The 72,089-nt window shown below is 35.5% G+C and overlaps 3 protein-coding genes across 5 annotated transcripts; 2 read left to right on the top strand and 1 right to left on the bottom strand.

The window, feature by feature from the left end:
- Positions 1-5,420: 5,420 nt before the first annotated feature.
- Positions 5,421-5,833, bottom strand: LOC140885243 (cysteine proteinase inhibitor 1-like). The gene has a single exon (XM_073292189.1). The coding sequence runs from the start codon at positions 5,803-5,805 to the stop codon at positions 5,434-5,436; it is 372 nt and encodes a 123-aa protein (XP_073148290.1). The 5' UTR covers positions 5,806-5,833; the 3' UTR covers positions 5,421-5,433.
- An 11,922-nt stretch (positions 5,834-17,755) lies between these two features.
- LOC140877970 (probable disease resistance protein At4g27220) lies at positions 17,756-18,883 on the top strand. The gene has a single exon (XM_073281572.1). The coding sequence runs from the start codon at positions 17,756-17,758 to the stop codon at positions 18,881-18,883; it is 1,128 nt and encodes a 375-aa protein (XP_073137673.1).
- Positions 18,884-21,158: 2,275 nt separating this feature from the next.
- LOC140882485 (probable disease resistance protein At4g27220) lies at positions 21,159-44,561 on the top strand. 3 transcript variants are annotated; one of them, XM_073288525.1, is made up of 4 exons: positions 21,159-21,242; positions 26,181-26,237; positions 40,670-43,790; positions 44,045-44,561. In XM_073288525.1, the coding sequence occupies exon 3, from the start codon at positions 40,679-40,681 to the stop codon at positions 43,028-43,030; it is 2,352 nt and encodes a 783-aa protein (XP_073144626.1). In that variant the 5' UTR covers positions 21,159-21,242; positions 26,181-26,237; positions 40,670-40,678; the 3' UTR covers positions 43,031-43,790; positions 44,045-44,561. The 3 variants fall into 3 exon arrangements, with proteins under 3 accessions (XP_073144626.1, XP_073144624.1, XP_073144623.1); XM_073288523.1 differs by lacking the exon at positions 26,181-26,237; XM_073288522.1 differs by lacking the exons at positions 21,159-21,242; positions 26,181-26,237 and having other exon boundaries at positions 40,482-43,790.
- The last annotated feature ends 27,528 nt before the right edge of the window (positions 44,562-72,089 follow it).

The raw sequence follows: 72,089 nt of genomic DNA, 5'->3' as shown, positions 1-72,089 counted from the left end.
ACATAATGGCCATAATGCTAGGATTGAATGACCCTTCAAGCTCCTATATACTCCACCTATAAATATACATCGTCTTAAGGGAGAAATCACACCCAAAAACGTAACAAAACACCTCCCCAAATTCGAACACGAGCTCCTATATTTTGAGCATTTCTGCACCAGTTAGAAGGTCATCTTCAGAAAGCTATTTTTTCGACTACGCAAAGAGAATATAAACCGATCTCCACCGTTCACAAAATTCTGACCAAATTTCAGATCGATCCAACCGTCCAAAATATCGCAAAGACCTTTGCAATTTGACTGGTAAAAGACACATGCAAATCCGAAAATTTCTCTCACTCTTCTATTTTCGAGCAAGAAGGCAGTATATTTAGTTACCATCTCCTTATCAATTTTTAAACACTAGGGATGGCAACGGGGCGGGTCTGGGGCGGGTTTGGATAAACCCGAGACCCGCCCTACCTCCATTTGGATCCGTGGGCCCGTCCCACGAACCCGGTGGATCCAATCCAGGTTAGACCCGTTGGACCCGCCAAAAATTAAATATTTTTAAATTTATTAAATTAAAAAGTTTAAAAATTTAAAAAATCATTAAATTAAATTTCAAATATATATTGATAATATTTAAGACAAAAAAAATTATTCTGATAAGTTAAAATTTATCAACTTGTTATTAATTAATCATTATTAGCCAAAATAATATTATAGTTATATATTTTTATACTAACATATCATAATAAAATAAATTCATTACAATCCAATAATATTATACACTTAAATTATAGTTAAAATATTATTATTTAGTATAAAAATATAGTTATATAATATTAATATTACATATATATTTTATATTTATATATATGTATGTATATTTTAAATATACATACATATATATATATATTATGGTGGGGCGGGTCCGAGGTGGGTTTGGCCAAACCCGAGACCCGCCCCGGACCCGCTTGTGGACTCGCTTTGGGATTTCAGAGAGTGTAATCACATTATTTGATTGCAACTCCATGATTGAAATAACAAAAGAAAAACGTAATGAATAAATGGAGGTTAGAAACAGAAGACAGAAAAAAGATAAGCTTTTTTTTTTAAGGAAACGTGACACCAAATCACTCACAAACAGGCAAGAAAGTTGATTCCAACAACTTATTGGAAACAAAACCTGACACAACATAAAAAAATTTACAAGCTAGTTGGAGTAATTTTTTTTTTACGTACATCAAAAAATTAAAATGTTCATAATGATATTGCACAAATGTTTGGTCCCTGTTAGTTTCCACGGACATATTTGTATCTACTAAATATTTATGTCCTACTTTTCTGCTCCTTGAGTTTTTTGTAATATAAAACAATAATAGGTAACTAACCAACGGTGACGGGCACAGCTTGATCACCAGGCGCACCTCGAGACCTAAAAGTAGAACTACTGCTGTAAGCATACAAGTTTCCCGTATCAGCATACAAATGAAGTCGACATTGAGATAAACAAATAAAATGGAATATAAAAAAGAAAATGAATACCTTGCAAAATACATGGAAATTGCAGAGGGACGCCGACCACACATCACAAAGGTCGAGCGATGATTGAATCAACCATACGTTGGCAAGTCATACAGTAGGAAAAGTGAGTGGCAAACCATTAGTTCCCTAGACCAAGAAGTAATTCAAAGTTCGAACGCTTTATTTTCTCAATCAATGGAAACCTAAAAGGTAAATCAATGTATGACCAAGTTCTGGTATTGGAACAAAAATACAGGTGCATGCAAAGAAGCCTAACTGTTGCAAATGAGACACTGATGACCAATCATATCAAATAATTAATATATTAACATAATTACTCATAATCAAAGGTGATGAAAAGAATGGGAAAAGGCCATAACGTAGAATTCAAAAATTTCCCACTTTTAATTAACTCAAAATCTTGATGAAGGTAACAGAAGGACCACAAAGACGAGTGGAGTGGTTTAAGCAAAGGAAAAAGGACAATTTGATTATTTGTAAAACATCATTACGATAGCTCTAATGAGAGGCCACGTCCGTTACAAAGTTTGAAAGCAGATATTTTTTTATTATCAAAGAATAATAAATTATTTTGGAAAATTAATATACAACAATATCCTATTAAGATTAGCTGTTTATTTATCATTGTTGTTTCCTCTTGCGTGCCAATTAAGAACATCAAATTAACTAATAGAGTACATCTTCAAATTAATATAATATAATATAATGTTGTTAACCAATGGGTACAAATAAGGTGATCATCAATTATATGACTTAACGAAGTTAAACGATGGTTTGCGTTCAATTCAATTTGGGAGAACATGTGTCACGTTAATTCTTGGTTATCCACTTTTGCTTTCTCCTGGTTAACTGTGTTCTCTATCACTTAATTGTTGTGGAAAATTTCCCGTAACCGAGCGATGAAGTGCTACCATGAGATATTATCGCTAAATGCAACAAAAAAAAATTTTTGGGGGCGGGGGGGGGGGGGGGGGTGGGGGGGTTTTTTAAATTTCAACCACACAAGAGAAAACAACCAGCGATGAAACAACTAACGTGAACATAATACTGTTATATTACTTTGAAAACACCATGTCGACAAACAAATGTTTTGCCGATAGTGAACTAACGTCACAAGAACAACACGCATAAACAATCTACGAAAACCGAACAATAAGCGTAACAACACAGTAACCATGCGCAAGCCCACTGGTACTGGGACGAACAAAATTTTGAATCAACCTGTTGAAGGGAAATTTCTGCAAAAATAGCACAAACGATAGACATCCCTGGATCTGCAAACGATGACGATGTGCATATAACAAACCGGGGCACAGACGCACAGCTACAACCTACAATTGCGACGGAAAAATATACGAGCCATGATGATGAGTGAAGCGAGAGATACATGGGGCAAATTATAGAGAAGAGGATGGAAGCACCACTTAAAACTCCTCATTAAGGCAGGAATGCAGAAGGCTGGGAGTGAGAGATAGGTGGAAGGTCAAGGGCAAGCAATAAAGAAGAACATCAATGAGAAAGCAAAAAAGAAGGGCACAAAGATATATTCATATTTCAATTCACACACACACACACACACACACATATATATATATATATATATATATATATATATATATATAATAGATATATATTATAATAAAAATAGCTTCATTTTGAGGATTATCTAACTCTCATTCAATATGCATCTTTCACAGATTGAGACTCCTAACTTAAAGGTACTATGACTTGTTGACATATGAGTAAGACATGGTGTCGCCATATCCTAATCAACATTCTTAGTAATGTTGAGCTCGAGTGTATCCAATGTTGATGGCATTAAGAACTTAATGTCGCCTTCAATAGCCAAAAATTTTGTGTCTCTAAAACAGCTATCTATAAAAAGATGCCAAGAGATGGTTGCGGTTATTGAGGATGAGAAAGAAGTACTTGTCAGTAATCTTTTTCCATGATTGGAATGGCTTCGTATCAGTAAGCTACACAAGTTGAGAAGGTTTTGTCAGTGGAAGCATACTTTTGAGTTACCGTTAGTCACTAAAGTATGTTCTAGTAGATGCTTTGGGATTGTTATTTACACCAAACTTGTCTGAGTTCAAGATAATCATTAAACAAGTTGAAATGAAAGGTTTGAATGGCGGCATACGTGATCACTTCATGACTTAGGTATGTTTCTATGAAATCCTATACTCTCTTTTTTACCATGACGAAAAGTTGGTGAATTATTAATGTAAGCTTTCATTGGAATACATATGAACCCTGTCTATATTTTTCCCCATATATTTATGCTGATATTTGTGTTGTTTTGGTTAGCCAATGTGTGAAGACCCGGACCAACCATGAAGGGAGATGACACATACATTTCGATTTTGAACCACAAATAAGAAATATTTCGAAAATGTCATTTATATTGACTTTTGTGCATAGTTGAACAAGACGTAAAGCCAATAATGAAGGCTAATTTCAGTATCAAAAAAACCAAGGGCCATGAACCACCATTATTTCATTATTATATCAAAACATAATGGCCATAATGCTAGGATTGAATGACCCTTCAAGCTCCTATATACTCCACCTATAAATATACATCGTCTTAAGGGAGAAATAACACCCAAAAACGTAGCAAAACACCTCCCCAAATTCGAACACGAGCTCCTATATTTTGAGCATTTCTGCACCAGTTAGAAGGTCATCTTCAGAAAGCTATTTTTTCGACTACGCAAAGAATATAAACCGATCTCCACCGTTTACAAAATTCTGACCAAATTTCAGATCGATCCAACCGTCCAAAATGTCTCAAAGACCTCTGCAATTTGACTGGTAAAAGACACATGCAAATCCGAAAATTTCTCTCACTCTTCTATTTTCGAGCAAGAAGGCGGTATATTTAGTTACCATCTCCTTATCAATTTTTAAACACTAGGGATGGCAACGGGGCGGGTCTGGGGCGGGTTTGGCTAAACTCGAGACCCGCCCTCCTGCCTCCCTTTGGACCCGTGGGGCCGCCCCACGAACCCGGTGGGTCCAATCCGGGTTAGACCCGTTGGACCCGCCAAAAATTAAATATTTTTAAATTTATTAAATTACAAAAGTTTAAAATTTTAAAAAATCATTAAATTAAATTTCAAATATATATTGATAATATTTAAGCCAAAAAAAATTATTCTGATAAGTTAAAATTTATCAACTTGTTATTAATTAATAATTATTAGCCAAAATAATATTATAATTATATATTTTTATACTAACATATCATAATAAAATAAATTAATTACAATCCAATAATATTATAGTTATAATATTATTATTTAGTATAAAAATATAATTATATAATATTAATATTACATATATATTTTATATTTATATATATGTATGTATATTTTAAATATACATATATATATATATATTATGGCGGGGCGGGTCTGAGGTGGGTTTGGTCAAACCCGAGACCCGCTTGTGGACCCGCTTTGGCGGGTCTAGACCCGATCTATTGCCATCCCTATTAAACACTCAATTAGCTAAAGTACTCCAACTCTAAAAACTAATTTCTCTTACATTTCGTTTCTACTATTTTTGTTATTTGTTACAAGTAAAATAGATATACTTTTTTCTTTCAGTATATATCTGGACGTGTATGATCGACCGACCTTTTGATTCAGTGTATAATTATATTGTTTCGGTCATTAATTATCGCTTTCGGCTATGAATTTAACAAAGCCAGGAAGGGGACGAGGAAAGATGAAAGCTGCAGACGTGAGATGCTTTTTAAAACCATTCCTCATCTCTAACTTCTTAGTGAAAAGAGAAAATCTAGATTCTCTCAAGCCTCAATATTACATGTATCTTATTAAAAGCTAAAAAAAAAACATTCTTATTCAGGAGAAACGACCACATCTACTAGTCCCTTCAGTTAACTTTGGTAAAAGATGTGAGTTGCCTGAAATGCGCCCAAGGCTTGTCCCACACAACAGCCTCGTAGTTGGCCGTCTTGTTTCCAGCGGCCCCGTCGTTGGCGGTAATGACCAATTTGTAATTCATTCCCTCCACAACTTGGCTTTCACCCTTCACCACCTTCACAAACAGCAACTTGGCGCTGTTCTTGTTGTGCTCATCCACCGCGAATCTACTGATTTCCAACACAAGCGGCGAGTTCAGGTCCTTGATAGGCTGCCAACTGCCCGCGAGGGCGCTGCGCGAGACGGCGGAGACTTGGTGATGAAACGAAGCCACCAGGATCAGGAGGACCAAGGAGAGAAGAGGGCGAGATTTCAGTTCCATCTTTAATCTCTTTTTGTCTTGTCTTAGTTTTCTTTCTTGTGTTGTGTGGAAATGAAGAGTAATCTTTATGTGTTTATATAGCTACACAACAAATGCTTCATGTGCCTCATTTAATATATATTTTGGTAGGTCATAATATATTCGTAACAAGATTACAACGATAGTTTCATTACGTATGCAATATTTGGGAACTATTTTGCACATAAGTCGATTAACAAACAAATCATGCATAATATGCCATCAAATTATAGAGATTTTGATATTTTATAGTGCTTTTCGTAATTAATTAATCTTTCACATAGATATGGAATTGATGATTTTATAGATGCGTTGTTTAGACAGTTGAATTAAGATTATGTTTGGATGGATGAATACAAATCAAAAGGTTGTATGCATAAATTTTAAATTAATTAATCTTCGCATATTTAAATTAAGTTTGCATTTGGATTGATGGATTTTCAGATTCATGAATTTTAATTATATTTTTATTTTTTACCATAAAACAATAGATTAAATATATTTTTACTTATTTAAACATTAATAATGCAAAATAGAATAAATTTTAAGTGATACAATTATTAAATGAATTAATTGAAATTCATTCTAATTAACATGAAATATTATTTAACATATAACTGTGAATTTTGAAATTCATTCTAATTAACATAAAATGCATGTAAGAGTGAATTTGAAGTTTATATATTACTTATTTTAAAAAATGCATTTGATCATTTTTTAACTTAAAATGCTAAATTTATTTTAATAAAATATTTTTAAATTTGAGAATAAATGTTACAATTGTCATTTTATCATTTATTTATTTATTCTAATTAATTTAATTTTTAACTTTTCTCATAAATTTAAAATATTTATTATTGCATTTATTTATTTTAATAAAATATTTATTATTTAATAAAAAAATTTAAAAAAGTGTTTCAACGGGTGGACAGAATCATTTAAAAAAAAAACACAAAAAATAGAAGTTAAAGTTGAAATGGTCCGAACATTTCCTACTCAACACAAATGGCTTCCCTACAACGGAGGTTGTAGGGAGGACATTTGTGTTTGGAGGACATTTGGAGAAATGCCCCTTCCAAATGTCGACCTTCACTGTGTATACCCAAAAACTTTATTTAAAAAATTGTGGACTTGAAATCCCTCGATTTTTTTTAATTCGTTGTGTTAAACAAGTTAAAATTTTAAAGCATTGGATATGCTTGTTATTAAGATTTTGGAGCTAAAGTAAATTTTACTTAATTCTAATTAAAATGGATCAACTGTGAAAAAAATTATTAGAATGAGTAAAAATTCATATAGAACTATCGGTGTCTAATATCTAAGGTTCCTGAAATAATTTTTTGGTGTCATTTTGGCTGTTTTTCAAAAGCATAATAATTTTGCCTAGTTTTGGAAAAATATTTTTTATTTCCCAAATGGGAAAAACTTCAGGCTTCAAGTCTTCAACTCTTAATTGTTCCTTTTTTCTTTTTCCTTAATTTCTGCTTTTAGCTACTTTAATTACCTAATTAATTTAAAATTTACACTTTAATTTTATAGGGTAGATCACTCAACTAACCTTATTGGTATTACTTTAATCATAAATTTAATTTTATATGATTTGTCACGTCAATAATATATCATTAATTACGTTCATATGTACAGATATGAACCATTTGATATATGCATAGTTTGAGTATTACCCTTAAACACTAATCGGTTTTAGATAGTTTTTTTGGTTTTACTTGTCCCAGTTTATTATTATTGGTTCGGTATATAATATTAAATTTCAACGATAGTTCTTGTGGCTACTGTTCTGATTCATGGAGGGTCATCTGACTATTATTTGAACATTATTTTATTTACTCCTACGCTATCCCATAAATTTTGGATGATAGCGTCTAATTAGTAATTAATCATTTGGGGATAATTCCTAAATATATCCTTCTAGTTTCGTTATTGAGCCAATTATATCCTTTTTATTTTTCGTATCCTGAAAATATCCCTTTTCAATTAAAAAGTGTCTCGAACATGTCCTTGAAACTAAATAATACCTATTCTGCCCTTTATTTCCCAATTTTATTAAAGTTATGCATAAGCCCATCATGCTTTCGTAAGATTAATGAAAATTAAATACCTCTTTGACCATAGTGTCGTCGGGTCATACCTGCCGAGTTTTACGAAGTGCTCCTCACACTCAACCTCGCAGTCGCAACAAATGGTTTCTCCACAAGCTCCTTCAACGACACCCAGCATAGCCTTAATTCGTTTTCTACCTTAAGGCGTATGGTATATAAAATTAATTATAAAATATAAACATGGATTAACAAGAGACTTAGGAAATTTATTCAGACAACATATTATTACATAAATCAACCTCCTTTGAAGAGGAGGAGATAACTAGTTTAGCTACTCATAGTAGCCTTGTTCTTGAAATACATAAAACAGAAATTTAACACAAACTCAGAAAGAGAAATATTACAATAATTTTTATTTCGTAAGAAAACTGAAGGGCATGATCGATGTCTTCAGGTTCCTTAAAATCTTGTATTTATAGCCGAAGTTCCACTCGTTTCACCGAGAAACTTCAGAGAATCTTACAGCTGTCTTGAATTCTTTATGTCATTATTGATGGAATCTTTTGCTAGTGGGAGAGTCACATGCCCGATGGCATCTTTTACTAGTGGAGGAGTCACATGCTTGACTTTTTCTTTTGGATTTATTATCCTCACATGCCTTCTTTATTGTTGTCGGGGCATCTTTTGCTTTTGCAGTGGGCCCCTGGGAAAACGCGGTTTTGGTGGTCCCTGTCCACCTTTGCTTGTCTCGGAAAAATCTTTTCGATTCGTTCGGGGTTTGAAGGTTTTTTCAAATTCTGGCTCCTTCTGGTTTGGACATTCTGGGCAGATATTCTCTGACCATCTTCCGATATGAGCCATGTTACAAAATTTTCGGCGAGTTTCTTCCCCCCCCCCCCCGCCGTTAGCTTGTTGTTCCACAAAAAGTTCCTCTTCTTTTCGAAGAGTTCTTCAGCAAAAGTCGTAGTTTTTCCTGTCATTGTGTTTAATAGGAATGATCCGTTCACAGAATTTTGATAAAATTTGAACGGAAACTTGACCTTATCCATCTCGGTGAGACAAACCCAAATGCCCCATTCCCTTCTGGTTGAGATTTCATTTTCTCCAAAAGTGGACACCAATGGTATTTCTTCAGATATAGGATCCTTTATAAATCTTTGATTATTCATGTCAGGTCTCCTTAGCTTGATGAAATGAAAGGGTTCGTGTGATCCTTTCCCTGTTGGTTCTGGAGCTGCACTTAAGAAGTATAACTCGAGCACATCTCCTCTGGACAAATGATCATTATTTGCCCATGTTTCTTGGACTGCTTCCTGAATCTATTTTGGTAGTTGTGATATTTCCTGGAAGCCTGGTGAAGTTATATAAACTGAGCCTAGAGCCCCAAATTCACACCATAGCTTTACATCCTTAGGATTTACATTGTTTTTTAGCCAAACCCTTGGATATATTCCTGCAATATCAACCCTGCAAGTGATCGGGTTGATTTCACTTCTTGTGCTTAATTTCTCCCATCTTTGTTGATAAACCTGAAATGGATAAATGACAGCTGGGTTAGTATCGATCTTAGATTTGCCCTTGTCGGTGTGGGACCTAAGATTGATCTCTTTCTCTTTTACCCCAGAGGCGGAGGATTGACTTGATGAGTTATCATCATCAATTGTTGTTTTATCTAGATCATCAAAAGCTGATGATAGATTAGCGCTTGTTTCTTGAGTATTAGAATCCTCAACATATTGTTTTACAACCGGTGGCTGTATTTCTTGTTCTTGTAAAACCAATGGTTTTAACATTTCTTGTTTTTGAGAAACCAGTGGATTTTCTATGGCAAACATAATTGGCCCTTGAATAGTATCCCATAGTTGAGTTTGAGCTTGCATACATCCTGTGATTCGATTGGATACTTTGATCCGGTCAGCTTGTTGTAACCTGCCCGCCATATCGGCACTTAGGACAAGCTGGTTGAACTCGGTTTGAAGCAGCCCAAGGTGTTCCCTGAGATGCCTCTGCATTTTCATGATGGAATCTACGTCACTTCCTTCCATCTCTTGTTAAGAAATCTGCAAGAATATTTTCATGAGATTTAATAATAACAATATCAAAAATATAATTTTGACATAAAGTTTGCCATCTTAATAACCTAGCTTTCTCAGGTTTAGATTCAATCTTATTCCTTAGGAAAGCTTTTACCTGAGTGTTATCAACCTTCAAAGTGAATTTTTTAGCAAGTAAAAAATAATGGTCATTTTTCGAAAGCCCTTTTAACTGCATAAAATTCCTTCTCGTTGATATGCCATCTGATAGCTTCAGATTCTGAAAAAAGACTGCTACAGTATCTGCATGGTATTTCTCCATCCGGAGTGATCTTAGTAAGCACTGCTGCCCACCATTCATCACTAGCATCCGTAAATAACACCAGATCATCTACATCCACGGGTATAGCCATTTTTGGGAGATTCTTACATATCTCCTTTAATTGGTTCACCCCTTTAGTATGGTCATCGGTCCATATAAACCTTGCATCCTTTTTTAACAAAGGGCTGAATACCTTTCTGTACATTGCCAGATTGTTTATGAACATCCCTGCAAAATTAACTACTCCTAGAAAACTTTGGAGTTGTTTTACATCTTTGAGTTTATCTGGAAAATTCTTTACCTTTTCCACAATATGGGGTTGTAGAATTATTCCAGTTTCATCAATCTCAATCCCAAGGAATTCAATTTTTTTTGTGGCTATGACTGCTTTCTTTTCAGATAAAAACCAGTCCTTCTTGTTTACAAATTTTAGAGAAAATCTCTAAATGTTTAACATGTTCATCTATATTTTTTGATGTTATAAGAATATCATCAATATAAACAAACATGAAGTTGAAATAATCTTTAAAAATATTATCCATTTTTCTTTGAAATATTTGGGGTGCATTAGCCAATCCCATAGGCATAACTTCCCAGATATAATGTCCTTGTGGTGTAGAGAAGGCTGTGAATTTCTTACTGCCTTCCTCCATTCGAATCTGGTAGAATCTAGACTTACAATCAAATTTTGAGAACACTTTAACATTTCGCATACAGCTAATTAGATGTTCTCTACTGGGTATGAAGTACCCATCAAACTCCAGGATTTTATTAATACCTTGGTAGTTAATAACTAACTTGGGTTTTCCTCTTTTTATTTCACCTTGATTTCTGACCAAAAAACCTGGGCTGCTATATGGTGAAACTCCTTCTTTGATTATACCAAGGTCCATATGTTCCTTGATAATCATTCACATATCCCTTTGATCTGTTATGTTCATTGGGATAGGCTTATATCTGAAAATTCATACTCTTTGCCTTCCTTTAGAGTAAGACTGACTTTGAGTTGATTCTATCCCACCATGCCAAAGGATGCTCATTGTAACTTTCTTTGATCCTCTTTTTGACATCTTCAAGGGATACCTTATTTTCTAACTCTATATTTCTGTGATTTAGAGTTACTTTGAGAAGCTCCATATCCTCTGTTTGGAGTTCTTGTTCTCTTGTTATTTTCAACATGGTTTCTCCAAACCTTCTTGGATCTTTCATTTTTGGGTGAAAAAGTTGTCCTTTATCACCACGCTGGCTGCGAAATATTATCGGTAATTGTCGATAAAAAGCAACCTTAAGTCTTTGAACGATAATTTTATGATCACAAATTGTAGTGAACATAAGTCTTCTTGACTCGTTGTCTTGTGTGTACTTCTTAAACATTTGTAAGAAGTTATTTCCTAACAGGATGTCTGCTCCTGTATCATGAAAATAGATTGGTGGTGTTTTTACCTTGTACCAGGGTGTTTGACCTGCTCCTCCCACAAGGATCTCTGCTTGTTTTATTCCTTTGCAAAGAATTAAAATTCTTCGAGAGAAATCTCGTCCAGCAATTTTTGGCAATTCTTCTTCACATTCTTCAGGGAAGACTCCCCTTTTTGCTGTACAAATTCCTGCTCCCGAGTCAATATAAGCTGCAAAGTATTCAGCCTTATATTGTTCATACAACATACCAATCGGAATGTATATGGAGAAAGAACTTGTCGTCATTTTTTAAAGGGATTACTAAATGGCCCCGCCATTTTTAACAGGATATGTTGTACCTTAATAATCCGATTAAGACTATTCACCTTTAGTTTTCATAAGGCTTCAGAAGGTAGAGTATGATTACTCCTTTCTACTTCCTCAATGCGTTCTAGTAAATCATGTTCATGACTTACTAATTTCAACAATTTCTTCTTCCTCTGTTTGTGAACAGAGTTTTCGAATCTGATTAAGGGATTGTCCCTTATCCAATTGTCTTGATTTTCCATCTCGTAGAATTCTTATTGAATCCTCCAAGTCTTTTCTTTTGCCATAAACTCTATTCTTTTTTCAAGGCGTTTCCATGGTTTATGGTCCTCCAGAAACTCTAGGCCAAGAATGAGCTGATCCACTTCTTTTCCTGGAATTCCAAAGATTTGAACTTCTAATTCTCCAATATTTATTAATGCTTGGTAAGTTCCTGTTACCTGCTGATCTAAATAGTAAATCGAGTTACAAGGAAATTGGTTCCTGTGACTTGTAATTTTGAATACTATTTTGACTTCTTTCCATCCTTTTGGAAATCTAAGTTTTCCTATTATCGAAAACTCCTTTTCTTCTGGTGGAATTTCCTGAATAGGAGATTTTTCCCACCTTCGACTTGTCATTCGGTCACCTTGGAAAGATAACCTACGGGGTTCTATTTTAAGATCTCTGTATAGAATCGGTTTATCTTGTATTTGAATGTCTGTTTCTTGAATTAAAGGAAACTCGATTCTTTCCGGGTATATTGCTTGAGCAACTTTCCCAAAGATTTCTGGAATTTCAATAAACTCATTTTTAATAAATAATTCAGAATGATGAGTATTAGTAAGAGCATATGAAATTTGATAGGTAATAGAATATGGTCTATTACCTTCCTTAATTAATCTTTTTTCTTTGAAGTTTTGATGCAACGTCAAGGCTCGACTAAAGTCTCTGTCAGCTAAATTATAGGCTATTCTTGGATAAATAACTCCTACAATTTTCCCTGCACATAGATTTCCTGAGATCGTACCCAGAACAGCATCTTGGATATTCCCCATTCTTTTATCACATACTACGATATCAATGGGTGAATCTATTCCTTCTTTAAAAGTTGCCTTGATCATTATTTGGATTGCTCCAATATGAATCCAAGACATCGTTCTTGCTACCTCACTTTTCAGCTTCTGCAATTCCTCTCTTACTTCTTCAAAAGGAATTAACTGCATCTCTATTTGATTACTTGTTAACTCCATAGGGATTGCCATTTCCCTTCTGGATACTTTGTAAATCAAATGATGTCTTCTTTGTCTAAACCCTAGGTTGCCTAAGACTCTTTCTACTTGTCCTGCCGAAAATCCTTGGTACTTTTGTAATGTTGGATTTTCTCTCATAATCATTTGGACCATATTATGAGATATCGTGGTTTGACTAAAAAACCCAGCAAAACTCTCATGTGATTCGCGTCGAAACACTTCTTCTTTATTCTGATTCAGATTCATCTTCAGATTCATCTTGGTTAAACAATATCTCTTCTTCGTATATACTTTCATCTGAGGGGATATCCTCAAATTGATATACTTGGGCTAGATCTTGAAATAAGACCGCATCATCCATATCTGGTGTTGCTTCAAAGAGTTTAACTCATTTTCTCTCGTTTTCTGGACAGTTTGTAGATATATGGCCTTTAGCTCCACATGTCCAGCAATTGCAATCCTTAAAACTTTCACTTGCTCTAATATGAGTTCTTCTGAAAGTTCTTCTAGATTGTGTTCTTCCCCTGCTTTGTGATGAGTTTGTTGCTGGGGATGCTCGTGTAGGTCCACTTCTTCTACCAGATCTATAGGCTCTGGCCTTTTGTTTGGACCAAAATGTTCTTGGTTTCCAAGAACTTTTCATTCTTTTATTGTTAGGGATTATTTCTGAATTTCTTTCTCTTAAATCCCTGTGATTTATTCCCTATAACCATAGGGAGATCATTTTCTCTACAACATAGAGGAGTATGCTTATTAATACCCCTTATTTTCTTGTAGTCTTGCCAATGTATCAAGATTACCTGAAACGTATTCTTTTATCAGCATTTCTCTCCAGGGGCTTGACATTTTTGCGGAAAATAGTTGAATGACTATATTTTCTTCAACTCCCGAATTCCATCTGTATTTGGTGAATAACATAATATATTCATCAACTAAACAGATATCATGTAACTCGAGGCTATACAGAGCTTGAGTATATCTTTTCTTTTTCTCTGTATCTTGATTATTGAAATAGTCTACCCCTATGAATTGTGCTTTAAAAAGGGTGGCCATTCTTCCTCCAATCTCGCTAAGTGATTCTCCTGCTAAGATTGATTCCTTGGTTTCTGGCATGGTCATTTCCCAAGCTATCTTGACAGATCCCATTAGACTCATTTCCAGAAGTTTGATAAATCCTTCTTTATTGAGATCTAAAGTTCCTGCTGCTATTCTCATCGCTGATGTCCAATCATCTATAAGATCTTCTCTGTTTTTGAAGTCCAGAACATCCAGGTTTAACATAACCCCATAAGGATGTATAGGGTCTAAAACAGTTTTTTCATAAGGAGTTTGATGTATTGGTATATTACTCCTTCTTGATCTGGTTCCGGCTGGATGTGAATTTTCTTCAACATGGAACTCACTATGTGGTTCTTCTGTTTTAACCACATATCTAGGGGGATTCCCTATGGGTTGTTCACCCTCAGGGGAATTCATTTTTAGATCTACTACTTTGAGATTCGCAAAAGAATCCGCAAGATCTTGTAGATCCTCGAGATTTAATCTTTCTAAAGTAGTCATCAGATAGTGTTTTTATCTGATACTTTCTTTATAAGATTAATCATCATTTCATCATCAGTTAAAGGTTTTTGAACCATTTTGGTTTTACCTTTCTGATGTAACATAGGTTCGATACCAAACGAGAGTGGTAACCTTCCTCCTGTATTTTCCTTTCTAGAACTAGAAGTGTGTTCTAGATTTACGATTTTGGTTTGAAGATCCTTTATAGTTACAAGAATTTCTTCTTGTTTCTTAAGGATTTCTCCAATCTGCCGAGTTATTTCGTACAGCCGATTACTGTAATATTGTACCGTCTTTTGAATTTCTCTAAGATCTCTGGAGAGTTTAGAGAAATCTGGTGTGATCTCTAGAAATTGAGAATTAGAAATCATATTTCTTAATCTCTTCAGAGAGTATATAAGACCTAAGTCTCTTTAAGTTTTGTAAAGAATCTATTTTAAATAGATTCACTTGTTTTTGGAATTTCATATAAATGAAATCCTTCTGGTTCAAACTCTTGTTTGAAACCATGGTTTGTTGAAAATCTCTTCCTCAACAAAGAAAAGTATGATTTAATGAATAATATAAAGTTTGAATAAAATTACCTAGACTCTGATACCATTTTTATACATTGGGAAATGTTTATACAAAATATTAATATAAGGGTAGTATAGGATTTTTAGTTTGGAGGACATATCAGTGAAACTTTTTATAAAAAGATGGATGTAATTGACCCCGAAAAAAGTGTTACTATATTTTTGGGAAAGTTAGAAAACTTTAGGGACATAATCATTAATTATCCCACTCATTTGCTTTTTTCAACTCATCTCAAATTGCTAGGCGGGAATTCCATTTACGCCTCATAACAAAAGAGGTAAAATCAAAGGAAAGCGATTAAATCAAAGGGAGCAGTAGATGAAATCGGAAGGGGTGATTCAGAAAATTTATTCACTTCCAATACATTATATCAAACACAATACAATTTATATATTTGTATTAATCACACACATCAAACCACATATATGTTATCACAATATAATATTTATCTCTAAACTTTTTCTTAATTATCATCCCACATACTATGACCGTTATTAAGATTATTAAACTAATTTTATAGGATGTTGAATAATGATGCATAAACAATCACATGTTTACTTTAATGGATCAATTTTGTGATTGATATTATGATTAAGTGACGAATTACAATTTTATCCTTTATTTATAATATATAATCTTATTTTTAGTCTTTATTTGTAAATTATTATTAATCCACATGTAAATTATTTTAATTAACCAAAATAATTGAGTATAAATATTATTTATTTTTTAAAATATAAATTAATAAATTGAGTTAATTTTTTCCCATGACTAAGGATAAAATCTAATGAAATGTATTTAATCATATCTTAAATTATTAGAGTTTTTATTCATTTTTTTTTATAATTTTTAAACAGGTCTTTCGTATGTTAAAATCAAATAAAATATATTAATATATTTTAATGTATTCGAAATTCATATCCATGTTATGTAATTTTTTTAAATGATGATTTTCATATATTATTTTTTTGTGAAGTAAATTAAGGATATTAGTGTACTTTTTTCAATCGGAAACATAATTAGTTAAAAATGATTATTTATCACATCATTTATTTGTGATAAATCATCAAGATTTAAAATTTAAATAAGATAAATATGAAACTTTATGAGTTAATACGGGTCCTCAAAAAGCAAGTAACATGTGATTGCATAAACGCACTTTCGTATGTTAAAATCAAATAAAATATATTAATATAATTTTATACTTATCATAGCAAGTAAACGCACTTTATATATATATAAACTATTATATCACTTAAACCAAACAATGTCTTAATGTAGGATCTCATTAACCTATATATAACATGGTGCAATATATTGTTTACTCCATATTTAAAATTATCAAAGACCAGCTCGAATATGTTCAAATATGTTTCCAAGCTATATATATCAGAGTGCATTGAGCTTAAAATTGTTAAGATATTATAAAGGCAAACATAGTTATATAAAAATGAAATGTGGTGTGCTATATATATAACATCTCTTCTTCAAAGAAGCAATCCACCGAGTAAACCTAAATCAGACAATGAGCTAACATGGTTTACACGATGTGTTAGCTAGAATATATACGCATCGAAAATAATAGTGACAGATTTATCATCATAACAAAATAATACTTAAAAAAATTAAACAAGGAATTGTGAAGTTTTATTTACCGAACTTCCGCAGATTTAATAACTAAGAAGAGCAGAATAAATACTCGCCAATTTTTATGTCAACGCATTCGAGAAATGAATTTATCAGCAGAGTGTAAAGGGAAGAGAAATGTCGAAGTAATTTCTGCGGAGATTCATGGGGACATAAATTTTAGATGCAAAGAAAATAGGAGGAAGCTGCTGCCATTTTTTTTTTTTGTGTGACGTGGAAACCCGCAGCCGCTACATTTCGGTGCGCTCTGGGTAAGCTCCCGAATTAACGCAATAGCATGCAAACTACGCTAGTTTGATAAACCACACTGGGCAACCCTGTGTGACATGCTAATCCAAGAAAGTGTTGGCAGAGGAGAATCGAACTCCTTGCCTCTGACCAAGAGTTTACCTATTCCACCAACTTGGACGCGCGCGGCTGCCATTTCTTGATTTCAACTATCGGCTGTTGCATTTCTTGATATCTCTTGAATTCTCCAAAAGTTACACACGAATACAACCAGTTTGAGTCTGCTTGCTACAACGATCCTCAACTGGGCTTCGCACAAAGGTGCCGATTTTCGATACCCATTTGCCTATCTAGCGTTATCTATTTGCAGCCAAATTAACATATTTCCAATTTCAACTACGAATGTGTCTTTGGCTGGATCGGTGTCTTTTGTTTGGGAATCTTGTCATCATGGTTTCACTTAGAAATTTTTACTTGTTTCTTCGGAAATTCTTATATATATATATATATATGATTTTTTGGTGATGATCGATCTTTCTATGTAAAGTACAGAGTATGGAAAACCGCGAGAAAGGCGGGTTTGAATATGTGAAAGAAATTGTGAAAGACATAGTCACTAAACTCCTGTTGCCTCCTGTAAAGCGCCATCTTGATTATTTCTTTTGCTTCCACGACAATATTCGGGACCTCGAGGGCGAAGTTCGTTGCTTGGAAAGAGAGAGGCGTGATATGGATCAAAAGATCCAAGAGGGTCGGTTTCGTGCCGAAAGTGCTAACCCTGAGGTCGAAAATTGGTCGAATGAAGCCGCTCAGAGGCTGGAGGAGGCGAGGAGGATTTTGCGAAGAGGCCATGAGCTTAAGCCTTGGAATATAATCCTGTGGTACTTGGTGGGAAAGAGTGCCAAAGTCACAGCACAAGGCATTTCAAGACTAAGGCGTGAAGGAAATTCAATCACAATAACTCATCCAGCCAATCCAAGATCAATGGGATCTATCTCTCATGAACAAACTTTGGTGTTTGAGTCGAGAAGACGCGCTGAGGACGACATTGTGGAGTTCTTGAAAGACAACCATGTCGGTATCATAGCGATTTGTGGCGTAGAAGGCGTTGGAAAGACGACTATGGTGCAAATAATCGAGGATAGGGTGAGAAGAGAGGGATTGTTTGACGAGGTTGTGCCGGTAGTTGTCGGTCCACAGATTGACATGCTTAAAATTCAGAAGGAAATGGCTGAAATATTAGGTTTGAGATTGAGAGAGGAATCTTTGGTGGGTAGAGCACATAAAATACGCACCAGGCTGCTGGATGAAAGGAGAAAACTCGTCATATTCGACGATGTTTGGGAAAGCTTCGAGCTTAAGGATATAGGAGTTCCTTTTGGGGGATGCAAGATTATTTTGACATCTCGGTCTAGAGATGTATGCGAAGAGATGGATGCGCATAAAGTTGTTCAAATAGAAGCCTTAGATGAAGAAGAAGCCTGGAGACTTTTCAGTGCAAAATCTGGTGGCGAATGTGTGGATAATTCAGAGTTGCGCCCCATAGCAGAAGCCGTCGCAGCAGAATGCAGAGGTTTGCCTCTTGCACTTGTAACTACTGGCAAAGCTCTGAAAAATAGAAGCATACACGCCTGGGAAGATTGGCTTTTACAGCGGAGAAGAGCCAATGCACTTGGCAAGTGACTCCCATATCATTCATTTTCGGGGAAAAAAGAACTGAACATATAAATGCTATTGCTGCAATGTGCCAATGAATTATGGCTTTGGCAGCAATTAGTGAGACATGAGATGTATTATATCCGTATCCCTATAGTAATAATAACATCGTGAGTATCCATATCCAAGGAGAATCACTCTTCGTGTATGCATATACTAAACCAGCAACTAAATGCTATATTTTGAACACTTAATGGCGTTTGTTGTACATTAAACTTGAACTAAAGTAGAATTATTCTATTTTCTAGGATCAGTTTATGTTGCACTTCGAGTAACGTTCTTCTCTTGGTTTTATATAATATGCTCGATTAATCATCTGAATTCAAAATAAAAATAGATGGGACTCAATTTCTATTAACATAAATTTTAACCTCAAAAAAATTTCTAGAAGTTATGTAACCAATATTTCAAAATTAAATGCCCATAGGGGCATAGGCGAGTTGGTAAGGCCTAGCGTTACCGGTTCGATCCTGGTGTGGAGCATATTTTCCGCTGAAATATTGTTTGGGTATGCTATGCTCTGGGGGTTGGTCATGTTGCTCTCTATCTCAGGTCCCTACCGCTCGTGCACATCCATGGACTTAATCCCGCATGAGCCAATGAACCTTTGACTCATGTGGAATGGTCCCCTTCGAGGTCAACCTTTAATATTTCAAAATTAAATATATTGTTTGCAATGAAAGTTCGACAAACACAAAAACTTAACGAAATGTATTTTAAACTGAATTTTAGGAAAGAAAAACAACATGGTCTTCTTATTTTCAATTTTAGAGTCTATGATTTTTCCACCAACTCATCATTCAAAGGGTTGCCAATTTTTATTTTATTTTTTTTGGAAAGAGTGAATTTGAATCAAAATCTTTATTTAAAACTTCTCTTTCCTGATGCCATTTTAGCTTAAAATGTTTTGAATATTTTAGAGTAATGTGTGTAAATATTTTGTCCCGTAACATATTTTATGATATCTCACTAAATATATATCAGCTCTTAGAATTGTTGATAATTATGTTTGAAAAATAAAGAAGAAATATATAAAATATAATCGAAAAAACAGAGATCGTGACGTCTCATCTGCTATAAATACTGCTATGTATAATGTATTAATTAGGGAAAATTACAGGACTGACAATGCTAGTTAAACTTTTATAATTTGGATTGAGTATGAAATAGTATCGGAATAATTATATACTTGTATATTTCCTTTCAAACCATTAAAAAAAATGTATAGACAATGTATTAAAAATTTCAACAATCAAGATACACAACAAAGTCTACGCACATATGTGGGCATGGTTTTTTATTTTTATTTATTTATTTATTTTTAATATGTGGACATGGTTCTTAATTACTTGTTGTCTGTTGTTGACAAGGCTTGAGTTGACTAGTGCAATTTCTATGAAATTTCTCATTCTCCCCTTTTTTCTTTTGCATGTTTCATATTAAAAGATTGATCTCAATTTTTCAACAAATTAAATAATTTCGGCAAACAAATTTTAAAAATAAACCTTTGGGAAATTCCTAGAATTTGCAAAGTTTGTTCTTTGTTTTGAGTCAATATGTAAATCATGAATTGTTTGATTGATTTACAGACGACGTTTATCTTCCTAAAAAAAATTAATAGGGAAACCATGTTATAAAATATACTTTGAATCATTTTCTCAATCTATAATTTGGTTTGACACATTAATTTATTATGGACAGGGGTTACTTCACAAAAACTCTTATGAAATCGTCGGTTAATTTTGTAATATAAATATCCTATTTGATACGATTTATAAAAAAATATTATTTTTATATCAAAAATATTATTTATCATTAGATAAGAGTCGGGCCAATCCATCTAACATATGCAGATGCGTGAAACTATTTTATAATTAGATACATGCTAATTAACGTTACTTTTGACTATGATTAATTTCAAAAAAAACTTCCCAGAGAAAAAAATATCACTCAACTCCTGTTTTTTAAATTTTAAGCACATATATACCATTTGTTAAAAATAAATACGTTCGACATTTGAAAACACGAATAAGTTGACCTGCCTATTTTACTCTTTTGCTTGATAACTAAGGGTTGCCACAGCCAAGTCAAATGCGTATGGAGTTTCAAGTTTCAACTAAAAAGAAAATAGAGCAGGAAGCTGCCATGAATTTTCGCCTAAGTTTACTTTCCATGTAATTGGTGGAATAAATTAAAGGAGCACATCATTTTAATTTGTACACTCACTATAGTCTATATGTAGTAAACATTCAAATCAACTTAAAGGATCAGAATACGCAGGATACGTATGGTTGTCTAGTGCTTGAGAAATTCACACAAAGTAAAGGTACCCATTTCCATTTCTTCTGTCTTTATCTCTTTGCAGCTGCAAAATATTATTGCGTCTCTCTTCCATAACGTTTTTTAATGCCAACTTCTTGTTGTTTTTAAATCAAAATATAACAATCATTTTTTTTTTAATTTCAACACTCCCTAAGAATCCTTTTAGTAATTGAAATATGACTTTTATATTATAGAATTTTCAAAAAAAAAAAAATGAGAAATAAGTTCATAAATCGGAAGTTACCCAAATTAAGAAAGTATTTGAAATCACTAAAAAAGTGATGGTTAGATTTTGACTTAAAAATCACTTTCGTTTATTTTTTAAACTTAACTTATATGTTAGTTTATTCATTCTAATCATGTAAAATAAGATGAATATATTTAGATCATAAATGTTAGAACAGAAATGACATTAATTAGAAGATATCTAACATCCATATATCCAGTCAAGTCAATTAAGCTAAAATTTGTTACGTTACCATTCAATCCAATGAAGGATAGGAAGTGAAGTTTTTGGAGTTCACTACTTTAAGCAAATAATTGGCCAAGTAATCCATCAAAGTAACTTTTAGGTAGTGTTAATTTGTGAAGAAAATTTTCATAATCATTTATTTTTAGAGGTTGCAAATACTACCTTAGTTTATTTTCAATTTCTTAGATTGAGTTTCTCCTAATTTAATAATGCACTTACTTTCCTCCTCTTTCATGCATTGATTAATTTAAATTAATAATAGTAATGAATTCTTCGACTCTAATTTTTTTTCCATATATGTCCCTATACATAAATTAGACTAAAATATCCATATTATATTTCTAAAACAATCAACATAATATACGATTATATATATATATATATGTATATAGTATAGATATATGTATACCATGAGGTAGCCAAACTCGAAAACTAAAAATTACACAACAAACATCTGCACATTACTCGAAATTGCAAACAAAATATAATAAACTTTGACATTTAGGAAATATGAAATTCTTCAACACACTGCACACATCAGAAGACTAGTCTTCAGGATAATATTGCATGCATCATAACTTATAGAAAAAGTCAAGATCACTTCATCTTTTTCCTGATCGAATCTAGTGACTTTAAAATCCGAGTTATTTCCAACTCATTGCACTAAATTTAGTGTAAGTTTTCCACCAAAATATTATAATTTTTGCATCAAACACAAAACTCTTTCAGTCTATCTACTTTAAACTCTAAAAAATATTCTTATAATATTCTATCTACAATATTTAATTTCACATAAATACTAATACAAATCAATATATTAATCTTATGTTTAATTATTTTACTATTAATTAAATTAATTTAAACAAATTATATAAAATTAATATATTAATATATTTAAATAATTTATTCTACCATTTTGTCAAATTTAATTATTATTTAAGTGCTTAAAAATATAATAAAATTTAATTGACAAAGAAAAAAAATAATAAACAAAAAAGAAAGAAAGATTACGCAGCTACAAAGCTACGCCAAATTTGGTGCAATGATGCAGTTGTGCACCAAATTGACGTAGGAAGTGACACTCGATTGGAGTGATGTTTTGCGTCAGAATGGAGTGAGATGCCAAAATAAAGCATTGGTTGGAGATGCCCTGACAAGCTACATGATTAAAGTCACGGACCTGGATCCTTTGCTGCTCATGAAAACAACAGACCATGCTGTGCAGCGAAACGACGTTGTTTCATTCTAATATTTATTATTTTTATTATTATTTTTAATTGAGATGTTCATGTGAACATCTCGAACATCTCTTCTCAATAAAATAAAAATTGTAGCAAAACACAGCACAATGTGCTATTTTTCGTGAACAGCGGAGGATCCAAATCCAAAAATCATAATGCATTTCTCTATTTCCTACAAAAGCTTTTAGCATATAAAAAATTTCAAGTGTGCAATTTTCGAAATTATCCCATAAAATTTATGTTCTTCGTCTACAATTTTTTTTCCTGAAAATGACAAGAACGTATGAAAAGTCCCTCGACACTTCAACCTCAAAAATAAAACTTTCCTCGTAACATAGATAATCAATAAACCTTTCCCCAAAAATATCCTTTAATAATTTTTTTTACGTTTTTTACAAAATGTGGTTAGAAATTTCATCAAGTCATCCGCCATAATCATTTCATCAAAATTATACCATGGATCTAGGTTGACAGAGGTACCTTATTAGCTTACAAACTCATGAAGTGTCCATTTCAAAAGGTTTGTCTATTGGATGACGTTACGTCAAGGGTTTATAACTCACTATTTATTATTTTTATTATTCAATGTGAGACAATTGTAATATTTCCGACCCCTTGAGAAACAGATGTCATGTGGTGCATGGCCCGCTCTAGACAGTTTTCACTCACCTTTCATCCGATGGTAGACATTTCCTTGGTCGCTCGTTCCGCTACACTAGTTCTCAACGAGAGCACCAATGTTAGATTATAAAGTCATGAGGTGTCCATCCCAAAAGCCTTGTCAATTGGGTGGAGTTACCTCAAGGGTTTATATATCACTTTTTGTTAGTTTTTTTTGTTATTCAATATGAGACAATTGCAACACACACAACCTGAAGGCCGACATCTAAAGTTTTCAAGTTGACAGAGAGACACCCATACTCGAATGCCAGCATCCAAATTCGTTGAGTTGGAAAAGGCACTCTGATCCGAATATCGACATCCGATGTTCTTATCAACAGTGTTCTAAAAATCCCCGCCTAGGCTCGCCAAGGCAGTGGGCGGCGACCTGCCCCCTCGATTAGTGGCTGGACGATGCCTCTAGGCGTTACCCGATTAACTGGCCGCCTAGGCGGCTGAGGTGGGCGGCGGCCTGCCACCTCGATTAGTGGCTGGACGACGCCTCTAGGCGTTACCCAATTAACTGGCCGGCGCCGCCTAGGCGCCAGGTGCCTAGGCAGTTTACCCATTAATAATAATAAAAAAAACTTTCAATTTTTTTAAATAATAAAACAAACTTAAAATGAAGAGAAAGAAAACCCACAATTAAGAAAGAGAAAAAACAAAACAAAACAAAACAAAACAAAAAGTGGAAAAAAACAGAGAAAAGTCGTAGTAAACTTGTCTTCAATCTCCAACCTTCTTGCGGCCTCCCAAACTATTGAGTATTGACTATATTAGTATATATATTTTACTATATTATTAAAATTTTAAAAGAATTTTATACAAAAAAATGAAAAAACATAAGACATAAAAACTATTTTTCATAGTAAAACTCATAAATATTCCAAGAACATTGCTTATCAATCATAATTTTGACACAATTCATTTAAAAATATTTTAATATTTTCCTCCATCTTTCACACATAGGCTGCCCGAATATAAAAATATCCTTGTTGCCCGAGCTTAAAAAAATTTGTACAACCCGAAATTAAACATACACATGTTACTTGAATTGAGAAAAACAAGGGTTTGTTGTGGTATCAAGGAAATAGCCTAAACTTGAGGTAATATTGTAGCAGAATATATATTACAAGTATATATATTATCAATAATTGAACATGATGAGATATTTATAGTGGTTTACTCGATTGAATACGTCCAATCAAGAACATTTAAAGAGATCACGACTTCTTTGTTAATAACAAAGAAGAAAAGAGAATTGATCAATACAAACCCACTTTCTCACTAGCAATCCTATTCATCAAAGGATAAACACTCATTAAGAAAATCTCACACTAAATCCTCTAAAACACTTATATATTGAGTTTATAGATGAGAATATTTTGTGTTTTGTGTGATTGAGACGAAGAATGCATGGATGAATATTTATAGGTACTGATGTTTAGCGGCAAAACAAAAAATTATACATAATTTCTTATATAATGAAACACATCAAATTTGACTAACTCAAGAATGTATCATTTACTTTTTCAAATCTTGTGCATGAATTCAAAAAAAAAAAGATGACATGATTGTAGAAATTTTCACCTCAAGATCATTTTGTGAATTCGATCAAACTTGCAACAAATTCATAGTGTTCTAACATCCATTCGGCAATGTCTTGGTCATCTTATAGATCCATTTTTATTTGTTTGAATCTTCTAAAGTTTTAGCAAATTTTCTTCTTCAATACATCTCATATCAGTTGATAACTTACAACAATATGTTTGATCTTGAATTCTTTCAAAAAATTCTTTGCAAGATGAATTGCACTTTGCCACTGAACAAATTGTATTTTGATCTTGCACAAAAATTAATTCTTCTAAGAACTCTTTCAATGAACTTCACTTTGGTGGTTCACTACAGAAAAACTAGTTTTTAAAACCGTTTATTTAAGAGCGGTTTTTAAAACGGTTTAATACATATGAATTTTTTGAGCGGTGTGCAAACCGCTCCAATATCTTTTTATTTTCAAGAGCAGTTAAAAAACCGATCCACAATAATAGCATTAGCAGCGGTATTAAAAACCGTTTCTATAAATTTAACGTGTTACACCATTTAATAAGCGCTCTAATATATATATTCTTATAGGAACGGTGTTTGGTTTTCCGAAGCCGTTTACAACCGCTCCTACAATCGTTTAACTTATTTAACAACACTTTTCCCCTTCTCCGCTGCGCCGCTCAGAATTTTTTGGAAAATCAATTTGAAAATCATAAGAAATAATGACTATTTTAAATATGAATATATAGGGCAGCGTTGAGAGAAATTAGCAGTGTAATTCTCATTAAAGATTCTAGTTCATAACTCGCTCCCCGAACTTCACACTCGTGCCCAAAATGCTTTCTCGGAAGGGCTCGCTCCCAGAACTTCACACTCGCGCCGAAAATTGTCGTTCGTAATTGATTTTGGAGTTACTTTGTAGCTTTTAGTTCATCCGATTATTTTTCCAGCTTTCAATTCACACTGGTGCCCAAAATTGCTTTCAAAAACTTGTTGATTTTGTTCTTTGTGCTCTAATTTTCAGAAACTCGTTGATTTCAAAAATTCGTGAATCCGAACATCAGAAACTTGATTTTTGGAGGTACTTTCTGGCTATTTCAATTGATCCAATTATATTCGTAATTGCTTTTTATATATTTTGTTCTTTGTGCTTCAATTATTTGTGAATGAATCTGATCGTGAGAAATTTGTGATTTCTTTAATTAGATTTTCTCCTACTTCACATTCTCGATTTGGTTTGAACGGAGTACACTTCAGATTATGGACTTTGTTCCTTTGAAAGATGATACTTCGCTATTTGTTTTGTCTGTATACGGAGTGAGCCGGATATGGATGAATATGATTGCTTGATTTTGTGTTCCGACTATGAGTTTGATTTGTCTGTGTATGGAGTGAGATTCTTTTCTGTTTATGCATTTGAATCTGATTCCTTCGAAAACCTGCTCATGCATCATATTGTATCATGTATTGACAATAAAGTGCATCGTATTTGATTTGTAAGGATTATATCGTGATTTTGGGTGAATGAAATGTGGATGTTTTCAAGAAATTAAATTGTGAAATTTGGCGGTTTGAATTTGAGAAAAGAGCCACATCTATAGGAGCGGTTGTTAACCGTCCCTACATAATAAAACCTTTTCCCACGGTTAATTAACCGCTCTTATACATGTCTATAGAATCGGTTCAAAGCCGCTGTAATTGACAATTTACAAGAGCGTTAAAATGAACCGCTCTACTGTAAAGATATTTAGAGCGTTTATTAACCGCTCTTACGGAATTCTACACAAGCGATTTTTAAAACCGCCCCAAAAAATAAACGTTTTTCCAGCACGTTTAAACCGCTCTTAAAACTAATATATAAAAGCGGTTATTGTAAATTTACCAACACTTATTATATCCGCTTGAATTGAGCCTAGCATCGATCACATCAAGAGCGTTTGATAAACCGGTGAACAAATATAAGAGCGGTGAATAACCGCTCTAAAAGGCCTTAAAAACCGCTTCTATAGATCTTTTTTTTTTGTAGTGGTTGACAATACTACACATTTTTGTAATTTTGGCTGTCACGATACAACTTCTCTTGCGAATATAATCAGGTACGCTGATGTTAACTTTCGTGATTCAACATTTCCTGCCTTGTTTGCACCCGTGTAGCCTACAAGCTCAAGTTTGAATCCTCCAAAACTTATTCTCTGTTTAGAGGTGTTCCGATCAATATCCATTTCAATGTATCCCATTGTTCCTTTCCTGTTTCTGAAAAAAATCTACTCACTATAGATTGAGCTAAATCAAATGTACATATCATGACATACATCAGATTTCCAACTACTAAAACATATGAAACATTTCTCATTTTTTCATCCTCATTCCTCACTAGTAGAACTCTGTAGAGTTCAACTTGAAGTGATTAGGTCATCTTGCCATACCTATCTCTATTAATTTCTATGTCAATAATTTTTTTCCTTTCCCCAAGTCATTTATGTTCTCGCTTAGTTGTTTCTTTTGGGCCTTTGATTTTAGAAACATCTTTGTCAACAATCAATATGTCATCTTCATAGAGAAGAAGCACCATAAATTCACCGTCAAAGGTTTTTTTTTAACAAAAACACAATATTTGCAGTAGTATTCATGAATCCTTGTTGAGTCATTACATATTCAAAACTTCTTGTATCATTATATCAATGCTTGTTGATACTGTAAAAAATTTTATTCAATCTGCAGACGACGCCCTATTTTTCCTTCTCTGCAAAACCCTATGATTTCTTCATGTAGATATTGTTTAGCCCATATAATAAAATTATTTTTTCTGCCCAAAATAGAATGAGTTCTTTGGCCCAATTCCTGGAATGGTGAAGCATAATCAATTTAGCCCATTTTAAAAGTTGAAGTCCAAGCCCTTGAAAGTGAGAGGCAGATCGGAAAGAAATAAAATTCAAACCATTCAAAGACCAAGTAAAAATAAGTTGAGAGGAAGGTTGTGAACGTGGGCCATGATATGAGTAGGAAAAGTGGGAAGTTATGTCAAACATGAATAAAAACAATTGGCAGCGGATGGAAAGCTCTCTCGAAAAATCACAAATCAAAAATAGCTCCAAAAGCTCTAATTTCTTCAACAATGTTTCTGAATATTTTTCGAATTTTCAGATTTGTTCTTGTAGTTTTCCAAAAACTTTAGTATATATTTCTAGTCATATTTCATAGTTCCTTAGATTTTTTAGCATCATCTTTTATGTTACTATGGCAAGCATTTGTCAAAATTTGAATTTTCAGTAGCAAGAATGAAATTTTCGATTGCTATTAATAATTCATCTCCAATATTCTTTTTGTTCTTTGACATATAATCAGGGAATTGAGACTGACGACAAAACCGAGACTCACATTCACTTGGTTTTAGAAGTTAGATTTATTTTCTTTTATTTTCGTTCATTTTGGCACTTGAGTGCCTGGAACACCCGCAACACATCCGCTCGATCCAATTTTGTAAACAAACATAATTTTGGCACGCCCAGTGGGACATCATGCCGCCGAGGAATCGTAGAGATTAGGAGAAATGAGACGCAAGTCATCACAAAATGGAGTCATTGGAGATTCTGGTCCTCATGTTGATGCTGCCAAAATTTTTGTTCAACTGGAGGTTGAGCATGTTGAGAAACAACCACAAACTGGTGAAGGAGGATCTAGCGGACTTCCAGAAATGTTGTGCTTCTTTCTGAACACTTTGATTCCATGGTCCCAAAAAATTTTGAGGACATGGATCTGATGGTCGCTGGTACCATGGAACGCATGGAGAAAACACATAGATTAATGATCTCGACCATGAGCTATATGCGAGGTGAGATGAGCAAATTCAAACCAGTGGAGGATCTGCACCAAATAACACTGAAAAAGCTCAAGAGCAGACAATTAATCCAAGGAAACCTACTGATGAGAGCCACAAGTGCAACAAAGGTGGTGGATCTAGCGGAGGTTCCCCGGAAGGCAATCATCGTCGCCCTAGAAACTCTGGCTTTGGTCATCAAAATGACAGGTACACTCCTCCTCACAGGAGATAAGATGGACCATGGATGAGAGTTCCTCCAAACTAAAAGGCCAGTCATTGGTAAGGCACCCATGATTTAGAGTTTTGTAGTTACCAACCCTGGAGCACATCTTGGTCTCTATGATGAACAATATACTCGCTCATTTCCCATGATGAACACTCGGGGGGCAATCAATTATCATCATCCATTGACTGGCCCACTAGTATTGGATCAGGAAACCATAAGGAAGATGGTACAAGATCTGTATGGACCAGGAATTCGGCCAATGACGAGGCTTGAATTCCACAAACCCTATCTAGAGGTCATCAACATCAACAACCCTTATCCTAAGGGCTTTAAGGTACCAAACTTCACACTGTCTCAGGATATGATGGTCAGTCATCCATAGAGCATGTAGCACGGTTCACCATAAGATGTGAAATATTGGCCAACTATGAGAATTTTCCATTTTTCGAGATGAGGTTGTTCCGAAATACTCTTACTGGGACATCGTTCACATGTTACACTCAATTGCCGAGGAACTCCATTTTCACTTGGCAAGAAATGTAGAAATTATTCCACACTCAGTTCTATCGAACTGAACCAGAGACTAGCATTGCTGATTTGTCCAGGTTAACACAGAAGTCCAAGGAAACAACATGGTTGTTCATTGAACGGTTCAAGAAATGAAGAGCTGTTGTAAAGTGTTCCTTCCAGAACTTGAATTTGTCAAATTGGCGCAAAGAGGATTGGACTTTGAGTTGAGGAACAGTTCCAGGGAACTGATTTCCGTGATTTCTACGAAATGGCCCGAAAGTGGACGAGTATGAGGAATTCTTAGAGGAGAATCACGTAGAAAAAAAACCACTGTTGGTTTTTACTATCAGGATATTGAGGATGTTGCATTAGCGGAATTTGGAAAATTTGATTCCTTTATATGTCCATCTCTAAAGCACAAAACTGATGAACCTGCGAAATTAAGTTCATCAATCATGCCAGGTCAGAGCACTATTCAATTCACTTTTTATGTGTCAAAGACAAAAGAGATATTTGATTTTCTTGTCTAGGAGAAGTTCGTCACATTTCCTGCAGACCATCAGGTACCAAAGAAGGAAGAATTGAAAGGGAAAGAGTACTGTAAGCATCATAATTCCTTCAATCATACTTCTAATTCTTGTTGGGCATTCAAGAATATCATCCAAGATAAAATCAATAAGGGGGTACTGAAGTTCCATGAGAAGCAAGAAAACATGTTGATCGATGAGGATCCATTTTCTCCTGTTGCACAAGTAAATGTCAATACCCATGATTTGAAGAGTATCATTAATCAGAGGAGGGAACATCAATGAGACAAATAAATGGTCCCTAAAAGAATGATAAAAAAATTTTGGGTTCCTAGGAACATCATATTTGAGATCAAATAAGAGAAACACAGTGATAGGAGAACCCAATATGCCTGTAGAAACAGGGATAGGACCCATTCACAAACAGAAATAACTATGACCAAAGGGCCAGGGAAATCTTTCGAAGATCCAAGGAAATTATGCTCAGGGAGCAATCAAGTGGTACCTCGAAGAAATGAGAGGGTAATTCGAACACATGCACCAGCTTCCACCCAGGGGAACCATGGTCAGAAAATCCAGGTTCGTGATTTCTTTCAATGTGAAACCTGATGGACAGTGGCACCTGGTGCGTCACAAAAACATTCCCTCTACCGCTCATAAGAACTCAAAAGAGAAGACTTTTGAGGGAGAAAGCAATGACATGTAGAGTTAATTAGGAATCCACCTCTGACAACCCATATGTCTTGCTGAAAATTTATACGATCTGATCCCTCACTGAACTACAACATCATAAATACTAAACTTAGAACCTATTCCGATACAATCACAAAATATCCTTGAAATTGCACCGTATCTGACACCTTATTCTCTCTTGCCAATTACTTCCTTGCTAAAATTCCGCAGTGTCTTCTGTTAACTGCTTAGCTAAGGTTCATGGAAAAAGTTATCCTAGAATCCCATGTCCATATATTAAATGTGAAACCCATCTACATTAGTGGATCATGTTTTAATCTTGTTTAGAACAAATGAATACGGTCTGTTTGGCGTTATACTATTGCATCCCAAAGTTGATGTCAACTATAGCACTCTATATGATTCAAGTTTGAGCACCACTGACCGAGTCAACAAACTCAATAATCAAATTGCATAGTCACATGGCCGAATTAAACGAAAGTCTAGTTACCCAATAACTGAGCCGATACATAAGAGAGGTTTCATTCCTGAATCCCAATACTATCACGTGAAAATTCTCGTCGAACAAGCAAGTGATATCCTGAAATCTTAGCAGATCTCAACATACTGGCAGTTGATCATAGTAGTTGGTACCTCACTAAGTGAAGATTATTCTTTTACCTTAACTTATACACCAATACTCGATGGTGGAGTTGCCTAACTAGACTGTACCAAAATTATCTCATTAGTTATTGCAACACTGGCAATACTGTCAATTAGAACCACCAACAAACAGTACGAGTACCCCCTTTTGGTTACTCACATGCTCCCGAATCAGACTAAAGGAACAATGCTAGCTTGCAGATCTGAGTTATTGAAATTCTACTAGCAATAGAACACTCTTTCCAGATAAGATTTTTGGCATAGTTAGTCAATAGGAAAGATTGAAGACAATTGGCAATAGAACACCCTTGCAGAATTGCAATCATCCATTGCATCTATTCACTAATTAAATCTGGAAAACACACAGCTTCCACGATAACCCTTTATGTGATCGATGTTCGACTATCATCCGTCGATATCAAACAAAAGGATAAAATACAAATCCAATGTATCACCTTATTGATCTGCCACTGGTTTTGATATATCCAGTGTTAATCTACAACTAAAAATTGTCTACAATCTTTCCTATTGACTAACTATGCCAAAACTCTTATCCTAGAGTCAAAAATTCTGAATAAACCATCTCCGATAAAACAGAACCGAGTTACTTCTGATATTGCAGGCGATCATTATACCCGAAAAGATACTACTACTTGCGAAAATGGCAATGCCTCCGCCAAATCATCTGCGCTGTGACAACATTTTTTTCCACAATTCGCATGTCTTAAAGAACAGAAACATTTCATACCCTGAAAAATGAAATCTCCAAAACTATTGGATGCTCATTTTGGTTAGTACAATTCATGGTACTAATGGTCTGAATTGAATGGTTACACTTGTCTCACAGCTTGAGACACTAATCCCAGTACTACAAACGAGAATACGGTTTATTTTCTTACTATCAAAAGTAAGTCTTATCGAATCATGACTCACTTGTTTAGATGAACACAAACATATACAATCCGATATTTGTGTAATCCTCAACACTGCCTCAATCGAGTTAACTCCCGAATCAACTCTGTCGAAACAATTACATGAACGGTCTAGTACATCAAAAGAAACCCAAGTTTTCAGTTACAATAATCTTGTCATACCTGAAAAACTGCAGGTTTTAGCTACTGTGACATTTACTTTGTCAAAACTTGCATATGAATTCAAGAAATGAATGGCTTGATTTTAGTAGTGTTGCCCATAAAAAAATGTTGATTGTCGACATTTGTCTAAATCCAATAATTCTTACGCAACAACTCGGGATTATTCCTTAAATGTTGATTTATCATTTATGTATTTCAAAATATTTTTGGTGTCATTTATATCCATTGTTCACACATTTGTTTTCGAAAAATATTTCTACCATCAAATAATATGTTAACATTTAACAGAACACTCAAGTGTATTGCACGTAAGTCGGTAGACGCCCAACATAAATTTAAACCCCCTTATTTCAATTCTTTCCAAGTTACAAACCAAAATCCCCAAAATCCACCTTTTTCTCAACAAGTACCGCCTGAATAACTACAATCATGTAGCCTATGTCACCGAACCAGAAGACATAGAAGGGGATAGACGCTCCCCTTCGTTGATGAATTATGAAAACAACAATAACTATCCCAACAGGCCAACACCCGGAAACAAGAAGAAGAAAAACCACCAGCAAAATATAGAAGCTATCCCACCACCAAAACAACAAACACACAAAAACAACTACAATAATAATTATTGTGGCGATGTCAGCAATTTCACAGCGACACAAGGTTCATGTGTGGGGCAGCCAATGAAAAGTACTTCAACAATGGCGGTCAAACTTGTTGGCAAAATGAGAATAATGATTCATGCATTAAATGCATGTGGACAACTCATGTGAGCAGCTGTGCAAAAGTTGAAACGCATGATAGCAAAAACAATTCAGAATTGAATTGTGTTTCTTGCTTTCAGACTAAAATCCGCAACTATAAATACATGCATTCTGCATCAGTTTCAGAGCATCCCATCTCGAGTTCTCTCATCTGATTCTTGAGTGTTTTCTTCTCTCTTATATTTCTATATATATTTATGAGATAGGTTTTCTCTTGTATTAAGAGAGTGAGTAGCTCTTTGGAAACACAGAGAGAGGTTGTAATTCTCCAAATATTATAGTTGAATCTTTTTATCTTGCCCGTGGTTTTTACCCTAATAATTTTTGGTGGTTTTTCTCGTAAATCTTGGTGTCTATTTTATTCTTCAATTTCTATAGTTTCTATCTCGTAATGCCGCACTTGGGACCAACAAGTGGTATCAGAGCCTTGGCATAAAATTTTTTAAAATTCTGAGTATGCTCTGTGGTTGCAGCTTTGACTGATCTTCCACATCAGAAAAGATTTTTTGAAGATTTTATAAGGCAGGATTCTTGTAGTCAAGATGTCAGCAAAATACGAGATAGAAAAGTTCAATGGGAGCAATTTGTTGCTGTGGAAATTGAAGGTGCACGCAATTCTAACAAAGGAGCGTTGCTTGGAAGCTATTGGAGATAGACCGGTGGAGATCACGGATGATCAAAAGTGGAATGAGATGAATCACAATGTTGTTGCCAATTTTCACTTGGCAATAGCGGATGAAGTATTGTCAAGTATTTTTGAAATAAAAAATGCAAGTATTTGGGATACTCTGGCAAAACTGTATGAGGTCAAGTCACTACACAACAAAATTTTCCTAAAGAGGAAGCTCTATACTCTTCGGATGGCGGAATCCTCATCGATGACCAACCATATCAACACACTGAATACTTTATTTTCCCGGTTTACCTCTATGGGGCATAAAATAGTGGAAAAAGAACATGCAGAGCTTCTACTTCAGAGTCTACCAGATTCATACGATCAACTCATCATCAATATTACCAACAATGTTCTTTTGGATAATTTAAATTTTGACGACGTCTTAACTACGGTTCTTGGAGAAGAAAGCCGTTGAAGGAACAAGAAAGATAGGTTGGAAACGTCGAAGCAAGCAGAGGCTTTACCGATGACGGGATGAAGATTGACGGAGCGTGACTCCAGTGGGAACCACAGATATGGTAGATCCAAGTCAAGAAGTAAGAAGAAGAATATTTACTGCATTAAATGTGGCGGTAAAGGGCACTTCAAGAGAGAGTGTACGAAGAGCATCGATAAGGGATCTCAAGAAAATTTGGTCAGTACTTCAGGCAGTGGTGAAATATTATTCAGCGAAGCAGCAACAGTTGCGGAAGGCAGACACAAATTTTGTGATGCATGGATTATGGATTCAGGAGCGACGTGGCACATGACGTCAAGGAGAGAATGATGGGATCAATATGAACCAATCTCAGGAGGATCTGTATTCATGGAAAATGATCATGCATTGGAAATCGCTGGGGTCGGTACCATTAAAATAAAAATGTTTGATGGTACTATTCGCACCATACAGGAGGTACGACATGTGAAGGGCCTGACAAAGAATCTTTTGTCTTTGGGGCAACTGGATGATATTGAGTGCAAAACTCGTATCGAGAACGTGATCATGAAGATTGTTAAAGGCGCGCTTGTGGTTATGAAGGCGGAAAAGGTTGCTGCAAATCTGTATGTATTGTTGGGGGAAACACACAAAGAGGCGGAACTAGCTGTTGCATCAATTGGTTCGGGAGAAGAATCAACAGTGTTGTGGCATAGAAAGCTCGGGCATATGTCAGAACGAGGAATGAAGATTCTCTCAGAACGAAAGCTGTTGTCGGGGCATACAAAAGTGACTCTACCCTTTTGTGAGCATTGTGTTACCAGTAAACAACACAGATTAAAGTTTGACATATCTATTGCCAAAAGCAAAGACATATTGGAGCTGATTCATTTTTATGTTTGGCAAGCACCGGTGGTATCCCTAGGAGGAGCGAGATATTTTGTCTCATTTATTGATTATTTCTCTAGGAGATGTTGGATGTATCCAATCAAAAAGAAGTCAGATGTCTTTGAAGTCTTCAAAGTTTTCAAAGAGCGGGTTGAACTTGATTCTGACAAGAAAATCAAGTGTTTGAGGACTGACAATGAAGGAGAATATACCAGTGATGAATTTGATGCATTCTGTCAGCATAGGGACATCAAAATACAGTTCACGATGTCTTACACACCTCAGCAGAATGGAGTGGCGGGGCGGATGAACAGAACTTTGTTGGACAGAACAAGGGTCATGTTGAGTACTGCGGATCTACCAAAGTCATTTTGGGCAGAAGCAGTCAAAACCACTTCTTATATCATCAATCGTTCTCCTTCACTGGAGATTGATTTGAAGACTCCGATGGAAGTGTGGCCTGGCAAGTCAGCTGATTATTCTCGGTTATATACATTTGGAAGTCCGGTGTACGTTATGTACAATGAACAAGAAAGATCGAAGTTGGATTCCAAATCCAGAAAGTGTATCTTCTTGGGCTATGCTGATGGAGTAAAGGGGTTTCGCTTATGGGATCCTACAGTCCAAAAGCTTATCATCAGTAGAGATGTTATCTTCGAGGAAGATAAAGTGAAGGGAGACAAAGACACACCGAATTCAGAAACTACTATCATTCAGGTGGAAAATAAGACAGACGAAGATCAAGTTTCTTGTGAAGTAGTACCAGAGCATGAGGAACAAGAACAAGTTGAGTCAGAGGTTTCCAAAGTGAGGCAGTCAACTCGAGAGAGAAGACCACCAGGTTGGCTTTCAGATTATGTCACTGAAAGCAACATTGCATATTGTCAATTAACAGAGGATGGTGAGCCATCGAGTTTCCATGAGGCCGGCTACTCAAAGCTCGGATTTATCCCTGTGGATAATAGCAATGCAGGAAGAATTGGAAGCATTGGACAGGAACAAAACTTGGGATCTTGTTACACTACCACGAGGAAGGAAAGCTATCGGTAACAGATGGGTCTATAAGATCAAGCGTGATGGAAATAAACAAGTGGAGCGGTATCGTGCGAGATTGGTTGTCAAAGGGTATGCTCAGAAAGAAGGAATTGACTTCAATGAGATATTTTCTCATGTGGTTCGACTTTCAATAGTCAGAATTTGACCTATATCTAGAACAGCTAGATGTGAAAACGGCATTTCTTCATGGCGATCTTGAAGAAGAAATCTATATGCTCAAGCCAAAAGGTTTTGCGGAAAAAGGTAAAGAAAACTTGGTTTGCAGGTTGAACAAATATCTGTACGGTCTCAAACAGGTGCCGAGGTATTGGTACAAGAGATTTGATTCCTATATCATGAGCCTTGGATACAACATACTCAGTGCAGACCCTTGTACGTATTTCAAGAGGTCTGGTGATGATGGTATCATTTTGCTGTTGTACGTGGACGACATGTTAGTAGAAGGCCCCAACAAAGATCGGGTCCAAGAATTGAAGGCACCGTTGGCTATGGAATTTGATATGAAGGACTTGGGACCAGCAAACAAGATTCTAGGGATGCAAGTTTATCGAGACAGAATTAATAAGAAGATTTGTCTTTCCCATAAAAATTATTTGAAGAAAATCTTGCAGCGCTTCAACATGAAAGATAGTAAGCCAGTTTCAACCTCTCTTCCTATTAACTTCAAGTTATCTTCTGAGATGTGTCCTAGCAATGAAGCAGTATCGAGTACTGTATGCATCAGCAGTGGAAAGTTTGATGTTCGCCATGATTTGTACAAGACCAGACATTGCACAAGCAGTGGGAGCAGTCAGTTGGTATATGACAAATCCTGGACAAGAGCATTGGAGCACGATTAAGAGGATCCTTAGATACATTAAGGGTACCTCGGATACTGCATTATATTTTGGAGGATCAGATTTTACATTGAGGGGCTATGTGGATTCAGACTATGCGGGTGATCCAGATAAAAGAAAATCTACTACTGGTTATGTGTTTACAGTTGCAGGAGGTGCAGTCAGCTGGGTTTCAAAACTGCAAACAGTTGTGACATTATCTACAACGGAGGCAGAATACATGGCAGCTACTCAAGCTTGCAAAGAGGCAATATGGATTTAAAGGTCATTGGAGGAGCTTGGGCACAAATAAGAAAATATTCCTCTGTTTTGTGACAGTCAGAGTGTCTTGCACATTGCAAGTAATCCAGCCTTCCATTCCAGGACTAAACACATTGGAGTTCAATTTCACTTTGTACGAGAAGTGGTAGAGGAAGAAAGTATGGACATGCCGAAGATCCATACGAAGGATAATAAGTTCGAGTGGTGTAGATTCTCATGTGGCCTAGCAAAAACTTAAGCAGCATGAATGACAAGATTGAAAGGATGTGTGGAAATGTGTTTGATTCTCAATCAAATCTTCAAGTGGGAGAAATTTTGGCAAAATGAGAATAATGATTCATGCATTAAATGCATGTGGACAACTCATGTGAGCAGCTGTGCAAAAGTTGAAACGTATGATAGCAAAAACAATTCAGAATTGAATTGTGTTTCTTGCGTTCAGACTAAAATCTGCAACTATAAATACATGCATTCTGCGTCAGTTTCAGAGCATCCCATCTCGAGTTCTCTCATCTGATTCTTGAGTGTTTTCTTCTCTCCTATATTTCTATATATATTTGTGAGATAGGTTTTTTCCTGTATTAAGAGAGCGAGTGTCTCTTTGGAAACATAGAGAGATGTTGTAATTCTCCAAATATTATAGTGGAATTTTTTGATCTTGCCCGTGATTTTTACCCTAATAATTTTTGGGGGGTTTTCACGTAAATCTTGGTGTCTATTTTATTTTTCAATTTCTATAGTTTCTATCTCGTGATGCCGCACCTGGGACCAATAAAACTAACAGGTATCAGCCGCAAGGCATGAGTGAAACAAGATGCCTGGAAAGTAGGAAATATTATTATGATGTTAATTCTGAGAATACAACAGTAACCATTCGTATACGAGATTGACCGGTGTTGGAGCTAGGAATGAATACAGTGAGATTTTGAGGATTATGGTTTGAAACTTGGAAATAAGGGGTTTGGGATGATGTTGGGCGTCTGCTGTTAAATGTTTACAGATTATTTGATGGCAGAGATGTTTTGTGAAAACAAATGTGCGAAAAAAAAGATATAAATGACATCAAAAAAGATCTGAGACAATCACGATAATAAATAGGGATATTTTAAGGCATTATTCCCAACAATTCACACCAAAATCTTTTCATAAAAAATCCGGGATGTCTGAAAGTTCGGGAAGACAAGCCACACACGGAAGGACCTGAGTACACGACCCAAGAGTTCAAGGTCCATGGCAGAACCCAAGTTGCTGCTACAGAAGCCTGGAGTGCAGCACCTGCTCGAGCATAATCTTCCGAATTTAACTCACTAAAATAATCTCTTTGTAATATTTATTTTTTGAAAAATAAATCGGTTAGTCATGATCTTAAAAAATTTTACCACATAAAAAATCATAATTTAAATTTTACCATGATCGAGCATACACTTCCGAAAATCGCTTCGAAATCTTCTCAAAAAATCAATAACACTGTGGAAAAAAGACATCAAAATCCATAATAAAAAATTTTAATCATAAAATAGATGAGTAAAATTAAATAATAAAATAAATAAGTTAAAAATATTAATTATCATATGCCTATAATATTTTTGAGTTTTTTACACATTCCTATGTGAAATATTGAAAATATAGGCATCACCTCTATGAAAATTAAATAGGCATTATAGCCCTTGTGCGTGTGTGTGTGTTTTTTTTTTATATATATATATAAAAGTTACACACGTACCCCAGATCCAAACACGCGGTCAAATTAGTTGATGTTTTACTAAATTATCCTCTATTATTATTTAATTTATGCATGAGATTAAAAAAAAATTGTTAAGAAATTGCATTAACTACTCCTGTGATATCTTAGTTTTGCTCAAATCTTTCTCATGAAAAAAGTATTAGTTTAGAAAATCCTCATGTTTTTAAATTTTGAGTTCACGTACCCTTACTAGTTCTTTTGGTATTCCACATGTGTAATGTTGCAAATTCCCTTTGTTCTTTATCAGTATGTTTGGATGTCTAAAAAGTAAAATTTTGAATTGAAATTGAATTTGGATTTTTAATTCATGGAATTCAAATTCCATTTTGGTGTTTGAAAAAAGTTAAAATACATTGGAATTTACTAACATAAATTTTAGGAAAATGATATTTTGTGAACTCAATCATAGATTGTGAAAATTTGCAAATGATTCAATTTACCATAAAGCATTGAGATTATTACATAAAATTTATCGTTGAAAAGATAGTAACCATATGACATTAATTCAATAACAAACCAAGTAGATAAACATATGTGCGATAGTAATTATTGGTTTTTGATAATTTAAAATTAAAAACAAAAAATAACTCAAAAGTAATGCAAGTGGTGGCATTTTGCGGTACTACCGCAAAACCCTACAACCATAGTGGATTTTTTTTTTTTTTAAATTCTTTGGTTTTTTTATTTAATATCATGTTTATTTATTTAATAAATAGGATTTGAGGGGACATACCAAATATGTTGAGTTTATTGATTTGCAAGACAAATAAATTTCAAATAATGAGACGATTTTATTGATATTTATTTATCATCATTATCTATATTTTGATTTTAATTTTAGAAATTATACTTTGAATTTTTTTTAGAAAAATAAAAAGATTAATTTTTTTTTGAAGATAGCTTATAAAAATAAATATTTTTTAAAAAAAATTACATAGTTTACCTGTTCAACACAATTTTGAAAATGAACGGCCAAACTGACCTAACTCAATCTATGAAAAATTATTAGTTTATAAAAATTACATAGTTTACCTGTTCAACACAATTTTGAAAATGAACGATCAAACCGACCTATCTCAATCTATGAAAAATTATTAGTTTATAATACTAAACTATTTTTCATTATAAGTATAAGTCTTTTCGATCCGTCTTACCGATAAAGACTAAAGAGACCATCTAACTATTTAATTACATATTAGTAAATTTATCATATTTGGTTGAAATCCAATTTTATTAAATAGCGTCCGTAACATTTTGTAGCGTTACTTACAACTAACATGTCATCGTCATATTCTTGTAGTAATTTCCCTATCCGTTTACTTGTTTCTCCCCTGATTTTCGTTTTCTTTGTCAATATTCATAAGGTAAACATAATGGCAGAACATGGGTTTGAATATGCAAAAGAACTTGGAAAATGCATAGTGACTGCTGTGCTTTGGCCACGCTTCAAGCGCCATATTGATTACTTGTTGTGTTGCCCTGAGAATATTCAAGGCCTCACGGATGAAACTCGTCTTTTGAAAAGAGCTAAGCTCTATGTCGACCATAAGAAGGAAGAGGCTCGATATAGTGCTGAAGCTGTGACCCCAGATGTCGAAAATTGGTCCAACGAAGTTGCTCAGAAGCTGGAGGTGAGCAATGGAATTTCGCAAAGTTCCAATGGGCTCAAGCCTTGGGATATATTCGGTCGGTACACGTTGGGAAAGAGTGCCAAGAGAACGGCACAAGGCATTCTAAAACTACGAAATGAAGCAGATTCAATGATGATATCTTTCCCAGCCCCTCCAGCATCAATGCGATCTCTCATCTCTCACGAACCAACGGAGAAGCTTGAATCGAGAAGACGGGTTGAGGATAACATAGTGGAGTTTTTAAATGATGATGGTATTCGTATGATAGCGATTTGCGGTGCAGGAGGGGTTGGAAAGACGACTATGGCGCAAAGAATTGAGGAGAGGGTGAGAACAGGGGGATTATTTGACGAGGTCGTGTTCGTAGTTGTCGGCCAACAGATTGACATCCTTAATATTCAGAAGGAGATTGCTGAAATAGTAGGTTTGAAATTGGATGAAGATACTTTGCCTGGTAGAGCGCATAAAATACATACCAGGCTACTGGATAGCAGGAGAAAGCTCTTAATATTTGACAATGTTTGGAAAAGTTTCGATTTGGAGCAAATAGGAGTTCCTTTCGAAGCATGCAAGATTATTTTGACATCTCGGTCTAGAGATTTATGCCATGATATGGAAGCGGATAAAGTTGTTCAAATAGACGTCTTAGATGAACAAGAAGCATGGAGACTTTTTAGAGAGAAAACTGGCGAATGCGTGGATAAACCAGAGTTGCTCCCCATAGCAGAAGCCGTTGCAGCAGAATGCGGAGGTTTGCCGATTGCACTTGTAACCATCGGTAAAGCTCTCAAATATAGAAGCATAGAAACGTGGAGAGATTCACTTTCACAGCTGAAAAGAGCTAACCCGACGAATTTCCCGCAAGTTAAAAATGTCTATGAGATTCTCAAACTGAGTTATGATCTCTTAGAAAATGAAAGTGAAAAGTCGCTTTTCCTCCTTTGTTGCTTGTTTCCTGATGGTTATAGCATTCCTATCGAGCTCTTGACTTTGTGCGGCATTGGGTTAGGCATGTTAGAGGGAATCATGACTGTTGACGAGGGAAGAAACAGAACACATGGTTTGGTGGAGAAACTTAAAAATTTTTATCTGTTAATGAATGGCAGTGGGGAACATGATGTAAAAATGCATGATGTTATTCGTGATGTGGCCATTTATATTGGTATGAAAGAACGACGAGGCTTTTTGAAAAGTCTGGAAGTGTCCTCCATGCCTTCCTGGAATCAAGATTCATCTAGCAATTGCGAATGGATGTCGATAGACATTTCAAAGGAAAATGCCAAGCTTCCAACTTGGTCAGATTTTCCAAATCTTCGTCTCTTGATGATGCTGAATTCCGCAGACAGCAAGTTTCCTGAAGGATTTGATGTCAATTTTGAAGGAATGGAGGAGCTTGTTGTGTTGTATTTTTCAGGAATTAGTCTTCCATCACTTCCAACAAATCTGAAATTGCTAAAAAACCTTGCAACGTTGCACTTGGAGGGTTGTGCGGTGAAAAATATCTCTATCCTAGGCGAGCTAGCAAGTCTGATAATTGTCCGTGTCCATAAATGTGAGGACATTGAAGAGTTGCCAGCAGATATTGGGAGATTGAATCGCCTGAGGGTATTAGAATTGATTAGTTGCGAACGGCTTGCAAGAATAGTGGGGGGTGTCATATCAAGTCTAGTTGGACTGGAGGAATTAAAAATCATTCATAGCTTTGATGGATGGGAAGCAACGGATGATGAAAACAGTGAAAACAATGCTCGTCTATGTGAACTGGAGTCTCTCCCCAATTTGACTTCCTTGCATATTGACATATGTAAGTGGAATTTATTTGCCCAAGAGTTATGCCTTTCACAGCAGTTAGTGAGATATTCGATTCATTCTAGGAGGATACGGACGGAGAGAGAGGAGAGAAGTATCTCCCTAAAGGTACCCAGAGACATCAAAGTAGGAAATTGGCTTCTTCAACTAGCAAGGAGCACCCAATTACTGTGCTTGTATGGAAATGATACTTCATACAATTTTAATTTTGCCGAGGAACCTCGAGCTAGAAAGTTGTTCAACGACGAAGAAATTGGTGAATGGAATCAATTGCAAATTCCATGAGTTGAAGAGACTATGTCTGGGAAACCTTGGAGAGTTGGAAGAGATAATTGATTATACAATTCCAGAGGCATCCAATGCCTTCCAGAAACTACATGAACTGCCTAAGTTGGCATATTTGTGGAAGAGTCCAAATCACAACATTTGTCTAGGCAACGTCCGTGACATCAGCATCCACGATTGTCCAAATTTACGTTATCTCTTCTCTGTTGCGACAGCAAGGAGTTTTGTACTACTCTCAACCCTCCGAATTCAACGCTGTGACAAGATTGAACAAGTGTTCTGGGATGAAAATGAAAACAACATGGATGATTCTGTTATTGATTTCCCCAAGCTGACGCAACTGACACTTGGCCATCTGCCAAATCTGAAAGCTTTCTCCAGAGGAAATGAAATCGCAAAATTCCCCAAGATGAGACAACTTGAAATCGTCAATTGCCCAAATTTCAGAGCCGAAACTTGCGAATGGAATACACAACTTGTGGAACTTGTAATCGATCGATTTGAAGTGTTTGAAGAGAGATCACCGCATGAAATTGAAGGAAATCGCCAAATCGTATTCCCAGTATTGAGGGAACTGAAACTAATAGATCTGACATGCTTCACATTTCATTTGAGTCGTTTTGAAAGCATCAAGTTTCCATATCTGGAATCGCTGGAGATAGAAGGGACAAAAACTAGTCTCGCGCCGATGGATTCAAAATCCACCCATGCCGATAATCATTCCCTTCATTTGATGTGCAATTTGATGTGCAATAAAAAGGTATTTTACATGAAATTACAAAATTATCCCTCCACTTTATTTGAAAAAATTCTTTCCAAAATACATCAATGATATTTATGTAATGTCAAATGTAACGTGTAACCCAACGTGTAACCTTCCGTGTAGATGTAGCATCACCCTTTTATTATTTATTTAAATTTTACGCCAAAAACTTACCTTTATTGGACTATGATATATATATATATTTTTTTAATCAAAATTTTAACCACCGTTCAATGTTACATCTTTCACAGGTTGAAATTCCTCGCTTGAAAAAATTGACACTCCGCGGCATGTTGAAAGATGTGATCAAAATATGGCGTCATATCCCAGTCGACATGCTTAATAATCTTGAGATCTTGGAAATACGTAAGGTCGATGGCATTAAGAGCTTAATGTCACCCTCAATTGCCAAAAATCTTGTGAATCTGAAACGACTATCTATAGAAAGATGCCAAGGAATGGTTGAAGTTATTGCGGATTTGAAAGAAGTAGCTATCACGTCCTTATTTCCTAAATTGTCTTATATCAATATTCGTACCCTACATAAGTTGAAATGGTTTTGTCAATGGAAGCACGCTTTTGAGCTGTCATCAATATCGACAGTTGCCATTTCTGATTGTCCTAGGATGATAACTTTCTCTTTGGGATCGTCGAGTACACCAAACCTCTCTTCGTTCTCCATAAATTACGGACAAGTTGAAAATAAAAACTTGAATGGAGGCATACACAGTCACTTCATGACTAAGGTGTGATTCTCCTCTCCCTTTTACCATATGATGAAATGTTGGTGACTTTCAGCTTTTATTTCATTCAAAAACTAACATCTAGAGACTGTATCACGACTCTATATATTTTGCCCATACTTATGCTATCACGCCCCGAGATTGAATCGTGTCATTGGCGTTGTTTCAAATTTACAGAAATTATAAAACAACAAGTCTCGTAGTACAGTATATACCAAACCCGTTTTTTCTCATAAATAAATTCCAAAACATGTCTTTACAACCTGATAATCCAAAAATTATCAATAACTGCGGAAGCGTTTAATAAACTTAAATAATAAAAATATTTATTGTAACAATTCCATAAATAACAAAATTAAATCTTAAAGCTCTGTCTTTCACCAACCCAAAACATATCTTGTTCTCGATTTTCTAACTCATCACCTTCATCACCTGGGAGAAAAAAAGTAAGAGGTGAGTGTTTTGAGAAACAATCAGCAAGTGGGAACCGATCGATCATACCAAATATCTCTCTATATATATATATATTATATATATATATACCTATAAAAGTGTGGATATTGGAGTGTGTTTTCTAATTGTGTATTGACACATTTAGCCTTTTACAAAAACTTCTATAGTTACATTATTCACCCACTAAAATTATCCACATTTTTTTCAACTAACTATTCTCACTAATATAATTACTTGTCATTAAAACATAAACAATCAATATTATTTATAAATTTTCCCATTAATATAATTACTTGTCATTAAAAAATCAATATTCTTTATAAATTTTCCCACTAATATAATTACTTGTCATTAAAACATCAAAAATCAATATTGTTTACAAAATTAACTTTTATCCACACTTCTATGTTTAAATATTAAATATTATTATTATTCCTATAATAATCTGTTTGGTTTTTTTAAAATTTTTTAATATTAATTAATAAACACAATATGGATATAATTAATCGTCATTAGAGTACTAAAAATCAAGAAGGTTATCAATAAATAAATTTCCATTAGAACACTATAATTTCAACAATTAGAAATAAATCATATGTATATACCGTGAAAATTTGAAATTTACTTTAACCTATATTGATTTTTAATGTTATAATGACAATTAATTTTTAAGTTTGGTTTTTAAATAATTTTTTCATTTTATTTATTAATATTTAATTAGTTATTTTGATGTTTTAATGATAAGTAATTATATTAGTGGATAATGTGAGGGTGTAGTTAGTGGGTCAAAGTAATAATACTTTTTTTAGAGGACAAAATAATAATACTTAATAACATAGAAGTGTGGATAAAGAAGATGGTATTATTTATAAATTGTCCCACTAATATAATTACTTATCATTAAAAAATCAATATTTTTTTATAAATTTACCCACTAATATAATTACTTGTCATTAAAAAATCAAAAATCAATATTGTTTACAAAACTAACCTTTTATCCACACTTCTATGTTTAAATATTAATTTTTGTTATTATTATTCCTATAATAATCCGTTAGGTTTTTTTAAATTTTTTAATATTAATTAATAAACACAATATGGATATAATTAATCGTCATTAGAGTACTAAAAATTAAAAAAAGTTATCAATACATAAATTTCCATTAGAACACTATAATTTCAACAATTAGAAATAAATCATATGTATATGCCGTGGAAATTTGAAAATTACTTTAAACTAAATTTCAAATGAATGGTTGATAAATGATAAACGCTAGAATTAGATAGTTTTTTTTTTTAAAATCTAAAAGACATGAGAATTTATATTGCTCTACTTATCAACTTTAATTTCATGGACAAATTAATTAACCGTGTATATTTACTTCCTGCTCATATTAATTATATGTTTATTTCAATCTAGATTACAATTAGCTTGCTATTTTTTATTGTTATGATATACACACTTCTATGTTTAAATATTAATTATTATTAGGTTGACCCACCAACTACTTATCCACATTTTCCTCAACTTAGAATTACCACTAATTACTATAAAATGAAAAAAAAATTAAAAATCAAACTTAAAAAATCAATATCTATAAAATGAAAAAAATAATTTAAAATAAAACTTAAAAAATCAATATGACACAGTATGCATATAATTAATCGTCATTAGAGTACTAAAAATCAAGAAAGGTTACCAATACATAAATTTCCATTAGAACGTATACTATAATTTCAACAATTAGAAATAAATCATATGTATAAGCCGTGGAAATTTGAAATTTACTTTAAACTAAATTTCAAAACAATGAACCGTTGACAAACATTAGAATTAGATAGATTTTTTTTGAAATCTAAAAGACATGAGAATTTATATTTCTCTACTTATCAACTTTAATTTCATGGACAAATTAATTAACTGTATATATTTACTTCCTTCTCATATTAATTATATGTTTATTTCAATCTAGATTACAATTAAGTTGCGATTTTTGATTGTTATGTTATACACATGATTTATTAATAATTGGCTATGCAGAGTTTTTTGTGTTATTTCCGTAGGAGTTTTATTTAATTACATTACAATTATTTTTAATAATTTATTAAGTTTATTCAACCGCGGATATAAAATAGCCCCATAAATAACATTATTAATTTAATTCATTATTTAAATTGGAGTCCAATAAAATTATTTAAAATAGAAATGTAAAGTTGAGTTATAATTTTATTTGAGTTTGTAGTCATGTATACTTTTAATTTGGAATTATACTGCTCTAATAATACATAATTAACTATGATAAAATGGAAAATTGATAAACAATTAAACATAAAACTAATGCGATATTTTCAATATTTATTTCTATTTTTGATTTTTATAATTTATTAAATCATTTTAATTTAATTTAAGTGATGTAAATGTCTTAAATTAATTTTACTCAATAGAATATAAACTAAATTTAATTTAGAATTTATTAAATGGAATCTGTAAAATAGCAACATGATTGTAGTTAGAAGAATATTATATTTTGTAATCATTATCTAAAATTATACAATTTAGAAGTCATGAAAAAATATGAATAATTTGGTAAATTTTTTTTATTAATATTCTAATTTATTGGTAATAAACCAAGTATCATGATATATTAAAAATTATATTAAATTAAATTAATAAAAGGATTAGTTCAATATCCAATAATTTCCACCTAAATAACATTAAGAACGAATAATTATGAACATTTAAAAATAAATTATTTATCTCACCTATATAAATGTACCAAAGAAATTAACAAGATCGTAGATAATTTAACTTAATGCTATATGTCCAATTTTTTTTATAGACGTTCGTTATATTATATTAAAAAATGTTAGATTTACACCTTGTTGTGTACGTCTTAGCTTAGACTCACCTAAAATTCCGCACATTAAATAAAAAAAATTACCTATGATAAGAAATAAATATCTCGTTGGTCAAAGAAAATTTTCTAATTAATAAGTAAGGTGTAAACTAAGGTGTACACTAAAGTTTACATCTACTGTTACTCTTATATTAATTGGTTATCAACAATATACTTTGATACATATTATATCTCTATCTAAATTGTTGATTTATTATGTTTTGTTACTTTTTATTTATTGTAATGTTGCGTGGATGAAAACATTTTTTTTAAAATTTGTTTCGATCCATTTTGTTATATATGTGTTAATGCTCATTATATTATCGTTTGCTAATAACACAAGTTTAATAGAATAAATTTTTAACTATATATTTATTTTTAATTTATAAGAAAAATTGCAAATTTAGTCCTCTATGTTTGTCACTTTGCGATTTTGGTCTTCTATGTTTTCACATTTTAGTTTTAGTCCTGCATGTTCTGATTTTTGGCAATTTCGGTTCTTTTTATTCGAAAATGCTTACGTGGCACTGTACACGTCAGCTCCACATCAGCACTGAATTGGTGCCACGTCAGTGCCACGTCGGAAAAAGGACTAAAATTTCCTAAAAAATAAAGATAGCGGACTAAAACTGAAATCTGAAAATATAAAGGACTAAAATCGCAAAGTAACAAACATACAGGACCAAAAAAACAATTTTCCCTAATTTATATTATATTGTTGTGTCAACGTGCATCGTACGTTCTTTTTGCTAATATATATAAATATATTCATTTAGAAAAACTCATAGCATAATTTCGAAACATAATCATTTAAAAGCATGCATCATAACATAACATGAACATCATAACATAATTGACAATTTGACATAGCATAACATAATTTTAGTCAGACACTGAAATTTATCTCATTATTTGTGGTTAACTGACCAGTCTCCTGTATGTAATCCCTCTAAGGGGTGAGATCATTTGTAGGTTATTTTTACCCACCGCATCAGGGTCATAACATAACATGATCCGAAAATTTCCTTTTCATTCCTAATTCGAGTCATAACAGTGTCAAAACATCACTTTGTTATTACAAGAAGAAAAGATTTTGGCTTCCATGTTGGGAGTTTATTTCTTAATTGAATAAACTTGGAGGCCAAGTTCCGGGTTTCACACATGATGATATTTGTGTGGCATTTATTGTTTCGACGAGGCATCGGTGTTTTATGAAACTCGGGTCCAAATTTTCTCTGTGCAAACTTTGAATTATCATCATTATTATTTTTTAATTTTGCATGTTAGCTTTAAATTTTAGATATGATTTCTTCTGTTTTTGTTATTCTTGAATATTCTTGGCAGCTTGTATTTGGAACTTAGGATTGATAATTTGGTATAGTGTATGAGAGGTTGTACGTGTATGGTTCATTGTTTAGATTAGATAATTTACACTGAAGAAATTCAAATTCATCTCACAACTTATTTACACAACAATAATACTAATCACAATGTATTTCAAATTCTTAGAATGTTGGAAATGCATTGTAATTAAATGTGAATACGTAAAGAGATGGATTTGAATTTCTTGTATCAAACTAAATAATTAATGTAATTATAATGTGAATACGTAAAGAGATGGATTTGAATTTCTTGTATCAAACTAAATTAACAATTAGAATTCACGGATTTCTAATGATTCAATGAATGCAATCTATGAGTATTGTTTTTAGTCACTGCCGCAAGATCACTTGTCTTATTAATTTGGCCCCCTCTTGATGCTAATGCACTAATTTAATAGAGCCAATCCCTGGAAGGGGACACGTACATGGAATTCTCAGACTCGGGATATTCATCTGTGTGACATATTGTAGACAATTAAATTTGTCAACCTTCAAATATGGCAAGTACGAAGTAATTAAATATCAATAAAATAATTAGCTATTTTTGGGAATATTAAATTTCTAAAAAAATAAATAGTTAATTAATTGATATTTTAATATATTTTGTGATCAAATCAAGATTTTTAAATCAAGATTGCATCTTGCACAAATTGGAAGAGAATACTAATATTTTTATTATTTTAGATCAAATATTGCATCAAATAGAAAAAAATACTAATATTTTTAGTATTTAAAATCAAATCTTGTGATTAATGGAAGATAATCATCAAATAAATCAGGAGGAGCCAATCAAATTGCGACACCTCATTAAATAAAAATGGTAGGAATCTGCATCCTCCAGCTATAAATAGAGGGCAGATGACCAAGAAAAAAACACAACAAAGAAGACTGAAGCAAAGAAGTAGAAGAATTCAAGATTTTTCTTTCAAGTCACATTCAAGAAGTTCAAGGCGCAATTCAAGGCGTTCTTCTTCAAAATCATCAAATTCGAGAAGATCAAGGCGTGATTCAAGGGATTAATTGCGTTCTTCTTCAAATATACTTAAATTCATTCAAATTCAAGAAGATCGTGTTCTTCATCAAATTCAAGAAGTTCGTGTTCTTCATCAAATTCAAGAAGTTCATGTTCTTCAACAAATAAATCAAATTCAAGAAGATCGTGTTCTTTATAAAATTAAAGAAGATAGTGTTTTTCATCAAATTCAAGAAGTTCATGTTCTTCATCAAACAAATTAAATTCAAGAAGATCGTGTTCTTCATCAAATTCAAGAAGTTCGTGTTCTTTAACAAATAAATCAAATTCAAGAAGATCGTGTTCTTTATCAAATTCAAGAAGTTCGTGTTCTTCAACAAATAAATCAAATTCAAGAAGATCGTGTTCTTCATCAAATTCAAGAAGTTCGTGTTCTTCAACAAATAAATCAAATTCAAGAAGATTGTGTTCTTCATCAAATTCAAGAAGCTCGCATTCTTCATCAAACAAATCAAATTCAAGAAGATCATGTTCTTCATCAAATTCAAGAAGCTCGCATTCTTCATCAAATAAATCAAATTCAAGAAGATAGTGTTCTTCATCAAATTCAAGATAACAAATTTCAAGTCGCGATTCAAAGAGTTCATCGCGTTCTTTCCAAATTTTGAAGTTTAATTCGATATCAAGGTGTTAACCCATCGAATTAACTTTATCAAGACATCAAATCAAATCTCAAGACATCAAATCGTCTTCCAAGAAGATCAAATACTCAAGAAATTCAAATCTATCAAGAAATTGTCATTGAAGAGGAAAATCAAGGGATTATTTAGAGATTGCATCACTAATCTTTATTTAATTTCTCAAATTCACTTTGTATCAATTTTCTATTTCTTAATTTCAAGAAATAAAGAATTTTGTGCTACAAATTTTGGCACGCCCAGTGGGACCATCTCTACCCTTCATCTTTTCTCTTCACCAAAAGTTTTAAGCCACCATGTCTACTAATGAAAATATCTCGAGCATGAAGATTTCTGCAATGAAGTCTACTGAAAGTCTTGGAGTCATCACGAGAAGTATGTCCAAGAAATTACAAATATCTTCGGAGGCAACCCATTTCCTTGAGACCCATCCGAACTCTCACATAGAAAACGTGATGATGACAAATGACACAACTCTAGAAGATCAAATAGCAAACTTGACAAAGGCCATTGAGGGACTTGCAAAACATGTTCAAGAACGAGACTCCCAAATTATGATGGACAAGATAAACCATACTTATACAAGTTACATGGACAAAGAAGAGGAAACTAATGATGAAACTGAGTCATCATTGAAGAAAAAACAAAATGAACAAACTAAAGACTTACATTTTTCATCTGATGGGTCAGTTTCCATGGACCAGTTAAAAGACTTCATCATGGGTACTATCAAAGAAAATCTCGATGGATGCTCAAAGCCATCTCTCACATATGCCAAACCATATTCACAAAGGATTGATAACTTAAGAATGCCAAATGGCTATCAACCTCCAAAGTTTCAACAATTTGATGGCAAAGGAAATCCAAAGCAACACGTGGCTCATTTCATTGAAACGTGTAACAATGTTGGGACATACGAAGATTACCTAGTCAAGCAATTTATCCGTTCACTAAAAGGGAACGCATTTGATTGGTACACTGATCTAGAGCCATGTTCAATTGATAGTTGGAAACAACTAGAACAAGAATTTCTCAATCGCTTCTACAGTACTCGACGAGTAGTTAGCATGATTGAGCTAACAAACTCACGACAATGGAAAGAAGAGACCGTCATTGACTTTATCAATCGATGGAGAAATTTGAGCCTTAACTGCAAAGATCGATTGTTCGAATCTTCTGCAATTGAGATGTGCATCCAAGGTATGCATTGGGGACTTCGATATATCCTTCAAGGAATCCAACCAAAGACATTTGAAGAATTAGCTACTCGAGCTCATGACATGGAGTTGAGAGCAGAAGGGCATCCAAATCAAGAGTATCACAGACCAATAGAAACAAAAATTTTCAAGAAAGTGTTATGGATTAAGCCGGAACGATCATGACGATAATAATTGTGAAATAAAAACAATCAACAAGGACACCAAGATTTACGTGGTTCACCCAATATAGGCTACGTCCACGAAGCTGCTGTAATATTTATAACCGGAGAAATATTACAAGTGTATACAAAACACTATATCTCACCACACCCAAACCCCGAGTATTACCGAGAAATAATTCTCTAACTCACAAGAGATCTCCGAAAAAAAAACACTCTCTTTTTTTTTCTCTCTCTTTATTTTTTTTTTTGTTAATACAAAAGAAGAGAAGAATGAGATACTTTAATCTGCCGAATGAGGATCCTATTTATAGGCAAATTTGGCTAATGAAATGAGGATGAAAAATAGCCACGTTGAGCTCTTGCAATTTCCACAAAAGCAGCCTAGTCAAAGAAAGTTTGCTGCATGTATTCTTTGACTTCACCTAACATTTCTCCCACTTGAAGATTTGATTTCAATCATGTCTTCACACAGTCAATACAACAGCTCATTCTTCCTTTCTTATACTTGCAGTCTAACTGAAGTCGAACATAACTTCAGTTTGTCAGTGGTCACCGCCTTTGTGAACATATCAGCTGGATTTCTGCTTCCAGGAATCTTCTCAAGCATCAAGATTCCATCCTCCAAAACTGATCTGATGAAATGATACCGAACTTGTATATGCTTCGTCCTTGCATGATAAACAGGATTCTTTGCCAAATGAATAGCACTTTGACTGTCACAGTGTAACGTGCTATCTTCAAGCTTCTGACCCAACTCCTCAAGGAATGATCTCAACCATATCATCTCCTTGCTAACTTCTATCACTGCAACATACTCAGCTTCAGTAGTCGAAAGTGCAACAATATTTTGCAACTTGGACACCCAGCTTACTGCCGTACCACCTAATGTGAACACATATCCAGTAGTACTCTTTCTACCGTCTAGGTCACCACCCATGTCGGCATCTACAAAACCTTGTAAGCCTGAATCTGAATTTCTGAAGCACAGAGATGAACTAATAGTACCTTTCAAATATCTGAGAATCTACTTCACTGCTTCCCAGTGTTGTTTTCCTGGATTGCTCATAAACCTGCTCACAACTCCCACTGCATGTGCTATGTCTGGTCTGGTGCACACCATTGCATACATGAGGCTTCTGACAGCAGATGCATAAGGAACCTTATTCATATAAGCATGCTCCTGCTCCGTCGATGGTGATTGAGCTTTGGTTAGTTTGAAATGACTAGCCAAAGGAGTACTAACCGATTTAGCTTCATCTATGTTGAATCTGCTAAGCACCTTTTTCACTTACTCTGTCTGAGATAACTTCAAGACTCCGTTCACCCTATCTCTCAAGATCCTCATACCAAGAATTTTTTTTGCAGCTCCCAAATCCTTCATTGCAAATTCCTTTGATAACTCTCTCTTGAGTTTATCAATCTCCTCCAGACAAGATCCTGCTATCAACATGTCATCCACATATAGCAGTAGAATAATATAGGAACCATCAATCTTCTTCACATAACAACAGTGATCCGTCTGGCACCTCAGGAAACCGTTGTTATTCATGAATCCGTCAAACTTCTTGTACCACTGTCTTGGAGCTTGTTTGAGACCGTACAAGCTCTTCTGAAGTTTGCACACCATTTTCTCTTTCCCTCGTACTTCAAATCCCTGTGGCTGCTTCATATAAATTTCTTCATCCAAGTCACCAAGAAGAAATGCCGTCTTTACATCCAACTGCTCCAGATGTAAGTTTTCATTCGCCACTAATCCAAGTACAGTTCTGATAGTGGTCAGCTTCACCACTGGAGAGAAAATCTCGGTGTAATCAACGCCTTCCCGCTGTTGAAAACCTTTCACAACAAGTCTCGCCTTGTACCGCTTGCTACCGTCAACTTCTTCTTTGATCCGGTACACCCACTTGTTGTGTAATGCCTTTTTTCCTTCCGGAAGTTCTGTCAGATCCCAAGTCTGATTGGATGACAGTGAATCCATCTCGTCTTTCATGGCTAACTCCCACTTGATTGAATCATCATTTTGCATCGCTTCTTCAAAGGTCTCCGGTTCACCTTTATCAGTTAGCAAAATATAGTGAAGTGCAGGGGAGTATTTCTGAGGTGGTCTGATGGTTCTCGACGATCTACTGAGTTCAATTACCGGATTTTGTGGGTCAGGTTCTTGTGCAGTTTCTTCTTCCTGGTTACTATCCTCCGACTCATTCACAGGAATATCAATCAATGGTACTTCATTTAACTTCTGGACTTCAGGACATTTATCTCTAGTTGGAATGTCTGAGTTGTCCTTGTACAAAACTTGCTCATTGAAAATGACGTCTCTGCTCCGAATGATCTTTCGATTTTGGTCATCCCAGAACCGATAACCAAACTCATTATCTCCATAACCAATAAAGAAACACTTCTTTGATTTCGGATCAAGTTTCGTTCTGTTGGCTGAATCGATGTGAACATATGAGAGACAACCAAACACTTTCAGGAACGAAAGGTTTACTCCTTTGCCGCTCCAGACCTCCTCTGGTATTCTGAAATCAAGTGGTACTGAAGGTCCTCTGTTGATCAGATACGCTGCAGTGTTAACTGCATCAGCCCAGAATGATTTCGGCAGTCCAGCGTGCAATCTCATGCTCCTGGCTCGCTCATTCAGGGTCCTGTTCATCCTCTCAGCTACACCATTCTGTTGAGGTGTACCAGGAATGGTTTTCTCCATCTTGATCCCGTTCTGTGCACAATACTTCTTGAACTCAAAATCTTCATATTCTCCTCCGTTATCAGACCGTAAACACTTCACCTTCAAGTTGGTCTCATTCTCCACCATGACTTTCCACCTCTTAAAGGTCTCGTAAACATCAGATTTATTTTTCAGAAAATAAACCCAAACCTTCCTGCTCGAATCATCGATAAATGTGACATAATATCGTGAGCCTCCAAGGGATGTCACAGGAGATGGCCCCCACACGTCAGTATGAACCAGCTCCAACTTTGCTGCTTTCGGTTCTCTACCGCCTTTCGAAAAGCTCACCCTTTTCTGTTTTCCAAAAACACAACTTTCACACAGTTTGTGTTCGACAGTTTTTAACTCCGGTAGCTTTCCTTTTGACATCAGCATCTTCATTCTCTTCTCACTCATATGTCCAAGTCTACAGTGCCATAGACTTGAGTTAGCTCCAGCATCAACAGCTGCTAACATATCTCTGCAACTGGAAGTCATGTACAGGGTTCCAGTTTTCGTTCCTCGAGCAATAATCATGGCTCCTTTGCTCACTTTCCAAGAGCCATCACCAAAGGTCACTTTATGGCCTTCGTCATCGAGCTGTCCCACTGAGATGAGATTCCGGGTCAACTTTGGTACATGCCTCACTTTGTTGAGCTTCCAGATGGATCCGTTTGACATTTTCAAACTGATATCACCCATACCAGCTATTTCCAACGATTTTCCATCAGCCAGGAAAACTTTTCCGTAATTACCAGCAATGTAATTACTGAATACCTCACGATCACCGGTAGTATAAAATGAAGCTCCCGAATCCATTACCCATGAATCAACCGGGCTTTCCATGGATAGTACTAAGGCATCATGTACATCCTCAGTAACAGCATTTGCATTATTTTTGGGTGATCTGCAGTCTTTTTTCATGTGACCAGTTTCACCACAGCTCCAGCACTTCAATTTCTTTTCAAACTTATTTTTGTCTTTTCCAGATCTTGATTTGGATCTGCCATGCCATCGGTTAGAACCTTTTTCGCTACTCCTGCCCCTATTTCTGTTTTCGAGATTTAGGGCAGATCTCGATGATGTTGCTTCTCCCGAATCCCTCCTGCGAACTTCTTCACCAAGGATTCGATCTCTGACATCATTGAATTGTAACTTTCCCTTTCCAGCAAAATTGCTAACCGCTGCCCGCATCGGCTCCCAAACATTTGGTAAAGACGCCAAAAGAATAAGTGCACGAATTTCATCATCAAATTTAATTTCAACCGATGTTAGCTGGGAAACAATCGTGTTGAATTCATTGATGTGTGCCGCCACCGAAGCACCTTCCTCCATCTTCAAGTTGAATAAATTTTTCATGAGGAACACTTTATTATTTGCAGATGGCTTCTCGTACATGTCCGACAAAATGGACATCATCTCCTCCGTGGTTTTTGCCTCTGCCACGTTGTGGGCCACGTTCTTTGTTAGGGTCAATCGTATTACCCCTAACACTTGTTGGTCAAGAAGCTCCCACTCATCATCCTCCATCTTTTCTGGCTTCACCCCGGATAGAGGTTGATGTAGTTTCTTGCTATACAGATAATCTTTAATCTGTAACCGCCAGAACGTGAAATCTGTACCGTCGAACTTATTGATTCCCGGTCCCGATCCGTCATTTCCGGCCATCACTTCACCTGCCTTAATAAAATTTCAAAAAATCTTTTCTGATATGGAAGATCAGACAAAGCTGCAACCACAGAGCATACTCAGAATTTTAAGAAATTTTTCACCAAGGCTCCCGAACACCGTAACAGCTCTGATACCAGTTGTTATGGATTAAGCCGGAACGATCATGACGATAATAATTGCGGAATAAAAACAATCAACAAGGACACCAAGATTTACGTGGTTCACCCAATATAGGCTACGTCCACGGAGCTGCTGTAATATTTATAACCGAAGAAATATTACAAGCGTATACAAAACACTATATCTCACCACACCCAAACCCCGAGTATTACCGAGAAATAATTCTCTAACTCACAAGAGATCTCCGAAAAAAAAACACTCTCTTTTTTTTCTCTCTCTTTATTTATTTATTTTTTTGTTAATACAAAAGAAAAGAAGAATGGGATACTTTAATCTGCCGAATGAGGAGTCTATTTATAGGCAAATTTGGCTAATGAAATGAGGATGAAAAATAGCCATGTTGAGCTCTTGCAATTTCCACAAAAACAGCCAAGTCAAAGAAAGTTTGCTGCATGTATTCTTTGACTTCACCTAACAGAAAGAAGATGAGTATTTCACCAAGACTCCTGACCCACAAGATTATAAACTGTGAACGGTATCCACCAAAAGTCTTACACGTGGTTAAACTGTTATGTGCTCCACCAAAGGTATTACATGTGGTTAAACTGTTATGTCCCCACCAATAGTGAATTCATGTGGTTAAACTGTATTTCTCCCACTTATGGTATTTTATGTGGTTAAAATATTAAATCCCCACCTAATCTAGGGTGGTTAAGAAATAGATACTCTTGGCCCGCATGAGTATAAACTGTGCACGGCACCCCCCATCTCAAACAATCAAATTTTTGAACTACGTTATGACTTGATCCCTATATTGGGTACGTAGGCAACTTAGATATATTCTGAGTACAGTTATGAACTTGTTGTTTTCTTTTCACATGAAATATTAATATGTCTTATATTTTCAGTGAAAGTTAAACACAATCAAAAGATCGCAAAAAGAAAAAAAATCATCAAGTATTTTTAGGCAACTTCAAGATGGATCCTTGATGTGTTCAAATTCTTGATAACGTCATCATCGAAAGGAGAAATATTTTCAACCATAGTGTATTTCCTTAATCTTATGAAGTGGTTGAACACTGGAAAATATTCTTCATTGTCTCTGAAACGACCCTAACTCTATAATAAATAAATATATATGCGGAAATTTTTTTTTTTTTTTTTACTAAATAAAATATGTACATATATGCCCATACATATATGCACAGAATAAAAATATTTAAAATGAATAAACAATTAAATACTTAAATAAAAATGCATTCTTAAAAATATAATAAATATCTGAGTCAAACATTAATTAAAAATATACTGCATAAGTAAATAAAAGTTTGCATGCACTGAAAAAAATTAAATAAATATTCTAGACCCTCAATCACTGAAAATAATAAAAGTGTATCATGCTGACAAGAACAATCACATGCATAGCGACTCAGAATATATCACGGTCACGGGGCCACTGCATGCATGCTCATACGTCCTCGCCTCCGGTGGGTACAATGTCATCCTCAGCGTACTCACCTGCACCATACCAGTGTAGTGAGCCTAGAGGCCCAACATGCTAACATAACGAGGGTTTAAAATAATTTAAACCAATTTAATACTAATACATACATATACATGAATGAGCATGCTTAAAAATTACATAACATAACTTACTTAAATAAACATAATACATAACAATATTGAGCAATTTATTTTCTAACATAGCATGGTTGTATCCGTAGTGTAACCTTAAATCATACATTAAATACTGATCAGCGTGGAAACCTACGTACGTGGCCGGTGACGAATCACCTCTTAAATTGGCAGTAAACTGCCCTTCAATCATATGGGGACGAATCCCCCTTAAATTTTCACACTACTTCAACTTCCAACATAAAATATTTTTATTGCTCAACTTAAACATTAAATCATGCATAAAATATTATTTCATGAATGCATGTACTTGAATAAAATGTGTGTCCATCATATATATTTAATTTAATTTCTTATTAACATATAACTATTAAAATAACTCAAATGCATAAAAATAATTAAATATATAATCAGGACACATGCAAATTTTCTCATGGATGGTCCTGGACTGCTGGCCCTAACACTCAAGCCCATTAACTTAAATCTGGCCCATTAACATACTTAAGCCCATTATTTCAAACTTTAAGCCCAAATAATTATTCTAAGCCCAATTAAATTAATAAAGCCCATTAAAATTACACTAAGCCCAATAACACTTAAACTGGCCCATTGGGCCCAAAAAACCCAAAAACTGGCCCATTAACTTTTATGGGCCCAAAAGCCCATAAAATAAATGGACCAACTTAATTAAAATTTTAAAAGTCCAAATAAAATTATTTGGGAGTCCAAATAATTTTATTTCAATTTATTTGACCCAAAAACACATAAATTTGTAAAATACTTTAAAAATAAAATACTCGAGCCCGGCCCACCAAACTCGGACCCGGACTCACTAACCCGACCCACTACCTAACCGACCCGACCCGGACCACTCAGACCCGACCCAGACCCCTAACCTAGCCCAACCCGATCCCCCCTCTCCCATTGCCTCTCGGCCGTGAGCAGCAGGCCCTCTTGGCCTGCTGCCGGCCGGCTCCGGCCGCCCCTGGCCGGAGCGCCGCCGCCCGGACGTAGTCCACGTCCGGGCGGACCTAACCTAACCAGGCCCCAGCCCCCATGCAGCCAGGAACCACGAACCCGAAGCCCCTGAACACGAAACCCTTACCTGCGTCGAACCATGGCCGCCGACTGCACTAGCTCAAAACTTGGGCTCGTTTGGCTCGAACCACTCGAGCCACTCGAGCCCAAACCACCCTTCCTCCACCTAGGAACCCCTGACCAGCACCCTAGCCGTCCATAACCATGAAAACGTGTGTATGTCAATGAAAAACAAGGCGCTATGTGTGTGCAACCGAGAGGTAAACATTTTTTTCTGAAATTTCTTTAAGAATTTAATACATACACCATACGCATATTAATATAACTGAGATGGTACGAAAATTCAAGAAGAAATCATGCCTTGCACCGTAGAAGGAAAGACGAAGGCGTAGATAACGATTCCGGGACGACGGGGAGACGAACAACCAACCAAAAGCTTGAGGGAATCGACTATGGAACCTCCTTGGCTGATGGAATAAGGTGAAGATGGAGAATGGAGGGGAGGGAGGCGGCTAGGAGCTTAGAGACGTGAGTTTGGGTAGATTAGGTTAGACTTTTGGGTTAATTAGAATTTAAATAGGATAATAGCTTATTTAGAATTATAATATACCATAAAACATTTATTTAAAAATTCCTAATAATAAAAATAATCTGATGGGAAAGTTAAATCCCGAAATATTAGAGTAGGGAATTTTTAAAAATAGTAAAAAGTCAATATTTTGGCTAATTTTGAATAAAAAGGACTCCTAAAATTATATAAAATTAAATACTTAAAATTTTGAGATAATAAAACTCAAAATAATATTTTAAGGCTCCAAAAAGGCTCATAAAATAATTTGGCTCGAAAGTTGTCATCCCGTCCGTCCACGGTCCCGTCTACGCGATCAAATAATTAAAATACTAAAAAAAATCATAAAAATTACTAATTATGGGTTAAATGCTTAAAAATAAATTAAACCATGCACAAATAATTCACATAATTATTTAACCCATAAATCATAAATTTAAATAATTAAGTATCCTAATTATGCAGGCAGATTTACGTATTTAAAAATACCGGGTGTTACAATTCTCCCCCCCTTAAATTGAATTTCGTCCTCGAAATTAAAGTACTTACCCGAACAACTCCGGGTAGCGAGTCCTCATGTCTGCCTCGGTCTCCCAAGTAGCTTCCTCCTCTGAGTGATTCAGCCACTGGACTCTGACCATCGGTATGACCCGCGTCCTAAGCCTCCGCTCCTCCCTAGCCAAGATCCGTACTGGTCTCTCCTCATACACTAGATCTGGTGGCAACTGTAAGGGTTCGAAATCCAACACATGCGACGGGTTGGAGACATATCTCCGAAGCATGGATACATGGAAAACGTTGTGCACTGCCGCTAGCCCTGGAGGTAGAGCTAAACGATAGGCCAACGTGCCAACTCGCTCCAAGATCTCGAATGGCCCTATATATCTCGGATTAAGCTTGCCTCTCCGTCCAAAACGCGCTACTCCCTTCATGGGTGACACCTTCAAGAATACGTGATCACCTACCGCGAACTCCAAATCGCGTCGTCTGGCATCTGCATAACTCTTCTGCCGACTCTGCGCAGTTCTCATCCTATCTCGAATCTGCGTCACGATGTCAGCTGTCTGCTGCACAATCTCTGGACCCAACAAAATCCTCTCACCAACCTCATCCCAATGCACCGGAGATCTGCATCTCCTCCCATAAAGTGCTGCATATGGAGCCATACCTATAGACGACTGAAAGCTGTTGTTATAGGTAAACTCCACTAATGGCAGTCTAGTCTCCCAAGATCCTCGAAAATCAATGACACAAGCTCTCAGAAGATCCTCGAGAACCTGGATCACTCTCTCGGACTGGCCATCTGTCTGGGGATGAAATGCTGTACTGAACAAAAGCCTAGTCCCCAAAGCTGTGTGCAGACTCTTCCAAAATGCTGAGGTGAATCTCGGATCTCTGTCTGACACAATAGACACTGGTATGCCATGCAGTCTAACAATCTCTCTGATGTAAAGCTCTGCATACTGTGTCAAAGTGTAGTTAATCCTTACCGGCAAGAAATGAGCTGACTTGGTGAGTCTATCCACAATCACCCAAATCGCTGTACACCCTCTGGTACTCCTCGGTAAGCCAACTACAAAGTCCATCGTAATATTCTCCCATTTCCATTCCGGAATAGGGAGAGGTCTAAGAAGTCCCGCTGGACGCTGATGCTCTGCTTTGACTTGCTGACAAGTCAAGCACTCTGACACCACTCTCCCGATGTCACTCTTCATCCCGGGCCACCAATACGTTAACTGTAAGTCTCGGTACATCTTCGTACTTCCGGGGTGAATGGAGTACGGAGATGCATGAGCCTCTGCTAGAATCTCGGCTCTCAACTGATCAACGTTCGGTACCCACATCCTCCCACGGTATTGAACGATGCCATCCTCCACTGTATACAAGAGACTACCTCTGGCCTCATCTCTCTGTCTCCATCGCTGTAGCTCCTCATCAGTGGACTGTCCCTCTCTAATCCGATCTCTCAAAACTGGCTGCACCGTCAATACTGACAAGCTCGGTGCATGACCGCTCGGATAGCACTCCAACCCAAACCTCTGAATCTCGGTCTGTAGTGGTAACTGCACAGTCAAACATGTTACCACTGATGACTTCCGACTCAAAGCATCGGCCACTACATTAGCTTTACCCGGATGGTAGCTAATGTCACAATCATAGTCCTTCACCAACTCCAACCATCTGCGCTGTCTCATGTTCAACTCCTTCTGTGTGAAGAAGTACTTGAGACTCTTGTGATCGGTGAAAATCTTGCACTTCTCGCCGTAAAGATAGTGCCTCCAGATTTTCAAAGCGAAGACCACTGCTGCCAACTCCAAGTCATGCGTCGGGTAGTTCTGCTCATGAATCTTCAACTGTCTCGACGCATACGCAATAACCTTACCACACTGCATAAGCACTGCGCCTAAACCAAGTTTAGACGCATCGGTGTAAACCACTAACTCCTCGTGTGGTACTGTCATCGCTAACACTGGTGCTGTAGTGAGTGCTTCCTTCAGCTGATCGAAGCTCCTCTGACAGTCTGAACTCCATATAAACTTCGCATTCTTCTTGGTCAAGGAAGTCAAGGGTACTGCAATAGAGGAAAAACCCTTGATGAACTTCCTGTAGTATCCGGCCAAACCCAAGAAACTGCGAATCTCTGAAGCATTCTTCGGAATGCCCCAATTCTGCACTGCCTCTACCTTAGACTGATCGACTGCAACTCCATCTCTCGAAATAATGTGGCCAAGAAATGCCACCTGCTCAAGCCAAAACTCGCACTTGCTGAACTTGGCATACAACCGATGCTCCCTCAAAGTCTGCAATGCGGTCTGAAGGTGCTGTCTATGCTCCTCGATGCTCCTAGAATAGATCAAAATATCATCAATAAAGACTATGATGAACTGATCCAGATATGGCTGAAAGACTCGGTTCATGAGATCCATGAAAACCGCTGGAGCATTGGTCAACCCAAATGGCATCACCAAGAACTCGTAATGCCCATATCGTGTCCGGAAAGCAGTCTTGGACACATCTGCATCCCTAACACGCAACTGATGGTAACCAGATCGCAGATCGATCTTGGAGAACACTGAAGCTCCCTGCAACTGGTCAAACAAGTCCTCTATCCTCGGCAGTGGATACTTGTTCTTCACTGTGACTCTGTTAAGCTCTCGGTAATCGATGCACAGTCTCATACTGCCATCCTTCTTCTTCACAAACAACACCGGAGCTCCCCAAGGAGAAAAGCTAGGTCGAACAAAGCCTTTCTCTAACAACTCCTGAATCTGCTCCTTCAACTCTTTCATCTCGGTAGGAGCAAGCCTGTACGGTGCCTTAGAGATAGGCACGGTGTCTGGCACTAAGTCAATACTGAACTCCACCTCTCTTACTGGTGGAATTCCTGCCACATCCTCCGGAAAGACATCCGGAAAGTCACGAACCACCTCTAACTCTGATAATGATCTGCTAGATGGCTCTGAAGTCGTGACAATACTCGCTAGAAACCCCTGGCAACCCCGTCTCAACAACTTCCTCGCCTGAATATAGGATATCACCTGAGGAATATCACTGCTCTGAGATGCATGAAAAGTGAATGGGTCGCCCCCTGTAGGTCTCACTGACACTGATCTCCGACGAAAATCAATCGAAGCTCCATTGACTGTCAACCAGTCCATACCCAAAATAAGATCAAAACCACTCAAAGGCAAGACTACTACATCTGCTCGAATGGAGTGTCCCTGCAGCTCTAACTCCAGTCCTCGAATAACCTTCGAGGTAGACATAATCTGCCCTGACGGCATAGTAACATCATACCCACTGTCACTACTCTCAGGTGTGATGCCTACCCGCCGGATAAACTCCAGGGAGATAAACGAATGCGTAGCTCCTGAATCTAGCAACGCAAACGTGGAGTTGCCTCCAACTAGAATTCTTCCTGCACGCAGAAAATTCCCAACAGATTCATACCACTTCTAATTTTTCCCAAACGAGTCACTACAAGTTCTTAATTCTAATCACAAGTAAAACATGCTTCCTATTCTAACATGCAGTTAAATGACCCAAATAACAAGAATTTCAAATTAAATAATAAATCTTTAACCAAAGGAGAATTTATTAAAATACTAGGGATAGGATGTACCGGTGATCAAGGAGGTGTCTGGATCGACCTCCTCAGCCTGCATCACGAACACCCTACCAGCGGTGTTCTTCTTCCTGGGGCAGTTAGCAATCTGATGCCCCGGCTCTCTGCAGTGGAAGCAAACTCCTGCTCCCAATAGGCAAGGTCCCGAATGCATCTTCTGGCACTTCGGGCAAATGGGATGAGCTATGGCATTAGGGGCCCCGCCCCTCTGCTGCTGCTGCGGCCTCTGCTGCTGTGGCCTCTGCTGCTGATTCGGGCCCTTAGCCGGCCCTGTATACTGCTTCTTCGCAGGTGGCTGCGAAGATGGTCGCTGATACCCTGTCTGCACAAACTGCCTCTTACCCTGCTGCTCTCTCTGGATCGCTCTCCGACCCTCCTCAGAACGCAAAGCCCTGCTGACTGCAGACTCATATGTAAACACGTCTGCCATGCGCACGTCATGCCTGATCTCAGCCTTCAGGCCCTCAACAAACTGTCGCAGCTTCTCCTGCGGACTATCAGCAATCATGGGCACAAAACGACAGCCCCTCTCAAACTGGCTTATGTACTCCACCACAGATCTGTCCCCCTGACGGAGACTCATGAACTCTCGGATCATGCGACTGCGCACATCCTCAGTGAAATATTTGGCGTAGAAGATACGCCTGAACTCAGCCCATGTCAGAGTAGGTAGATGGACTCCTCGTACTGCACCCTCCCACCATGAGGCTGCATCGCCTCGCATCATGTATGTAGCACAGCTCACCCTGTCGGCGTCTGTGATCCCCATATAGTCAAAGATGGACTCAAGTGAGCGAATCCATCCCTCAGCCACCAACGGATCGGTGGTCCCCAAGAACTCCTTAGGCCCCTTCTTCTGGAACCTCTCGGCGACGTCCTCCTCGTGGGACAGTCTGGGACGGGCTGCCTGCTGCTCCAGCAAGGCAGTAATACCCGCCATCATCGTGGCACTGGCCTGCTCCAGTGCTGTCATGGGGTGCTGCTGAGGTGGCGGTGGAGGTGGAGGTGGAGGTCCCCCACGTCTATTCACTGGTCTGGGAGGCATTCTGCACCACCACATATTTATTTACGTAAATCGCCATGCATAACTAAGTGTTTAAATTAAGGCTAACTTAAATTCTAGAAATTAAATCATACTATAAACATTTAAAACTTACAGACCGGTAGCGTGGATTTCTGAGCTCGCATAGCAGTGAGGACCCCTCCGAGGACCGTGCTCTGATACCAACTGAAACGACCCTAACTCTATAATAAATAAATATATATGCGGAATTTTTTTTTTTTTTTTACTAAATAAAATATGTACATATATGCCCATACATATATGCACAGAATAAAAATATTTAAAATGAATAAACAATTAAATACTTAAATAAAAATGCATTCTTAAAAATATAATAAATATCTGAGTCAAACATTAATTAAAAATATACTGCATAAGTAAATAAAAGTTTGCATGCACTGAAAAAAATTAAATAAATATTCTAGACCCTCAATCACTGAAAATAATAAAAGTGTATCATGCTGACAAGAACAATCACATGCATAGCGACTCAGAATATATCACGGTCACGGGGCCACTGCATGCATGCTCATACGTCCTCGCCTCCGGTGGGTACAATGTCATCCTCAGCGTACTCACCTGCACCATACCAGTGTAGTGAGCCTAGAGGCCCAACATGCTAACATAACGAGGGTTTAAAATAATTTAAACCAATTTAATACTAATACATACATATACATGAATGAGCATGCTTAAAAATTACATAACATAACTTACTTAAATAAACATAATACATAACAATATTGAGCAATTTATTTTCTAACATAGCATGGTTGTATCCGTAGTGTAACCTTAAATCATACATTAAATACTGATCAGCGTGGAAACCTACGTACGTGGCCGGTGACGAATCACCTCTTAAATTGGCAGTAAACTGCCCTTCAATCATATGGGGACGAATCCCCCTTAAATTGTCACACTACTTCAACTTCCAACATAAAATATTTTTATTGCTCAACTTAAACATTAAATCATGCATAAAATATTATTTCATGAATGCATGTACTTGAATAAAATGTGTGTCCATCATATATATTTAATTTAATTTCTTATTAACATATAACTATTAAAATAACTCAAATGCATAAAAATAATTAAATATATAATCAGGACACATGCAAATTTTCTCATGGATGGTCCTGGACTGCTGGCCCTAACACTCAAGCCCATTAACTTAAATCTGGCCCATTAACATACTTAAGCCCATTATTTCAAACTTTAAGCCCAAATAATTATTCTAAGCCCAATTAAATTAATAAAGCCCATTAAAATTACACTAAGCCCAATAACACTTAAACTGGCCCATTGGGCCCAAAAAACCCAAAGACTGGCCCATTAACTTTTATGGGCCCAAAAGCCCATAAAATAAATGGACTAACTTAATTAAAATTTTAAAAGTCCAAATAAAATTATTTGGGAGTCCAATAATTTTATTTCAATTTATTTGACCCAAAAACACATAAATTTGTAAAATACTTTAAAAATAAAATACTCGAGCCCGGCCCACCAAACTCGGACCCGGACTCACTAACCCGACCCACTACCTAACCGACCCGACCCGGACCACTCAGACCCGACCCAGACCCCTAACCTAGCCCAACCCGATCCCCCCTCTCCCATTGCCTCTCGGCCGTGAGCAGCAGGCCCTCTTGGCCTGCTGCCGGCCGGCTCCGGCCGCCCCTGGCCGGAGCGCCGCCGCCCGGACGTAGTCCACGTCCGGGCGGACCTAACCTAACCAGGCCCCAGCCCCCATGCAGCCAGGAACCACGAACCCGAAGCCCCTGAACACGAAACCCTTACCTGCGTCGAACCATGGCCGCCGACTGCACTAGCTCAAAACTTGGGCTCGTTTGGCTCGAACCACTCGAGCCACTCGAGCCCAAACCACCCTTCCTCCACCTAGGAACCCCTGACCAGCACCCTAGCCGTCCATAACCATGAAAACGTGTGTATGTCAATGAAAAACAAGGCGCTATGTGTGTGCAACCGAGAGGTAAACATTTTTTTCTGAAATTTCTTTAAGAATTTAATACATACACCATACGCATATTAATATAACTGAGATGGTACGAAAATTCAAGAAGAAATCATGCCTTGCACCGTAGAAGGAAAGACGAAGGCGTAGATAACGATTCCGGGACGACGGGGAGACGAACAACCAACCAAAAGCTTGAGGGAATCGACTATGGAACCTCCTTGGCTGATGGAATAAGGTGAAGATGGAGAATGGAGGGGAGGGAGGCGGCTAGGAGCTTAGAGACGTGAGTTTGGGTAGATTAGGTTAGACTTTTGGGTTAATTAGAATTTAAATAGGATAATAGCTTATTTAGAATTATAATATACCATAAAACATTTATTTAAAAATTCCTAATAATAAAAATAATCTGATGGGAAAGTTAAATCCCGAAATATTAGAGTAGGGAATTTTTAAAAATAGTAAAAAGTCAATATTTTGGCTAATTTTGAATAAAAAGGACTCCTAAAATTATATAAAATTAAATACTTAAAATTTTGAGATAATAAAACTCAAAATAATATTTTAAGGCTCCAAAAAGGCTCATAAAATAATTTGGCTCGAAAGTTGTCATCCCGTCCGTCCACGGTCCCGTCTACGCGATCAAATAATTAAAATACTAAAAAAAATCATAAAAATTACTAATTATGGGTTAAATGCTTAAAAATAAATTAAACCATGCACAAATAATTCACATAATTATTTAACCCATAAATCATAAATTTAAATAATTAAGTATCCTAATTATGCAGGCAGATTTACGTATTTAAAAATACCGGGTGTTACAGTCTCTTCAAGAAAGTGAATTATTTTCACTTCTTCAAATCACCAAGCCTTCAAATTATGCGCTTCCACCATCTTGAGTTGATTGGACCTGACCCACCTTTCGAAATCTCTCGAAGTATGTGATGTGCAGCCGCAAGATTGAGAAAAAAATTTAAATATCTGCTTCATCAATGCTGGTGAATTCTTTGGCACCTTGAATGACTTCATCATATAGATGTCCGACGATGGAGAGGCCCAACAAAGAATATATAAATGGTTCACAATGTAAAAGTCAATAGTTTATTATTGAGTGGACACCATGCTTCTCAAAATGTTTTCATAATGTTGGAATCTCGATCGAATGTGAATAATGAAGCATACACGGGATCGTATATTTGCACTGCCTGAACCCTATGATTACTCCGGAAAAAAATGCCTTCAGTACACTTCCAATATCATTTGATGTAATGAAATTCGCCAAATAATTGAAGTGTACTGTCTTGTATTGCCTTCTGTTCAATGATCCGTCGCTTCGATGATGGATATGAATATAAGGAAGAAAAAAAAATCATCCAAAGAAGATGCATGAAGGGAAAATAAAAATTTTTATCTTTCGCTTGCTTGGTGAAGAAGAAAATATGGATGCAAAAAAATTTGGAGGGAATTAAATTTGAATTTAGGATTCGTGAAACCTCAAAGAAATTGCAACAACTAAATTATCGTGACTTATTCACTCAAAAACAAATCATTTGTGAATAAGTCTCGAGGGGGCATTTGTAGTCAATTAAATTTGTAAACCTTCAAATATGGCAAGTACGAAGTAATTAAATATCAATAAAATAATTAGCTATTTTTGTGAAGATTAAATTCCTAAAAAAATAAATAGTTAATTAATTGATATTTTAATATATTTTGTGATCAAATCAAGATTTTTAAATCAAGATTGCATCTTGCACAAATTGGAAGAGAATACTAATATTTTTAGTATTTGAGATCAAATCTTGCATCAAATAGAAGAAAATACTAATATTTTTAGTATTTAAAATCAAATCTTCTGATTAATGAAAGATAATCACCAAATAAATCAGGAGGAGCCAATCAAATTGCGACACCTCATCAAATAAAAATGGTAGGAATCTGCATCTTCCAGCTATAAATAGGGGGCAGATGACCAAGAAGAAAACACAACAAAGAAGACTGAAGCAAAGAAGTAGAAGAATTCAAGATTTTTCTCTCAAGTCACATTCAAGAAGTTCAAGGCGCAATTCAAGGCGTTCTTCTTCAAAATCATCAAATTCGAGAAGATCAAGGCGTGATTCAAGGGATTAATTGCGTTCTTCTTCAAATATACTTAAATTCATTCAAATTCAAGAAGATCGTGTTCTTCATCAAATTCAAGAAGTTCGTGTTCTTCATCAAATTCAAGAAGTTCATGTTCTTCAACAAATAAATCAAATTCAAGAAGATCGTGTTCTTCATAAAATTCAAAAAGATAGTGTTTTTCATCAAATTCAAGAAGTTCGTGTTCTTCATCAAACAAATCAAATTTAAAAAGATCGTGTTTTTCATCAAATTCAAGAAGTTCGTGTTCTTCAACAAATAAATCAAATTCAAAAAAATCGTGTTCTTCATCAAATTCAAGAAGTTCGTGTTCTTCAACAAATAAATCAAATTCAAGAAGATCGTGTTCTTTATCAAATTCAAGAAGTTCGTGTTCTTCAACAAATAAATCAAATTCAAGAAGATTGTGTTCTTCATCAAATTCAAGAAGCTCGCATTCTTCATCAAACAAATCAAATTCAAGAAGATCGTGTTCTTCATCAAATTCAAGAAGCTCGCATTCTTCATCAAATAAATCAAATTTAAGAAGATAGTGTTCTTCATCAAATTCAAGATAACAAATTTCAAGTCGCGATTCAAGTAGTTCATCGCGTTCTTTCCAAATTTTGAAGTTTAATTCGATATCAAGGTGTTAACCCATCGAATTAACTTTATCAAGACATCAAATCAAATCTCAAGACATCAAATCGTCTTTCAAGAAGATCAAATACTCAAGAAATTCAAATCTATCAAGAAATTGTCATTGAAGAGGAAAATCAAGGGATTATTTAGAGATTGCATCCACTAATCTTTATTTAATTTCTCAAATTCACTTTGTATCAATTTTCTATTTTTTAATTTCAAGAAATAAAGAATTTTGCGCTACACATACCTTTAGATTTGGTGTACAATAAATTGTTTTGGTGACTGCTACACGATCACGTGACTTATTTGAGTCCCTTTTGGTTAATTGAATACGCTAATTTAACAGAGCCGGAGCCAGGAAGGGGGTGAGGACACAGAATTCTGTGTCTGCCGACCCAGAATGTTCATATGTAATAGACCCTTTGATTTAGTGCACAATAAAATATTGTTTTGGTCAAGTCTATGTGATCACTTGTCTTATTTGAGTCCTTTTGGCACAAACGCATTCATTTAACAGAACCGGAGCAAGAAGGGGACAAGGACTTGGGATTCTCAAGTGATGACTCGAAATGAATATCTATGGACGAAGAAACATAGAAGAGGAGGTAATGACAGAACCTGAAAGATTATTAATAAAAACTTTTGGTATCTTCTTTCTATATATCTATTCTTTTCGTCATATTTTTATTACTTCCTTTTAATATCATGATGATACGTATATGAGAAATTTGTGCAGTAGAAAATATGGTGAAAGATCTTGGTTCTCAAAGTTGAGCTGCTGAAACTATGAAGCGTGCAATCAACTCAACTCGATCGTGTCACGAGACAGGCGTGGAGTATATATAATAAGTTGCTCGATCCTCTCGACAGAGGCATTGACAAACTAGTCCTAGTTTGCTGCTAATTAATTCATGTGTTGAAACCGAGAACTAGACAATTTCTTTTGGTGGTCAAATTGTGTCCTATTCTTCATATGATCATATGTTATGTATCATTTACTTTTTGTCATTAAAAGGGTGGTGAGAATTTGTGCTTGCCTTTGGATTGTATGTATATATATTCAAATCTTTTGGGTTGCAACTTGATGTTTTGCCTGAAAAAAATGGCATGCCTGATGCTTTCAATTAAGTCGATCGGCAATGTGAATTATAGCAGCTTTCACAGTATTCCCAGGAGAGATCACGGTTTTTTTTGTGCATATCGACTTGAATTAATTATTGGACTTTAGAGTAACAAGTTCATATGTGCCTTCAAAACTTTATTTTAGGTACCGACTTTTTTCATGATTCAATTACAACTTAATTATCAAGAGATCGGAAACTTTGATAAATTATGTTGATTTTTCAAATCATACTATCTTAGTCGGGCACTTGGGCTTGCGGCGAGGCCGATAAGGTAGATTTTTCAATAAAATGGGACATGAAGTTTTTATTGTCAGAAAGTATTATTCAAATAAATACCATTTTGATGCAAGTGGCATTGATGAAGTAATGCAATCAGCTCACAGATTTCGAAATTAGCTTATTCTTCTATTCAACTAATAAAAGTACCTAGCTTTATTGAACTTGGTGGGAACAATTTTTTAAAATATGGGGAAAACAATTGTATTTTATTTTGATTGAAGAGGTGCTTGGTGGTTTATTGGGACTTTATGAAAATCGTGACTAGAACCATGGGAACATGTTTTGTGAGATATTTAACTATTAGTAAAAAATAAATACTCAATTCAAATTATATTTGTATAATATATAATCATATTATATTAATAAAATATGAAAGCTCAAGTATTGTCGAACAAAATAATATAAGTCCAAGTTGAATATGTATAACAAAATTTTCGAGGACTTGTTTGTGTAGTAACCCAGATTCCATTTTAAGATAATAATATGATAATCATGATTAAGAGTCCAGTCTAAACTGCTGAACTGTTGAGCTGCGGAACTGCAGCTAGAAAATATGAGCAGCTAGAGAAACATGAGCAGCTAGAGAATCTGCTGCTAGGGATTATATAGCTAGGGAATATGAGCAGCTAGGGAAACATGAGCAGCTAGGGAATCTGCTGCTAGGGACTTTAGCTAGGGAATTCTCTTGCTA

The sequence above is a fragment of the Henckelia pumila genome, chromosome 2 (genome assembly GCF_033568475.1).
Source record: "Henckelia pumila isolate YLH828 chromosome 2, ASM3356847v2, whole genome shotgun sequence".
Taxonomy (NCBI): domain Eukaryota; kingdom Viridiplantae; phylum Streptophyta; class Magnoliopsida; order Lamiales; family Gesneriaceae; genus Henckelia; species Henckelia pumila.
This window is presented reverse-complemented; position numbering and strand designations above follow the sequence as displayed.

What these genes read in the sequence shown, in the direction of transcription:
- LOC140885243 (XM_073292189.1), bottom strand. Translation starts at nt 5,805, where the DNA reads ATGGAACTGAAATCTCGCCCTCTTCTCTCCTTGGTCCTCCTGATCCTG.
- LOC140877970 (XM_073281572.1), top strand. Translation starts at nt 17,756, where the DNA reads ATGGAAAACCGCGAGAAAGGCGGGTTTGAATATGTGAAAGAAATTGTG.
- LOC140882485 (XM_073288522.1), top strand. Translation starts at nt 40,583, where the DNA reads ATGTCATCGTCATATTCTTGTAGTAATTTCCCTATCCGTTTACTTGTT.